Consider the following 72,089-nt stretch of genomic DNA (forward strand, 5'->3'; position numbering starts at 1 on the left):
TTTGTGACCCCATGGACTGTAGCCCACTAGGCTTCTCTGTCCCTGGGATACTCCAGGCAAGAATACTGGAGTGGGTTTCTATTTGCATATGCTAATCTCAAACTCCCAATTCATCCCTCCCTCACCCACCCACCCTCCCTCCCCAGTGGCAACCACAAGTCTGTATTCTATGTCTCTGAGTCTGTTTCTGTTTCACAAATAAGTTCACTTGTGTCATATTTTTATTCCACATATAAGTAATATCATATGCTATTTGTCTTTCTTTCACTTCACTTAGTATGATGATCTCTATGTATGTGTATACATATATATACACATTATGTATGTGTGTGTGTGTGTATATATATATATACACACATCTTCTGCATTCATTCATTTGTCAGTGGAATTTAAGTTGTTTCCATCTCTTGCCTATTGTGAGTAGTGCAGTTATGAACACAGGGGTGCATGTGGATGTATCTGCCAAGGAGTGGGATTCCTGGATCATAAGATTAGCCATATATCCTTTAACCACATTTACTTATTTACTATTTTTTTTATTTGCTTTAGTCATATATACTTTCCCTTTTTTCTCCTCTATCACCTTTTAGAGTAAGTTGCAGATAAGATATGTTATACCCATTATTCCTAAATACTTCAGGATGCATTTCCTAAGAGTAAAAATATCCTTTTGTTAAAATCACATTTATAACTATAGGTAGATGTAATACTCATATTGTATTTTATCTAATCTAACATTCATATAAAATTTTGTCAGTTCAATTCAGTTCAGTCGCTCAGTTATGTCCGACTCTTTGTGACCCCATGAATCACAGCACGCCAGGACTCCTTGTCCATCACCAACTCCCGGAGGTCACTCAGACTCACTTACATCTAGTCGGTGATGCCATCCAGCCATCTCATCCTCGGTCGTCCCCTTCTCCTCCTGCCCCCAATCCCTCCCAGCATCAGGGTCTTTTCCAATGAGTCAACTCTTCGCATGAGGTGGCCAAAGTACTGGAGCTTCAGCTTTAGCATCATTCCTTCCAAAGAAATCCCAGGGCTGATCTCCTTCAGAATGGACTGGTTGGATCTCCTTGCAGTCCATGGGACACTCAAGAGGCTTCTCCAACATCACAGTTCAAAAGCATCAATTCTTCCATGCTCAGCCTTCTTCACAGGCCAACTCTCACATCCATACATGATCACAGGAAAAACCATAGCCTTGACTAGACGGAACTTTGTTGGCAAAGTAATGTCTCTGCTTTTGAATATGCTATCTAGGTTGGTCATAACTTTCCTTCCAAGGAGTAAGTGTCTTTAATTTCATGACTGCAATCACCATCTGCAGTGATTTTGAAGCCCCCGAAAATAAAGTCTGACACTGTGTCAACTGTTTCCCCATCTATTTGCCATAAAGTGATGGGACCAGATGCTATGATCTTAGTTTTCTAAAGGTTGAGCTTCAGGCCGACTTTTTCACTCTCCTCTTTCACTTTCACCAAGAGGGTCTTTGTTTCCCTTCACTTTCTGCTATAAGGGTGGTGTCATCTGCATATCTGACGTTTTTGATATTTCTCCTAGCAATCTTGATTCCAGCTTGTGCTTCTTCCAGCCCAGCGTTTCTCATGATGAACTCTGCATATAAGTTAACAGAAGCAGAAGATATTAAGAAAAGATGGCAAGAATACACAGAAGAACTGTACAAAAAAGATCTTCACGACCGAGATAATCACTGGTGTGATCACTTACCTAGAGCCAGACATCCTGGAATGTGAAGTCAAGTGGGCCTTAGGAAGCACCACTACAAACAAAGCTAGTGGAGGTGATGGAATTCCAGTCGAGCTGTTTCAAATCCTGAAAGATGATGCTGTGAAAGTGCTGCAATCAATATGGCAGCCAATTAGGAAAACTCAGCAGTGGCCACAGGACTGGAAAAGGTCAGTTTGCATTCCAATCCCAAAGAAAGGCAATGCCAAAGAATGCTCAAACTACCTCACAATTGCACTCATCTCACACGTTAGTAAAGTAATGCTCAAAATTCTCCTAGCCAGGCTTCAGCAGTACATGAACTGTGAACTTCCAGATGTTCAAGCTGGTTTTAGAAAAGGCAGAGGAACCAGAGATCAAATTGCCAACATGCATTGGATCATGGAAAAAGCAAGAGAGTTCCAGAAAAACATCTATTTCTACTTTATTGACAATGCCAAAGCCTTTGACTGTGTGGATCACAATAAACTGTGGAAAATTCTTTAAGAAATGGGAATACCAGACCACCTGACCTGCCTCTTGAGAAACCTATACGCAGGTCAGGAAGCAACAGTTAGAACCAGACATGGAACAACAGACTGGTTTCGAATAGCAAAATGAGTACATCAAGGCTGCATATTGTCACCCTGCTTATTTACATTATATGCAGAGTACATCATGAGAAACACTGGGCTGGAAGAAGCACAAGCTGGAATCAAGACTTTTTCCTTACATGACACTTATTCAAAATTCTCTTTCCCTCTAGAACATGACTTGCGCAAAGATAAAAAATGTAAAAAAATAATAAATGTATTAAATACTATACTAATTATCAACAGTGTTTTTGTATTTGCTCACTATCCTTAACCATAACTGTACTCCAGGGAAATGCAACCATATAACAAAATATGAAAGTGAATTTCGCCCACAAAAGTCAGCTGCAAACTTTCTTTATGCATTTATTCACTCAGCATGTGTTTACTTAGCATCTCTGCTTTGTGATGAAGGCTCTTCGAGATGACAGAGACTCAGTGTTGGGAGTGTGTATAATGTTCTTTCCCTCATGAAACTTCCACTCAGGAAGAGGGACTCAACATGAGGAAAGGAAACTAATAAATAAAAAATAATCCCAGAGTCATATCATATGATATGCTACATATGATAAAATAAAGTGATAGGTCTTGGGAACAAGTGATAAGAAAAAGCTACTTAAGAGGGGCTTATGGTGACTGCCCTGAGGAGGTAGCATTTGAGCTGAGATTGGGACAACAAGGAACTATCCATTCCAAAAACAGCAAGCTCTTTCTATGGGAGTTGGATAAGATATAGTCTAAAGAATCTGTTTTGGGATTGACTATTTACAAGAACAATCAGGAAGATGGTGGAGGAATAGGATGGGGAGACCACTTTCTCCCCCACAAATTCATCAAAAGAACATTTCAATGCTGAGTAAATTCTACTAAACAACTTCTGAATGCTGGCAGAGGACAGCAGGCACCCAGAAAACCAGATCATTGTCTTCAAAAACAGGTAGGAAAAATATAAAAGATGAAAGAAGAAACAAAGGAGGTAAGGAGGGAGCTCCATCCCAGGAAGGGAGTCTTAAAAAGAGAGAAGTTTCCAAACACCAGGAGACAATCTTGTTGCCGAGTCTGTGGAGAGCCTTGGAAGCACAGAGGGCAACATAACAGGGAAGAAAAATAAATAAATAATTAAAACCAACAGATTACAAGCCCAACGTTAACTCCCCCAGTGGAGGAGCAGCACAGATGCCTCCATCTGTCACTAGCAAGTAGGGGCTGGGCAGGGAGGCGCGGGCTGCAGTGCTTTTTAAGAATCGGGCCGGAATGCAGCAAGTGTAACCAAAGTGAACTAACTTGGGCTAGCATACCAGACTGTGGGATAGCTACCACGTGAAAAGCTCTAACATAAGACACCACCAGGACCGCGCACAGAACAAAGGACAGAACAGAAATAGCCGGCTGCAGACCATCCCCCACTGGTGACAGGCAGCCCGAGCTGTAAGGGCTGGAAGGGGGCAAATGCAGCCTGGGAGAGACTTTACCTACCAAATTGCAAGCAGGCTTCTTTGCTAACTAAGGCTTCTGGGGGTTCTGGACAGTCACCATCTGCCTGACAAGGAGCACCAGCGGTACACCCAGAAAACTGAGCAGCAGAGACAGGAAAGGCGATAAGTCACAGCGACCGCACTCGCCAAACACCTGAGCTACTTGTTCCTGGGAAGGGCACAAAACACAGGCCCAACCGAATCTGCACCTCTGAGGGCTACCTGAGAGCCAAGCCTGAGCGGCTTAGACCGGGGAGGTGCATGCAGCCTACGGCCGGCCTCAGACAGTTCCTGGTGGAGAAACGTAGAGCCTGAGCAGTGTGCTCCATGTGCAGGGGCAGGCCCAGCGTGGCTGAGACACTGCAAGCACACGCCAGTGTTATTTGTTTGCAGCATCCCTCCCTCCCCACACTGCAAATGAACAAGTGAGCCTAAAAAAACAAGTGTCCACCACCACTCCCCTTGTGCCAGGGCGGAAATCAGACACTGAAGAGACCAGCAAACAGAAGAAGCTAAACAGAGGGAACCACCTTGGAAGTGACCCCACACTGCCCACAACACCAGAGAAAGTCCCCAAAATATCTGTAGTATTTTTACCATTCTTTTTTTTTTTTTGGTTGATGTTGTTGTTTGATTGTATTTTCTTCTTTCTTTTTCTTCTCCTTTTTTTAAAAAACTATTTTAAAATTTTAAGTCCTCTATTTCTCCTTTAATTTTAACAACCTACTATCACTTTTCAGAAAAAAAAGACCCTATTTTTGAAGCAAACGCCATATATATATATATATATATATATATATATATATATATATATAGTGGTTGTTGTTGTTTTTAATAATTCTCATGACTTTGTTTTTTTTTTCTTCTTGTTCTTCTTCTCTTTAATATTGTATTTTTGAAAATCCAACCTCTACTCTAGATTTTTAATCTTTGTTTTTTTGGTATTTGTTGTCTATTTTGTACATTTAAAAACCCAATCTTCAGTACCTAGTTTTACCTGATAGCGAGATTACTGGCTTGACCACTCTCTCCTCCTTTGGACTCTCCTTTTCTCCACCAGGTTGTCTCTGTCTCCTCCCTCCCCCTTCTCTTCTCTACCCAACTCTGTGAATCTCTGTGTGTTCCAGACGATGGAGAACACTTAGGGAACTGGTTACTGGCTGGATCTGTCTCTCTCCTTTTCATTTCCCTCTTTTATCCTCCTGGCCACCTCTGTCTACTTCCTCCCTCTCCTCTTCCCTGTATAACACCATGAATATCTTTGAGCAGTCCAGACTGAGGAGTGCACATAAGGAAGTGATTACTGGCTAGCTTGCTCTCTCTTCTTTTGATCCCACCTCATCTCATTCCAGTCACCTCTAACTACCCCCTCCCTCTTCTCTTCTCCATGTAACTCAGTGAACCTCTCTGGGTGTCCCTTAATGTGGAGAAACCTTTCATTGTTAACCTAGATGCTTTATCATCAGTGCTGTATAGATGGAGAAGTCCTGAGGCTAGGGTAAAAATAAAACTGAAAACCAGAAATAGGAGGCTTAAGTCCAAATCCTAAGAACATCAGAGAACTCCTGAATCCAGGGAACATTAATCGATAGGAGCTCATCAAATGCCTCCATACCTACACTGAAACCAAACACCATTCAAGGTCCAACAAGTTCCAGAGCAAGACATACCATGCAAATTTTCCAGCAACACAGGAACACACCCCTGAGCTTCAATATACAGGCAGTTCAAGTTACTCCAAAACCATAGACATCTCATAACTCATTACTGGACACTTTATTGCACCCCAGAGAGGAGAAATCCAGCTCTACCCACCAGAACTCCGACACAAGCTTCCCTAACCAATAAACCTTCACAAGCCACTGATACAACCCCACCCACAGTGAGGAAACTCCATAATAAAGAGAACTCCACAAATTCCCAGAATACAGAAAGGCCACACCAAACGCAGCAATATAACCAAGATGAAGAGACAGAGGAATACCCAGCAGGTAAAGGAACAGGAGAAATGCCCACCAAACCAAACAAAAGAGGAAGAGATAGGGAATCTACCTGAGAAAGAATTCTGAATAATAATAGTGAAAATGATCCAAAATCTTGAAATCAAAATGGAATCACAGATAAATAGCCTGGAGACAAGGATTGAGAAGATGCAAGAAAGGTTTAACAAGGACCTAGAAGAAATAAAAAAGAGTCAATATATAATGAATAATGCAATAAATGAGATCAGAAACACTCTGGAGGCAACAAATAGTAGAATAATGGAGGCAGAAGATAGGATTAGTGAAATAGAAGACAGAATGGTAGAAATAAATGAATCAGAGAGGAAAAAAGAAAAACGAATTAAAAGAAATGAGGACAATCTCAGAGACCTCCAGGACGATATGAAGCACTCCAGCATTGGAATTACAGGAGTCCCAGAAGAAGAAGACAAAAAGAAAGACCATGAGAAAATACTTGAGGAGATAATAGTTGAAAACTTCCCTAAAATGGGGAAGGAAATAATCACCCAAGTCCAAGAAACACAGAGAGTTCCAAACAGGATAAACCCAAGGTGAAACACCCCAAGACACATATTAATCAAATTAACAAAGATCAAACACAAAGGACAAATATTAAAAGCAGCAAGGGAAAAACAACAATTAACACATAGGGGTATTCCCATAAGGATAACTTCAGATCTTTCAATAGAAACTCTTCAGGCCAGGAGGGAATGGCAAGACGTACTTAAAGTGATGAAAGAAAATAACCTACAGCCCAGATTACTGTACCCAGCAAGGATCTCATTCAAATATGAAGGAGAAATCAAAAGCTTTCCAGACAAGCAAAAGCTGAGAGAATTCAGCACCACCAAACCAGCTCTCCAACAAATGCTAAAGGATATTCTCTAGACAGGAAACACAAAAGGGCATATAAACCCGAACCCAAAACAATAAAGTAAATGGCAACGGGATCATACTTATCAATAATTACCTTAAATGTAAATGGGTTGAACGCCCCAACCAAAAGGCAAAGACTGGCTGAATGGATACAAAAACAAGACCCCTCTATATGCTGCCTACAAGAGCTCCACCTCAAAACAAGGGACACATACGACTGAAAGTGAAGGGCTGGAAAAGATATTCCACACAAATAGAGACCAAAAGAAAGCAGGAGTGGCAATACTCATATCTGATAAATTAGACTTTAAAACAAAGGCTGTGAAAAGAGACAAAGAAGGCCACTACATAATGATTAAAGGATCAATCCAAGAAGAAGTATAACAATTATACATATATATGCACCCAACATAGGAGCACTGCAATATGTAAGACAAATGCTAACAAGTATGAAAGGGAAAATCAACAATAACACAATAATAGTGGGAGACTTTAATACCCCACTCACACCTATGGACAGATCAACTAAACAGAAAATTAACAAAGAAACGCAAACTTTAAATGATACAATAGATCAGTTAAACCTAATTGATATTTATAAGCCATTTCACCCCAAAACAATGAATTTCACCTTTTCTCAAGTGCTCACGGAACCTTCTCCAGGATAGATCACATTCTGGGCCATACATCTAACCCTGATAAATTAAAAAAAATTGAAATCATTCCAAGCATCTTTTCTGACCATAATGCATTAAGATTAGATCTCAATTACAGGAGAAAAACTATTAAAAATTCCAACATATGGAGGTTGAACAACACACTTCTGAATAACCAACAAATCACAGAAGAAATCAAAAAAGAAATAAAAATATGCATAGAAATGAATGAAAATGAAAACACAACAACCCAAAACCTGTGGGACAGTGTAAAAGCAGTGCTACAGGGAAAGTTCATAGCATTACAGGCATACCTCAAGAAACAAGAAAAAAGTCAAATAAATAAGCTAATTCTACACCTAAAGCAACTAGAAAAGGAAGAAATGGAGAACCGCAGAGTTAGTAGAAGGAAAGAAATCTTAAAAATTAGGGCAGAAATAAATGCAAAAGAAACAAAAGAGACCATAGCAAAAATCAACAAAGCCAAAAGCTGGTTCTTTGAAAGGATAAATAAAATTGACAAACCATTAGCCAGACTCATCAAGAAACAAAGGGAGAAAAATAAAATCAATAAAATTAGAAATGAAAATGGAGAGATCACAATAGACAACACAGAGATACAAGGGATCATAAGAGACTATTATCAGCAATTATATGCCAATAAAATGGACAATGTGGAAGAAATGGACAATTTCTTAGAAAAGTACAACTTTCCAAAACTGAACCAGGAAGAAATAGAAAATCTTAACAGACCCATCACAAGCACAGAAATTGAAACTGTAATCAGAAATCTTCCAGCAAACAAAAGCCCAGGTCCAGATGGCTTCACAGCTGAATTCTACCAAAAATTTAGAGAATAGCTAACACCTATCCTACTCAAACTCTTCCAGAAAATTGCAGAGGAAGGTAAACTTCCGAACTCATTCTATGAGGCTACCATCACCCTAATACCACAACCTGACAAAGATGCCCCCCAAAAAGAAAATTACAGGCCAATATCACTGATGAACATAGATGCAAAAATCCTTAACAAAATTCTAGCAATCAGAATCCAACAACACATTAAAAAGATCATACACCATGACCAAGTGGGCTTTATCCCAGGGATACAAGGATTCTTCAAATTCCACAAATCAATCAATGTAATTGACCACATTAACAAAGTGAAAAATAAAAGCCATATGATTATCTCAATAGATGCAGAGAAGGCCTTTGACAAAATTCAACATCCATTTATGATCAAAACTCTCCAGAAAGCAGGAATAGGGGGAACACACCTCAACATAATAAAAGCTATATATGACAAACCGACAACAAACATTATCCTCAATGGTGAAAAATTGAAAGCATTTCCTCTAAAGTCAGGAACAAGACAAGGGTGCCCACTTTCACCGCTACTATTCCACATAGTTCTGGAAGTTTTGGCCACAGCAATCAGAGCAGAAAAAGAAATAAAAGGAATCTAAATTGGAAAAGAAGAAGTAAAACTCTCACTGTTTGCAGATGACATGATCCTCTACATAGAAAACCCTAAAGACTCCACCAGAAAATTACTAGAGCTAATCAATGAATATAGTAAAGTTGCAGGATATAAAATCAACACACAGAAATCCCTTGCATTCCTATACACTAATAATAAGAAAGTAGAAAAAGAAATTAAGGAAACGATTCCATTCACCATTGGAATGAAAAGAATAAAATTCTTAGGAATATTCCTACCTAAAGAAACTAAAGACCTATATATAGAAAATTATAAAACACTGATGAAAGAAATCAAAGAGGATGCTAATAGATGGAGAAATATACCATGTTCATGGATCTGAAGAATCAATATAGTGAAAACGAGTATACTATCCAAAGCAATCTACGGATTCAATGCAATCCCTATCAAGCTACCAGCGGTATTTTTCACAGAGCTAGAACAAATAATTTCACAATTTGTATGGAAATACAAAAAACTTTGAATAGCCAAAGCAATCTTGAGAAAGAAGAATGGAACAGGAGGAGTCAATCTGCCTGACTTCAGGCTCTACTACAAAGCCACAGTCATCAAGACAGTACGGTACTGGCGCAAAGACAGAAATATAGATCAATGGAACAAAATAGAAAGCCCAGAGATAAATCCACACACATATGGACACCTTATCTTCGACAAAGGAGGCAAGAATATACAATGGAGTAAAGACAATCTCTTTAACAAGTGGTGCGGGGAAAACTGGTCAACTACTTGTAAAAGAATGAAACTAAATCACTTTCTAACACTACACACAAAAATAAACTCAAAATGGATTAAAGATCTAAACGTAAGACCAGAAACTATAAAACTCCTAGAGGAGAACGTAGGCAAAACACTCTCAGACATAAATCACAGCAGGATCCTCTATGATCCACCTCTCAGAATACTGGAAACAAAAGCAAAAATAAACAAATGGGATCTAATTAAAATTAAAAGCTTCTGTACAACAAGGGAAACTATAAGCAAGGTGAAAAGACAGCCTTCTGAATGGGAGAAAATAATAGAAAATGAAGCAACTGACAAACAACTAATCTCAAAAATATACAAGCAACTTATGCAGCTCAACTCCAGAAAAATAAACGGCCCAATCAAAAAATCGGCCAAAGAACTAAATAGACATTTCTCCAAAGAAGACATACGGATGGCTAACAAACACATGAAAAGATGCTCAACATCGCTCATTATCAGAGAAATGCAAATCAAGACCACATTGAGGTATCATTTCACACCAGTCAGAATGGCAGTGATCCAAAAGTCTACAAGCAATAAATGCTGGAGAGGGTGTGGAGAAAAGGAACCCTCTTACACTGTTGGTGGGAATGCAAACTAGTACAGCCACTATGGAGAACAGTGTGGAGATTCCTTAAAAAATTGCAAATAGAACTGCCTTATTACCCAGCAATCCCACTGCTGGGTATACACCCTGAGGAAACCAGAACTGAAAGAGACACGTGTACCCCAATGTTCATCAAAGCACTGTTTATAATAGCCAGGACATGGAAGCAACCTAGAAGTCCATCAGCAGATGAATGGATAAAAAAGCAGTGGTACATATACACAATGGAGTATTACTCAGCCATTAAAAAGAATACATTTGAATCAGTTCTAATGAGGTGGATGAAACTGGAGCCTGTTATACAGAGTGAAGTAAGCCAGAAAGAAAAACACCAATACAATATACTAACACATATATATGGAATTTAGAAAGATGGTAATGATAACCTTCTATGCGAGACAGCAAAAGAGACACAGATGTATAGAACGGACTTTTAGACTCTGTTCGAGAGGGAGAGGGTAGGATGATTTGGGAGAATGGCATTGAAACAGGTATACTATCATATAAGAAATGAATCGCCAGTCTATGTTCGATACAGGATACAGGATGCTTGGGGCTGGTGCACGGGAATGATCCAGAGAGATTATATGGGGTGGGAGGTGGGAGGGGGTTCAGGATTGGGAACTCATGTACTCCCATGGCTGAGTCATGTCAACGTATGGCAAAACCAATACAGTATTGTAAAGCAAAATAAAGTTTAAAAAAAAGTAATAAAAAAAAAAAAGAAAGAAAGAAAAAAAGAACCATCAGATATTAAGAAATAGACCTACAGATATAAAAAACAAGCTTATGGTTACCACAGGGGAAGTGGGAAAGAATACATTTGGTTTTGGGATTAACATATATACATTACTATATATAAAATAGACAGACAACAAGGACCTACTGCATAGCACAGGGAAATATACTCAATATTTTGTAATCACCTATAGGGGGATGAATCTGAAAATATTTAGATATATAGGGCTTCCATGTTTCCCTGGTGGCTTAACAGTAAAGAAATTGCCTGCCATGCAGGAGATGTGGGTTTGATCCATGGGTCAGGAAGATCTCCTGGAGTAAGAGATGGCAACCAATTCCATTATTCTTGACTGGGAAATCCCATGAACAGAGGAGCCTGATGGGCTGCAGTCCATGGTGTCACAAAGAGTAATCAGACATGATTTAGCGACTAAACAGTAACAAAACCAATATTTTTTACATATAAATAATACATATCTGAATCACTTGCTATGCACCTGAAACTAACACGACCTTATAAATCAGTTCAATTTAGTCGCTCAGTCGTGTCTGACTCTTTGTGACCCCATGGACTGCAGCACATCAGGCTTCCCTGTCCTTTACCAACTCCCAGAACTTGTGGCACCCCACTCCAGTACTCTTGCCTGGAAAATCCCATGGATGGAGGAGCCTGGTAGCCTGCAGTCCATGGGGTCGCTATGAGTCAGACACGACTGGGCAACTTCACTTTCACTTTTCACTTTCACGCATTGGAGAAGGAAATGACAACCCACTCCAGTGTTCTTGCCTGGAGAATCCCAGGGACGGTGGAGCCTGGTGGGCTGCCATCTATAGGATCATACAGAGTCGGACACAACTGAAGTGACTTAGCAGCAGCAGCAGAGCTTGCTCAAACTCATGTCCATCAAGCCAGTGATGCCATCCAATCATCTCATCCTCTGTTGTCTGCTTCTCCTCCCACCTTCAATCTTTTCCAGCATCAAGGTCTTTTCCAGTGAGTCAGTTCTTCACATCAGGTGGCCAAAGCATTGGAGTTTCAGCTTCAACATCAGTCTTTTCAATGAACACCAAGGACTGATCTCCTTTAGAATGGACTTGTTGGATCTCCTTGCAGTCCAAGGGACTCTCAAGAGTCTTCTCCAACACCACAGTTCTAAACCATCAATTCTTTAGCACCCAGCTTTCTTTATAGTCCAACTCTCAACCATAGCTTTGACTAGAAGGACCTTTGTTGGCAAAGTAATGTCTCTGCTTTTTAATATGCTGTCTAGGTTGGTCATAGCTTTTCTTCCAAGAAGCAAGAGTCTTTTAATTTCATGATTGCAGTCACCATCTGCAGTGATTTTGGAGACCCCTTCAAATAAAGTCTCTTACTGTTTCCATTGTTTCCCCATTTATTTGCCATGAAGAGATGGGACCAAATGTAAATGAAGTATACTTCAATTAAAAAAAGAATCTATTATATAATTACCTGTATACAAGAACTAGATATAAAGTCATAGTCCATGATGAGAAATTTTCTCAAAATGCATTTAATTTCCTTAAGTGGAAAAAATATTTGTCTAGGTTATTACTGTTATTGTTACTATGACAATATTACTCCCTGCCTTTTTATAGTTGCTATTGTGAATACAAATACAATTAAATGATTTACTCACTATGCACTTTATAAATTTAAGCCATCTGTGAGTGCTTAATAATTTGTTAATACATGCATTTGATTTTGTCACAGCTCATAATAAGTATGAATCATCACATTCCTGGGTCTGAGGGATTGTGGAAATCCCATCCTTTTCCTTGATGTCCTTCTCATGGATTCAAGCTACTCAAGCAAATAAGATTCTGATCCAAAAATCCAGCCTTAACTCATTCAAATCAGGTCATGCCCCTATGCTGATGCTTTTGATATACATGTTTCTTAGCAGTGGTGGGCACCTTTACTTTATAAACCAACTCTGACACATATTTTCATTCAGAATAAGCAAAAACTAGAATTTCAGATTGCTGACTACGTAATTGGGTTTATAAATCTTGCTTGTGATAATATATCTTCCCTTATTCTGCACTGTGCATCATTAAAAGAAATGATCTGGTTGCATTGGGTTGTGCATATGATTGTATTATTCCAAATTATTTGCTCTTTAATCCTGTCTAAATATTACATTTATTCAAGTACACATGACTTATGGCATTTCTTGCAGTGCATAAACTCCTGAGAAATTTTGCGCAAATTCAACTACTGTAAATGAAATTGTTTCTAGAAGCATTAGAAGACCTAGATTTTAAAAGAATCCCACAGAATCATTTTCCTAATAGTCTTTTTATAAAATGAGCATCAATTCTCATTAAACCTATAAAAAGGTCAGATTTTCATGGATCATATTTTCTTAAGAGTACATCAGTATACATCACATTCCTTATTCACAGATACTGCTATACTTTTAAAAGCACTTTAATACTTGCATGCAACCTGTAAGCCTGCAGTCTATTTTAGAAATGATCAAAGATGATGACAAACAGACCCTGTATCTATGGTATTCATGAAATAATGTCCACAATATTTCCCTTTGATCTCTGGCCTTTTCTAATTGATTTTGCATCTGGATGGCCTCAGTACTCCTTGACAAGAAAGTCTGTATGGTATATGGATTCTTTCCCAGCATGTTATAACTATATGGTTCTTGCAGTTGAACTTTAGAGTGTCCTAAGAGTATCATTTTCTTCATATTGAGGTGTTTTTTTTTTTTTTTTTTGGTCAGAGTACTTTCATTTGACAGAAACAGGTAGTTCTTAATAGCACATAATAGTACAAAGAACATTGATTTCAGATTTTAAAAAGTTTGAATAATAATAAACATAGTTTAAAAATCTATGTTTCAGTAATCGCTCTTTTTCTTTTAAATTGTGTGATCTTCAGTAGTGTGTTTACATTCTCTGGATGCTGATCCCTCACCTGAAAGTCAGGTAGAAAGAGTGCATAGAGATTTTGTGTTGATTCAAGTAACTAAGTGGTAACAATAACTGATATAAACAAGAGGTAGTATTACTTGAGATACTTGAGATTTTTGAAAAAAAAATTCTCCCTTCATATATATGTATATGTGTGAATGTACATATGTGTAGACATTTTTCCCAAAGCAGGTTACTCAGGGAGAAACTATCAGACAGGGTCACAGCAGAATTTCAACTTCCAATTGCCTTAAAAATTTTGTTTCTTGATATTAAAAAAAAAACTGATGCATTAAAATAAATGTAATTTTAAAATGAAATAATCTTAGAAAGGGTGCACGCAGTACATCCCAAATGGTTTAACAATCTCTCATTGGATACCAGGAACACTGAGAAACTCCATCATTCTTGGACACCAGTTTATTTCATTAGGAGGAAACAAGGCATTTCTAGCCATCTTGCCTCAACGTAACTTACTATAACATCCTCTACTGTAAGTTTATAAATGTCAAGATACTGCCGATAATTCCCCACACAACATTTCACCACAAATATTTGTCTTAGCTTGTTGAGAGGCTAGTTAATATTTCTTGTTGAGATGGGTCCTATAACCATTTTAAAGATCTAAATTCTCCACACAAGTTAAAAATGGTGCTTCAGGCAACTTTTCCTATTCTCTCTCTTTTCACTAGAGATCAAAAAAGGGTATTTCATAGTGATGAAAGGGTCAGTTCTAAATGGACATAATAACTTTGCAAATAACTATTAATACAGTCTCAAAAATAAAAAGCAAGAAGTAACTAAGAAGAAAAATGGACAAAATCACAATTATAAGGAAGGTTTTAGTGTCAATTTCTCAGTAACTGAAAAATTTAGTAAGGGATATGGACAAGTTTTAACCACAAAATTAATGTTTACCTAACTGACCTAAATATCAATAGAAGAGTGCTAACAACAATCTCAGAATACACATCCTTTTCAACTTATTAAAATTGGTACACACTCCTTAAGTCTCAATAAATTGCAAAAGACTATAATATAATAACTTAGAAACCAATAACAATTAACTAGAAAATCCCAATATGAATTTTTATTATGTAATTATGGAAAATTACAACTAAAATCCAAAATAATATTGGGTGAAAGAAGACATTAAAATGATAATCAGAAATAGTTTTGCACTGAGTGAAAATAAATTTGAAGCAACCAACAAAAAAGGCAAGAATAAATAGGAACTCTCACTAATCTTAAAACTATGAAAGAAGAATATTTCAATAAAGGCTTCTGCAAAGAGAATTCTAGGTGAATACTGTCTTTCATTTTGAAATATATACTATTAAAAGTATAACTTCATATATGCAGATGACACCACCCTTATAGCAGAAAGTGAAGAGGAACTAAAAAGCCTCTTGATGAAAGTGAAAGTGGAGAGTGAAAAAGTTGGCTTAAAGCTCAACATTCTGAAAACAAAGATCATGGCATCTGGTCCCATCACTTCATGGGAAATAGATGGGGAAACAGTGTCAGACTTTATTTTGGGGGGCTTCAAAATCACTACAGATGGTGACTGCAGCCATGAAATTAAAAGACGCTTACTCCTTGGAAGGAGAGTTATGACCATCCTAGACAACATATTGAAAAGCAGAGACATTACTTTGCCAACAAAGGTCCGTCTAGTCAAGGCTATCATTTTTCCAGTGGTCATGTATGGATGTGAGAGTTAGACTATGAAGAAGGCTGAGCGCCAAAGAATTGATGCTTTTGAACTGTGGTGTTGGAGAAGACTCTTGAGAGTCCCTTGGACTACAAAGAGATCCAACCAGTCCATTCTGAAGGAGATCAGCCCTGGGATTTCTTTGGAAAGAATGATGCTGAGGCTGAACCTCCGATACTTTGGCCACCTCATGAGAAGAGTTGACTCATTGGAAAAGACCCTGATGCTGGAAGTGATTGGGGGCAGGAGGAAAAGGGGTGAACAGAGGATGAGATGGCTGGATGGCATCACTGACTCGACAGACGTGAGTTTGAGTGAACTCCGGGAGTTGGCAATGGACAGGGAGGCCTGGCACGCTGCGATTCGTGGGGTCGCAAAGAGTTGGACATGACTGAGCGACTGAATTGAACTGAAAAGTATTATTTAGTTTAAAACACAACAGTTTAAAATTTAATCCTTTAATTACAATCTAATATAATGATATACAATGTAAATAATTTTCTAGTAGTAATTGTCCAGTAATTTTTTTTTAAAAAAATGCCCATAACAGTCATAGTTACAGTTACTATTAAATCATGTTACTGTTATATTCTTGATTTGCTCAGTTTTGTGAAAATTCACTTAGTCACTAGTTATTTACATAAAATATTATACATCAGTGTGAGGCAAACCAAAGTTCAAACAGATAGGTATGTATAAATACAGCTGAAAAAACAGTTTTGGTTTTTGTTCTGAATTATTTGCATTTTTTTAAGAAATCAGTAATTTTGTGGAGAAATCTGTAAAGAAATTATGTAAAGAATTTCAAGTGATGTACTCATTATCATCAAAAAATAATATTGAGAGACTTCCCTGGTGGTCCAGTGGATAAGACTCCTCACTTCCACTTCACGGGGAACAGGTTTGATCCCTGGTGGGGTACTAAGATCTCATGTGACTTGTAGCCACAAATAATAATCATAAAATAAAATATTAATTAAAAAAACACAAAGTAAAATTGTACTCAGCATTAAAAAATAATATTGAGTCAGTACAATAATAACAACAAAAAATATCTCAAACATAAAGTAGTATGATTACATATATTTATATATTAACTCTTTTATTTTTGAGTGGCAATATTTCTTACTCTTCTTTACTTTTGTCCAGCCTTTTATTTTCAAATGTTTTTCCCCATTCTCTCTTCCTATTTTTGTACTGAAGTATAGTAGATTGACAATGTTATGTTAGTTTCTGGTATACAACATCGTGATTTGATAGATTATATTCCATTTAAAGTTATTATAAAATATTGGTTATATTCCCTGTGCTTTACATTGTATCTTTGTATCTTACTCATTTTATACATAGTTTTTTGTACTTCTTAATCTCACCCCCCTCTGCCCCATCTTGCCCCCTTCTCTGACCCCTCTCTCCACTGGTAATCATTTCTCTCTGTATTTGTGGTCTGTATCTGTTTTGTTATATTCATTGATTTTCTTTATTTTATTTTTTAAAATTTATTTATTTATTTAAATTTTAAAATCTTTAATTCTTACATGCGTTCCCAAACATGAACCCCCCTCCCTCCTCCCTCCCCATAACATCTCTCTGGGTCATCCCCGTGCACCAGCCCCAAGCATGCTGTATCCTGCGTCAGACATAGACTGGCGATTCGATTCTTACATGATAGTATACATGTTAGAATGCCATTCTCCCAAATCATCCCACCCTCTCCCTCTCCCTCTGAGTCCAAAAGTCCGTTATACACATCTGTGTCTCTTTTGCTGTCTCGCATAGAAGGTTATCATTGCCATCTTTCTAAATTCCATATATATGTGTTAGTATACTGTATTGGTGTTTTTCTTTCTGGCTTACTTCACTCTGTATAATCGGCTCCAATTTCATCCATCTCATCAGAACTGATTCAAATGAATTCTTTTTAACGGCTGAGTAATACTCCATTGTGTATATGTACCACAGCTTTCTTATCCATTCATCTGCTGATGGACATAATACCCTCCAGGTCCATCTGTGTTGCTGCAAATGTCAAAACTTTTCTCTTTTTTACCACTGAGTAGTATTCCATTGTGGAGAAGGAAATGGCAACCCACTCCAGTGTTCTTGCCTGGAGAATCCCGGGGACGGGGTAGCCTGGTGGGCTGCTGTCTATGGGGTCACACAGAGTCGGACACGACTGAAGTGACTTAGCAGCAGCAGCAGCAGTATTCCATTGTGTGTATATATATATATATATCACATCTTCTCTATCCATTTATCTGTTGATGGAGACAAGTTGCTTCCATATCTTCACTATTGTAAACAGTGTTTCTATGGACATGGGGGTGCATATATCTGTTCTAATTAGTATTTTTTCTTCAGATATATTCCCAGGAGTGGAACTGCTGGATCATATTGTAGTTCTGTTTTCAGTTTTTTGAGGAACCTCCCCATTGAGCCAGCAGCAGCTGCCATGGTGGGAGGTAGAGCCATAGCTGGAGGGGTGAGAGCCAGAGCCAGGTGTAAGCAGGGCCTTCTCCTCCGCTCAGTGGCCATCACCACCCTATTAGGGGCGGGAGTGGGGTGAGGTGGGGCCAAGGGGCTGGAGCAGGAGTCTGGAGGAGGGAACTCAGTATCTCTCCAGTGTAATGGAAGTCTCTGCCTTGGCTGGGGCAGGCCAAGGCTTGAGCGCTTGGGGGTTGTACATCTGCACTGATTTTCACTTTTTCCACAAGTATGCGCATCTTGAATAGAGGCTGGATCAGGGCCGGTGGGGTTGATGACACACCACTGAGCTGGCCTTATGGGCACTTTGGCAGTGGTAGTCTCCGCCCTGAAGCCAACCTCCCTTAAGGGAGTGTGCATCAAAGAGCATGTTGGCAATGACTGCCTTGGCTTGGATCAGGACAGGGCTGGGTTAGAGTCTGGTCAGTTTCCCCCAGTGTGTGTACACTCTCCTTGGCAACAGCAGCCTCCACCTTAACGAGGATCAGCACTGGAACAAAAGTGACCTGAGCAGAGCTCCGTGTGGCCTGGGGGTACCCTGGGATGACTGGGGCATGCCAGCCAGAGCCCAGGCAGTTTTCAACCTGCTGTTTCCATGCTGTATGTACTTTCCAAGAACAGTTTTGTTTTCTGAAAGCCTTTGGGTAAGTTCCACTGGTTTTCAAACCAGCTGAGGAGTCAGGAAATGGCAACCCACTCCAGTGTTCTTGCCTGGAGAGTCCCAGAGACAGGGGAGGCTTGTGGGCTGCCGTCCATGGGGTCGCACAGAGTCGGACATGACTGAAGTGACTTGGCAGCAGCGGCAGCAAGGAGTCATCTTCCTGGTGTTGGAGCCAAGGGCTGGGGTACCTAAGATGTGGCTCAAATCACTTGTTCCCCAGGGAGGAATTCTGATCCTGTGATATCCCCCTCTTCTTCCCTATCCCCCATTAAGTGTGTGTCCCTGCCCACTGTTGGCCAGACTCCATGAAGATCTTCCTTTACAGCCTTAGTTGTAGAATTGTCCTGCTAGTCCCCAGTTCGGTTTCAGTGACAGTCGCTCTATAAGTAGTTTATGTAAGGGTAGGGTTGGGGAGGTGAACCCAGCATCCTCCTACTCTACCATCTTGATCTCTCCTCATATTTTACTTTAATTTCTTAACTATCACAGTTATTTATCAAAGTTCAATAAAGGATTGTTTTCATTATCTCATTATGTAACTTCTTTGAATTACTGATTTTTACTGAAAATAATTTATAGAGGTGCCTAGTCACTTCAGTTGTGTCCAACTCTTTGTGACCCCATGGACTGCAGCCTGCCAGTCTCCTCTGTTCATGGGATTTTCTCAGAAGGAATATTGGGGTGGGTTCCCATTTCCTGAGAATCTTTCCCACCCAGGGATTGAACTGGTGTCTCCTGCACTGTAGGTGGATTCTTTACCTGCTGAGCCATTGCGGAAGCCCCTTATAGAAGAAAGGAGGTATGTTGCTGATCCTGTTTGTGATGACAGTTGTCTTGTGGTTCACTCTGTCCTGTCTGCACTATTCGCTGAACCTAGGGTAGGCAAGGCTCAAGCTAAGAGTCTGGGAGGAGACTCGAGGAGCCTTAGGTACTGCAGACACATTTATTCTGCATGGCAGCCATAACGCAGCCTCTCTTCTGGCTGACACAGCGTCCATAGCAGCAGCCACAACATAACCATAACGTAGTTATAATGGAGCCATAACATAACCTTATAAAACATAACCACGATGTCGCTCCAGTGTAGCCCCCAAACAGCAGCAGCCAGGGCTTTCACGATGAAGCTTATACAAGCATACCACACAAAGTAGCCCGTGACCAAGCAAGTAACCCGTGATGTGCATGCACAGTGCTATATCAGTGATCTTGGTTGCTACATAAACCTCGCGATGTGCCTGCTCAGTGCTAGAAGTGGTCTCAGCTGTTACACAATTTACAAAACATGGGGCGAGAGCAAAAGGCCATGGGCCAGGGAGCCTGGCCACGCCATCTTGGCTAATTTGCCCTTTCCCTGCAGGAGGGGTGTTAAATGCACCAAGTAAAAGACTGATCATTTTGAGTAATTATTAAGGACTGCATTTCCCAAACAAAAACATGAAGACAGTGTAAGGTTAAGCTGTAGGCTGGGAAAAGTTATTTACAACAGGTATAACTTATAGGGGGTTTACATTCAGAGTAATAGGGAACTCCTAAAATTCAACAAGAAAAGAATAACTCAGAGGAAACTGGCAAAAGACTTAAACTGCCACCTAAAATGGGTACCAGAATGGTCAAATGCTATGGAAAATTAATGCAAATTCCATTTATAGTGAGAATCCCACGACTATCACTAAATTCAAAGAACTGATGATTCCAAGAGTTGATGAGGATATGGAGCCAAAAGGAATGTTGATACATTTCTATTGGCAGAGTAAATTGGCAGAACCACTAAGGAAAAGTTTTAAAGTGGGAGACATGCATTCTCTATGACCCAGAAATTCCACTCCTAGTTGTACTAATACACATGTGTACCAGATGCTCATAAGAATATCAAAGCATAGTCACAGCAGTATCACTCACATCAACCAAAAGCTGGAATCAGAACCTAAGTGTTCATCAACAGTGGATTTAATAAATTTGGGTACAATAGAACACTAAATATAGGTTTAAAAAATGAATAAACTGTGGCCACAAAGAGCAGGGAGGCATCTTGTAATCACAATGATTGACAAAATAAAAGAAACTGAACAAAGCAAGATATGTGACTCTTCTCATAGAAGCAGATGGAATTAAGCTATGTCTTTAATGATTCCTATTTAGGTAGCAAGTTGAATGAAGAAAAGCAAGAGTAGCTTTACTACTAAAGTCAGGGTAGTTTATCCATGAGGAATAAGGAAGGCTTTAGATGGAGAAGGCGCACATGGCAGGAACGGTGGTCTGTTGGCCTCGATGTTTACTTTGCAATAATTCAGTGAGCTGTACATTTTTAATTTGTGTACTTTATGTGTGTTTTAGTTCATAGTAAAATGTGGGTTTCTTTTTTCTTTTAAAGGAAAGAAAGAACTGTTGCTCACAATTTTTTGGTTTCTATTTCTTATTTTGTTTCTGTTTTTATTTGTAACACTGTCTGAAAGGTAGAATGATTCTAGTAGCCATGGAAGTAGAGAGATTTTATGAAAACAATAATTAACTCATCAGTCAACAAAACACCAAACCACAACATCTGGAAGACAGAAACAGACAAATCAGCTCTACAGCTCTTTCTTGAAGAATTCATGAGACCTAGAAAAGATGTAGGGGGCTTTCCAGGTGTCACAGTGGTAAAGAATCTTCCTGCCAATGCAGGAGAACAAGAGGTCCAGGTTCAATCCCTGAGTTGGGAAGATCTCCTGGAGAAGGAAATGGCAACCCACTCCAATATTCTTGCCTAGAAAATCCCAAGGACAGAGGAGCCTGGTGGGCTACAGTCCAAGGGGTTGTAAAGAGTTGGACACGACTGAGCACACACACACATATAGAACAGACTTAAATATTTTAGGCATTTACTACCTACTGCATAAGGTCGGGGTGGGGGGGCATTTGAGGAAAAGATTATATAAGGTTTCACCTCAAAGCATCCTCGCAACCTAGCTGCTTGCTTTGGTCTAAAGTCATGTGAGTTTCTTAGCTGGTCTGAAGTTCTGTACAAATGGTTATGCATAACTACAATCCCAAACAGTAGAATATGATGCTCTTTTAAGTGTTAAAACACTGCCTTGGTGGAATAGAGTTTCTTTATAGGGTGTTTCAGTAAACCAGGAAAAAGTTGGTTCCATTCCAATTTAATTTTGTAAAGGCACTGGTATCACTGCTGCAAGACAACATTGTTTTAGAAAAATAGACTCTAGATTTTCCTATGTCCTTTCTTATCTACAGTAACTTTCTTCTTTGTTAATAAATAGAATCATTCTCTAGGTTTAGAAACAGCAGACCTGGCATCCCTAAACATATGTTGCTTACCATAATGAAAAAGTGACAACAATATAAACAATTTTAAATTTTAACAAATTATGGATATTCATGTGAAAAACTTAACCTAGAGAGCTTGGGAAATGACTGCACTTTAAATAACATTTAATTTTTTAACAATAAAAAGTGAAGTACAAAGATAATCAGGGCTATAAAATAAAAAGCTAAACATTCTATAAATATCAAGCTCAGGACAAAGATATTTTTTACAGATTAATGAAAAATACCATAATTCAAAGTTTTCTGTAAGCTAATAGTCCACTTCAATATTTTTGGATAAAGCCTTTGTTTTATAACCAAGAATGGGACAAAATTTTCAAAAAGAGAAAATGATAGTTATAATAAGAAAGAAATCATTTGTTAATAGACAAGTTAAAAAATAAAGGTCCTTCAAAAATATTGATATAAGCTGAACTGCTGGGAGCCAGCACGAGGAGTCCTGCCCGTGGCGAAGGTCATGAGGTTAAGGGGCCTGACAGGCAAAGGCGAGTCAGGCCTTAAGGGAGCCTCGCTAGAGTTTCTCGAACATCTACCCCCAAAACCAGAGTCTGCCTGCCGTATTGCATTATGCTTTTAAGGAATTAACTTAGAGCTCCAGTTAATAAGTCTCCTGGGCATAAAAAGAATGTCTCGGCTTAAACCCCTCTGATAGCTTTCTAACTTACCTGACCAGTCTGTCCGGATTTTTACAACTGCGCATGTTAATTGTTTACAGCCTCCCAGCTGCGAGGCACTGAAAGCTTAAGAAATTCTAGGAAAAAATCATTAGAATAAAACTGATTAAGGGTTTCATTATTGAGCCAATACTTGCTGCCAAGTTTTCATATCTTTTAATGTAACTTTATTTAGTACTTTGAAGGTGATGCAGATTAAGGTAAAACTACAGGGAAAATAAGATTAACATTCATTAAGGAAGAGAGCCATAAAATGTTAACAGGCCTTTTGGCCAGAAGATAATATAAATCACCTGAGATCCTTTGCATACAGAAAGATTTGCAGAAAGAAAGGCTGGTCTTGATAAGGGTCAGGGCTGCTGACCCTGCATAGCTTTGTATTATCCATTGATCTCTATGTACAACCAAAAGTATAAAAAGCTTTCCTGGAAAATAAAGGATGGACCAGTTTCTCGAATTAGTTTCTTGGAAATCTGGCTCCCCCCATATCAACTCTCTCTCTCTTTCTCCCTCTTCCTCCCTCTCCTTTTCAAGCTGATCCCTTGGAACATAAAGGCTCTCCATGTCTACTTATTTGCCCAGGCTTCTAAGACCCACATGACAGGGAGCCCAAGGCGGGGCACCCTCCACTATTCAAGTGGGTGCCTGTGGCCTAACATAGACGGTGCAAGTTTCTTGTCTTGAAACTTTATTAGCTTTCCTTGTAAACCAAGGAATATCAGTCTCTTTTCTCCACTAATTTTCCTACTACACTATTCTTTCCTAATCTCTCTTTATATCTCTAATTAAATAAGTCTCTCCTCGCCGACTCTGTCCCTGCTTCGAATTCCCTGGATCCACTGGGGCTGGACTCTGGCACTGAACTTTGTTTCAATATTTAAAGACACAAAGAGTCAGTCCTTGGGACTTCTCTGGCAGTCCAGTGGTTAAGACTTCACTTTCCAATGCAGGGAGTAGGGGTTCGATCCTTGGTTAGGGAGCTAAAATCTCATATGCCTCCTGGCCAAGAAATCAAAATGTAACATAGAAGCAACAAAGACTTTTAAAATGACCCACATCAAAAAAATCTTTTAAAAGAGTTAGTCTTAATATGAAAAATATATGTGTGTGTGTGTGAGTTGCTCAGTGGTGTCTGACTCTTTGCTACTATAGCCCAAATGGACTATAGCCCACCAGTCTCCTCTGCCCATGGAATTTTCCAGGCAAGGATACTGGAATGAGTTGCCATTTCCTTCTCCAGGGAATCTTTCTGACCCAGGGATGGGACCCAGGTCTCCTGTATTACAGGCAGATGCTTTACCTACTGAGCTACTAGGAAAGCCACCCCCCCACCCCCACCAAATATATACTATGTTACTATTGTGGGCAAAGTAACAGATTCAACAGCAGAGATAGTCAATAAGATTTAAAGTACTGTTTGAATTTCTACTTGATAAAAATAGTTTAATTTGCCCACAATCTGCTGGAATCTCCCTCATCCCAGGGGCTGAACTCTTGCCCTCCCTCTTCTATATGCTCCCGTAAGCACTGCTTACCCTCCTCTTTCATAGCATTTCTATGATATCCAAATAATATATTTTTCATGAAATGGAAAGATCCCATTTATTTTCTTTTACCTTTGTTCAATATAAAAGGCACATTAAATCTATACATTCCTTTATTAGAAATGGTCTTGATCATAAAAATCAACATGGTTATATTATTTTTCTGCCTGTTAGGCCTCCACTGGTATTTCTAGCCTGATATTTGCTCTATTTTCTGCTTTGGAAATCTATTATCACTCAACCTAAGTGGGTTACTAACCCAGTCATCTTCTAGACTTGCATTTAAGTGACCATTAGGACGTACTTTATGAAGTTTGAAGTGACCCTCTATTCCTTCTCATATAAAATATCTATAAGATAGCAGTGACAGTCAGATACCATTTCTAAGAAAAAGCTACTATATTTTCTGCAAGGTCATAATTGTACTATAGAATCCAAGGGCAATGTTTTCAGACTGAGTTCTATTTTTTCCCTGAGACATATAAAAGAGGATTGATAAGCCTATAATTCAGAACCCACTTACAGGCTTACAGGAAAATTATATATTTATAATGTTCCTGATGAAAGAACATAGGTCAAAGGCAAAAAGGAAACAAGGGTAAGAAAAGCACAAAGTTTAAAAAAATCTCTGAGTCTTTCAAGACTTGGAATGCATTTCTTGGAACACTAAAGTGCTCTTTTAAAAAATATGGAAGGCTTGTTCCATAGGTGAGTGTATGCTGTAACTGAGCATCATGATAAGCGATAAGTACTCCATGGGTGCTGAAAGGATTGGATTCAAGAACTAAATAAATTGATGAGATATACAAGCTAGATTTAAAAATGGTGTCACCACAATGTCCATCTTACTGGTCTTAATATGAGTGTCTAGCATTGAAGTTTTCCTGTAAAACTGTTGCTTTGGACACAGAGTTCTTTCTCTATGAATATCATTTCATCTTGCATACCAAACTCTAATCATTGGAAGTACAGCGACCTGAGTTCATTTCAGCTCTTTGGAAAACAAGAGTTCCCTCAAAGACTTTTATCATCTTTCTTCATTTCACCCATAACAACTTTAATATGAGAAAAAATAAACCATTAAGTGTAAACACAATTTACTATTGTCCATCCCCCTCACCTCAGTCCCCACCAACCCCATACATTTCCTCTTCTTCCTGTTTTACCTACCTCCAAACTGAAGGTGGTTAACCTTTCTCCTTGTCCAAACTAGTCCCTCGATCTTTACCCTCTGCTATATCCATTCCCAACCCTTTAGGGATCTTAGTCCATCAAGTGTCCTCTCTTGCTCCTGGATTTATCCTGTTCTAAGTGAACAGGAACTAAAAAGCCTCTTGATGCAAGTGAAAGAGGAGAGTGAAAAAGTTGGCTTAAAGCTCAACATTCAGAAAATGAAGATCATGGCATCCAGTCCCATCACTTCATGGGAAATAGATGGGAAACAGTGGAAACAGTGTCAGACTTTAATTTTGGGGGCTCCTAAATCACTGCAGATGGTGACTGCAGCCATGAATTTAAAAGACACTTACTCCTTGGAAGGAAAGTTATGACCAACCTAGATAGCTTATTCAAAAGCAGAGACATTACTTTGCCAACAAAGGTCTGTCTAGTCAAGGCTATGGTTTTTCCAGTAGTCATGTATGGATGTGAGAGTTGGACTGTGAAGAAAGCTGAGCACTGAAGAGTTGATGCTTTTGAACTATGGTGTTGGAGAAGACTCTTGAGAGTCCCTTGGACTGCAAGGAGATCCAACCAGTCCATTCTAAAGGAGATCAGTCCTGGGTGTTCTTTGGAAGGAATGATGCTAAAGCTGAAACTCTAGTACTTTGGCCACCTCATGTGAAGAGCTGACTCATTGAAAAAGACTCTAATGCTGGGAGGGATTGGGGGCAGGAGTAGAAGGGGATGACAGAGGATGAGATGGCTGGATGGCATCATCAACTGGATGGACATGAGTTTGAGTGAACTCCGGGAGTTGGTGATGGACAGGGAGGCCTGGCGTGCTGCGATTCATGAGGTCGCAAAGAGTTGGACACGACTGAGTGACTGAACTGAACTGAACTGAACTGAACTTTGCTTGAACTTTTCTTTGTGCTTTCAAAGGGCTCAAGTTTCTCTCATTCTAAAAAGAATTCTCTAACTGCAGTTATAGTCTTCATCAATACACTGAACTGTCTTCCTCATCTCCTTCTCATTGAAATTCTCAACAAAATGGTGTTTATCCATTGTCCCCACTTTACTTTTTATTTTCATATTATGTTGTCCAGTGTCCATCTCTTAAAAAATTAATCAATTGCTTCCTAATTACCCAACCTGTTGGCCACTTTTTACTCCTTTAAAAAACAATTAACAGTAAAGTCTTTGATTACCTTCTTAAAACATTCTACTCTTTTTTTTTGTTTGTTTTAACCTTGTATTTTTTGGTCATATTTAACTGGCAGTTTCTTTTTAGGCACTGCAAACTTTTGCTTTAGGAAGACAGAATTAGGTAAGCACTCTTCCAATCGCATTTGAAAACTACAATTTTGCATGAATGAATGACTGACATTTTTGAAGATGTGGAAATGAGATCCTTTGGGAAGAAGCAATTATTAGGCAGAATGAGATGTTCCGATAAAATAATTATATTTATTTCCCTGTGGGATGTCACCTGATGGATGCCAATTTCAACAAGTAGTTGAGCAATTGTCACCTGGATGTGAACTTTGACGGTTTGAACTATAGGAATTATCGTATCTACCGTCATTTAGTTATAGCTCCTGTTTTCCCACTAGAATTTGAAATGAGTTCTCTTTCCTAGGATAGAACCTGAAAAAGCATTTTAAGGGCTTTTTTTTGAGGTCTGATGGGACCAGAAAGCAATATTTCTTTGCTCACAACCCAAAAGCTCCATATTCCTCAGCTGAGATCATTCCATTAGATGCAGTTGCTTTCCTGAGCTCTTGCCTTCTGCAGGGAAAAACCAACTATAGTTTCTCTACTAGATTCATTCCTAATGCAAGGCTAAAAATAGCACTTTATTGCACACCACAAAGTTACTATTTTGACCTGCTCTGGAAATTAGGGATATATGCTTCCCTCATGACTCAGATGGAAAAGAATCTGCCTGCAATGCAGGAGAGCTTGGTTCGATCCCAGAGTCGGGAAGATTACCTAGAGAAGGGAATGACTACCCACTCCAGTATTCTCACCTGGACAGAGGAGCCTGGTGGGCTACAGTCCATGGGGTCTCAGAGAGTTGGACATGACTGAGCGACTAACATATTTATGCAAAAAAATGAGCTAGTCAGAAAGCCACAAAAGATGAAGGTCTACACCCTTGGTAGTTCTACAGCATAGCTGGTTTCAGGGTATAATGCTGTGATGTTTCCAGCTGGTGTGATTGCAAGCCAAAATCTCACTCATTTCTGTGGATCTTTACTGCCATCCATGCGTTACAAATGGGACACCCTGTACTGAAAATCACTAACATCAGGGAAAGTGCTAGCTGAAAATTTCTAGTAGTTTCATGCTTTGCAAACATCGGTATTTTTTGGTTGATCTCGTATTTGCACAAAAAGAGTTCATATTAATCTTAGTAGTCATATCCAGATTTCCCTGGTGGCTCAGATGGTAAAGCGTCTGCTTACAATGAGGGAGACCCGAGTTTGATCCCTGAGTCAGGAACATCCTCTGGAGAAGGCAATGGCAACCCACTCCAGTACTCTTGCCTGGAAAATACCATGGATAGAGGAGCATGGTAGGCTACAGCCCATGGGGGCACAAAGAGTCGGACACAACTGAGCAATTTCACTTCACAGTCACATCTAACCCATAAGACTGAGCTAATATCAGATGTCCCTTCACATGATGGTGTGCCGAGATAAATCCTTTCACTTATAAGGAAGTAAATAAGTGATAACATGTAAATAAAATGTTACATTTAATATATAAAGTGAAATATATTACAACATATGAAAATATACACTGAAATAAATGCTATATATGTATTTAATGTATATAATACACTTTCAATAATATACTTTCAAAAATTGAAACTATTGTTTTAAAAGGAAAACCAAATATCTGCCACATTTTTTCCCAAAGAAAGTACTGGGTTTCCAAGAAATTTATGCTCCAGCAGCCTTGTAATAATAAATTAAAATTTGAGAGTTAGAATGTGATTCAGAGATATCCAGAGCCTATAATTTATTCCCAAACAGAAGGAGTCAATATAAATCCTGTGAATTTCATTGTCTGCTGCCAGAAAACCTATTTAATTATGAGAAAGAAATGCTTAGAAACGTTGCCTCTTTAGGAATCACAGTCCTTATTTGGAACATGAAACCTTGTAAGCCTTTTTAAAATTACCCATCATAAGTATAACAGTGTTACATTAGTTCTGTATTAGGGGACTCTGCACTGGAGCAACCCCAGGGCTGCTTAGTCTGTTGGAAAGATGATTATGAAAACAGGTAAAGAAGGAATATTTGAAACAAACATTTCAAAAAAATTTAATGGCATGGTTGTACATATAAAGTTTTAACAAAATTGTATAATTTATATGAATAAATTTATGGGAGTAAAAATTATATATTAGAAGAATTAAGTAATATGCTCAGTTTCACATTGTCAGTAACAACCAAGGCCAGGGCTGGACACAGAACTTTCTGACTCCAAAGCCTTTAGAGGTAAAGATTATGTGGCAGTGGCTTGGGGAAAGTTTTGTCCTCTATAGGTTATCACATTATAAAGGTATTTGTTAACCAAGATGTATTAATAATTTTATTCACATCTTATTAACATTTGCTTTCTTGATTTATCATAAACTGTATGTTTTAAAGTATTGCTTGAGATTTTTTGGCCATTTTCTCCATTGCAATAACTTTTGCTTTATTATATAAAATATTTCATTTAGGTAAATATTTTATAAAAATTAATGCATTTCTTTGTCATATTTATAATGGCATAAGCCTGAAATTACTTTATTTAATAGCAATATGACAATTGATTTAAAATTTTTTATTTGGCATATATTATTAAAACTTTCATTTAAATAATTTAAAAAAAAAGATGATTATGAGAGTACATTGAGGTTTCCTAACATTCTAAGAGATTTTGGTTACTGGACCTGTTTTCAGTTTAGTTTTTTTTTTTTTTTTTTCACTTGAGTTGACTTGGTGTGACAATCATATTATGAATTGCATCCAGCTGTTCAAATATTAATAGACAATGGATTAAAGGTTTTTTTTTTCTGTTTTTTTTTCTTTTTTGCATTTTTACAGCAAAGATATGACTTCTAAATATTAGCCTACCATAATATGCCAATGCCATTCAATTAAAATGATGGTATGAGTACAAAGTTAACTTATGTTTTTCTGACACAACTCTCCCAGGTATATTCCAGAAGACCAAGAAGTTTCCAAACTCCACCCAATTTTAGGAAATCACAGGAAAGCACAAGTGTGAGCCTACTTTTATCTGACATTATCTGATGTGTTTGTTTGCTGACTTCCATAACAAAAAATATTTTCTGTAGGTTTAAATCTGTACTTATTGAAAGTGAAAGTTGCTCAGTTGTGTCCAGCTCTTTGCAGCCTCATTGACTACACAGTCCTTGGAATTCTCCAGGCCAGAATACTGGAGTGGGTAGCTGTTCCCTTCTTCAGGGAATCTTCCCAACCCAGGGATCAAACCCAGGTCACCCATGTTGCAGGTGGATTTCTTTACCAGCTGAGCCACCAGGGAAGCCCAAGAATACTGGAGTGGGTAGCCTATCCCTGCTCCAGTGGATCTTCCTGACCTAGGAATCAAACCATGGTCTCCTGCATTGTATAGGGATTCTTTATCAACTGAGCTATCAGGGAAGCCCCTGTACTTAGTATGTATCATAATTAGGATGTATTCAGTCCTAAGTCACACAACATGTCTTAAACCAGAACTTCTCAACCATCATGCAACAGTGTGTTATGAGTGGTTGGCAGGTGGCTGAGATGTAATCTTTCGCCCTGCTTCAGGATGGGCAGCCTGAAGCAAATGAAATTCCTGAACAACTTGTCTTTTGTGAGGATTACCTGTTTACAGATATGTTCAGTTCAGTTCAGTTGCTCAGTCATATCCAACTCTTTGTACCCCATGGACTGCAGCACGTCAGGCTTCCCTGTCCATCACCAACTCCCAGAGCTTGCTCAAACTCATGTCCATCGAGTTGGTAACATCATCCAACCATCCCATCCCCTGTCATCCCCTTCTCCTCCTGCCATCAATCTTTCCAAACATCAGAGTCTTTTCAAATGAGTCAGTTCTTCGCATCAGGTGGCCAAAGTATTGGAGCTTCAGCTTCAGCATCAGTCCTTCCAATGAATATTCAGGACTGATTTCCTCAGGACTGGTTGGATCTCCTTGCAGTTTAAGTGACTCTCAGGAGTCTTCTCCAACACCACAGTTCAAAAACATCAATTTTTCGGAGCTCAGCTTTCTTTATAGTCCAACTCTCACATCCATACATGACTGCTGGAAAAACCATAGCTTTGACTAGACAGACCTTTGTTGGCAAAGTAATGTCTCTGCTTTTTAATATGCTGTCTAGGTTGATCATAAATATGTAAACAAATACAAATATGATTTCATATGTTGCCATGATGTGTAAAGATTGAAAAGCACTGGCTCAAAAACAGATCTTTTAATTTTCACTAAAGTAAGACATTTGAAGGTAGGCATTCCAAGGTTGGTTCCAAAATTACTTCTATGGTTCAATAGTGTCATCAAACACTCAATCTCATTTCTTTCTTTCACCTCACCTTCTCACTCAGCATGTTAACACTTATCTTCTGGCTTATCACTCCACATGGTTGCAAGAGCTGACAAAGCTCGGGAATTCGCATTCTTAAATAAAAATATCCAAAGCAAGAAAGAGAAAGGGGATCAAAAGCAATCTTTTTTGTCATGCGGGAAAGAAATTCACCTTTCCCTAAAGGGTTCTACTACAGTTTCCTTTACATCTTTAATTTGTATTGACCAGAGGTTACTTTTGTATGGATATTGACAAAGCCATTACCATGAATGGCTCGGACAATTATGATTCATTCATGGAGTAGGCATAGAATAAACCAGGTGTGCAGTTAGTAAGAAATGCAGAATGACTGTTATGTATGCAACGATATCTCAGTGGGAGATTAATCAGAAGAAAGGAAACAATGTGGCTTATAATTTTGAGTCATAACCCCTTTCAAGCTAAAGGGAATATGCAATTTCTTAGGTCTAATTGGCCTTTTCTCTAACCTTTAAACTACCTGTTTCAATTATTTTACAGCAAATTTAGGATTTTAATTAATTATAAATAAAGTCCTAATAGTGTGAGGATACAATGCAACCTCAGATATGCAGATGACACCACCCTTATGGCAGAAAGTGTAGAGGAACTAAGGAGCTTCTTTATGAAAGTTAAAGAGAGGAGTGAAAAAGTTGGCTTAAAACTCAACAGTCAAAAAACTAAGATTATGGCATCCAGTCCCATCACTTCATGGCAAACAGATAGGGAAACAATGGAAACCATGGTAGACTTTACTTTTTTGGGTGCCAAAATCGCTGCAGATGGTGACTGCAGCCATGAAATTAAAAGACGCTTGCTCCTTGGAAGAAAAGCTATTACAAACCTAGACAGCATATTAAAAAGAAGAGACACTACCTTGCCAACAACGGTCTGTCTAGTCAAAGCTATGGTTTTTCCAGTAGTGATGTGTGGATGTGAGAGTTGGATTATAAAGAAAGCTGAGCACTGAAGAACAGATGCTTTTGAACTGTGGTGTTGAAGAAAACTCTTGAGAGTCCCTTGGACTCTCAACCAGTCCATCCTAAAGGAAATCAGTCCTGAATATTCATTGGAAGGACTGACGTTGAAGCTGAAGTTCCAATAATTTGGCCACCTGATGTGAAGAACTGACTCATTGGAAAAGACGCTGATGCTGGGAAAGATTGAAGGCAAGAGCAGAAGGGGACGACAGAGGATGAGATGGTTGAATGGTACCACTGACTTGATGGACATGAGTTTGAGCAAGCTACGAAAATTGGTGATGGACAGGGCAGCCTGGCGTGCTGCAGTCCACAGGGTCTCAAAGAGTCGGACATGACTGAGTGACTGAATTGAACTGATCTGAACTTAATGTTCTATAATTGTAATTGCAGCAATATTTACAAAAATATTGGCAAAACAGATATCTGATAAAGCATTTGTGTCTGAAATATACAAGTTTACTTAAAGGTCAACAATAAGGTAAACAACTCAATTTTTTTAATGGGCAAAGGTTCTGGAAACCCATTTAACCAAAAAAATTATATGAATGACAAATGAACACATGAAAAGATGCTCATATTATTTTTCATCAGGGACTCTAAAACAATGAAATAATGCTATTCAACCATTAAACTAGCAAAATTTCTAACAATTGAAAATGGAAGCAGCCAGTGATGGTATGGAAAGCAGAAACTCTTATTCTGCTATTGGGATTGAAAAATGGTTAAAAAAAAAACAAACTATGGAAAACAGTTTGGAAATGTCTTAAAAATCTAAATATAGTCCAAAACCCAACAACCATGATTCTGGGTACTTAACCAACCAATTTGAAAACTTATATCCACGCAAAAATCTGTATGCAAACTTATGTAGCACTTTCACTTTTAATCACCAAATATTGGAAGCAATCAAGATGTCTTTTAGTAAGGTAATGGATCAACACACTGTGCTACATCCATATAATGAAATTCTTTTCAATAATACAAATGAATGAACCACCAAGCCACATAGAAAATATGAATTCATTTTAAATGCATATTGTGCTAAGTCACTTCAGTCATGTCCAACTCATTGCAGTCCCATGGACCATAGCCCGCCAGGCTCCTGGATTCTCCAGGTAAGAACACTGGAGTGAGTTGCCACTTCCTCCTCCAGGGAATCTTCCCCACCCAGGGACAGAACCCGCATCTCTTATGTCTCCTCCATTGCAGGCAAGTTCTTTACCACTGCTGCTGCTGCTGCTAAGTCACTTCAGTCGTGTCTGACTCTGTGCGACCCCACAGATGGCAGCCCACCAGGCTCCACCATCCCTGGGATTCTCCAGGCAAGAGCACTGGAGTGGGTTGCCATTTCCTTCTCCAATGCGTGAAAGTGAAATGTGAAAGTGAAGTCGCTCAGTCGTGTCCGATTCTTCCTACCAGGCTCCTCCATCCATGGGATTTTCTTTACTACTAGCAAAGTGAAATAATTCAGCCTGAAAGGTATAGAGATAATCAACCAATTAGTGGTTGCCAGGGAATACCAGACCATCTAACCTGCCTCTTGAGAAATCTGTATGCAGGTCAGGAAGCAACAGTTAGAACTGGACATGGAACAACAGACTGGTTCCAAATAGGAAAAGGAGTACATCAAGGCTGTATATTGTTACTCTGTTTATTCAACTTCTATGCGGAGTACATCATGAGAAACGCTGGACTGGAAGAAACACAAGCTGAAATCAAGATTGCCGGGAGAAATATCAATAACCTCAGATGTGCAGATGACACCACCCTTATGGCAGAAAGTGAAGAGGAGCTAAAAAACCTCTTAATGAAAGTGAAAGAGTAGAGTGAAAAAGTTGGCTTAAAGCTCAACATTCAGAAAATAAGATCATGGCATCTGGTCCCATCACTTCATGGGAAATAGATGGGGAACAGTGGAAACAGTGTCAGACTTTATTTTGGGGGACTCCAAAATCACTGCAGATGGCGACTGCAGCCATTAAATTAAAAGACGCTTACTCCTTGGAAGGAAAGTTATGACCACCCTAGATAGTATATTCAAAACTGGAGACATTACTTTGCTGACTAAGGTCAGTCTAGTCAAGGCTACGGTTTTTCCAGTGGTCATGTATGGATGTGAGAGTTGGACTGTGAAGAAGGCTGAGCACTGAAGAATTGATGCTTTTGAACTGTGGTGTTGGAGAAGACTTTTGAGTCCCTTGGACTGCAAGGAGATCCAACCAATCCATTCTGAAGGAGATCAACCCTGGGATTTCTTTGGAAGGAATGATGCTGAAGCTGAAACTCCAGTACTTTGGCCACCTCATGAGAAGCGTTGACTCATTGGAAAAGACTCTGATGCTGGGAGGGATTGGGGGCAGGAGGAGAAGGGGACGACAGAGGATGAGATGGCTGGATTGCATCACGGACTCGATGGACGTGAGTCTGTGTGAACTCCGGGAGATGGTGATGAACAGGGAGGCCTGGCATGCTGCGATTCATGGGGTCGCAAAGAGTTGGACATGACTGAGCGACTAAACTAAACTGAACTGAACTGAGTGGTTAGGAGAGATGATAGAGTTAAAGAGAAGCATATAGTATTTTTATTTTTTCTTGGTGAAACTATTCTGTATAGAAGACAGCTCAGTGGTAAAGAATCCACCTGCCAGTGCAGGGGATGCATGTTCAATCCCTGGGTCAAGAAGATCCCTTGAAGAAAGAAATGGCAACCCACTGCAGTATTCTTGCCTGGAAAATTCCATAGACAGAGAAGCCTGGTGGACTACTGTCCATAGGGTGGTGAAGAGTTGGACACCACTTGATGACTGAGAAAAGTGTAATGGTGGGAAATGACACTATGCCTTTTTCAAAACCTATATAACTTTACAACACCAAGTGTGACTAATGCTCCACAACACATGTAAAAAGGGAAATATGAATTAAAATAACAGTGAGACATCACCATGTAACTATTAGCATGGCCAAAATTGAGACACACAACACCAAATGCTGCTGAGGATATGGAGAAATAAGCACTCTCTTACGTTACTGATGGGGAAGGAAACTGGTAGTCACTTGAGAAGATAATTTGGCAGTTTCTTACAAAACTAAACTATTTCTAACCATATGCATTAGCAACCACACTCCCTTAATATCTATCCAAAGAATTTGAAAACTTGCACCCATGTGCTGCTGCTGCTGCTAAGGTGCTTCAGTTGTGTCCGACTCTGTGCGACCCCATAGACGGCAGCCCACCAGGCTCCACCGTCCCTGGGATTCTACAGGCAAGAACACTGGAGTGGGTTGCCATTTCCTTCTCCAATGCATGAAAGAGAAAAGTGAAAGTGAAGTCACTCAGTCATGTCTGACTCTTAGCGACCCCATGGACTGCAGCCTACCAGGCTCCTCCGTCCATGGAATTTTCCAGGCAAGAGTACTGGAGTGGTGTGCCATTGCCTTCTCCTTGCACCCATGTAAAATCCTGCAAATGGATGTTTTTACAGAAGCTTTATTCATAATTGCACAAACTTGGAAGATGCCAAAATGTTCCTTTCTTCAGGTGAATGGATAAATAAACTGTAGTATATCCAGGAAATGGAATACTATTCAGCACTAAAAGAAATGAGATATCAAGCTATGAAAAGACATGGAGGAAACTTAAATGCATATTACTAAGTGAAAGAAGCCAACCTGAAAGTACTATGTACTTTATGATTCTAAATCTATGACATTCTAAAAAAGGTAAGACTGTGGAGATGGTAAAAATAATCAGTCAATGGTTGCCAAGGGTTGAGAGGTGGGATGAATAGGTGGAGAAGAGATAAATTTAAGGCAATGAAGTTTCTCTGTATGGTACTAAATGATGTATTATATATTTGCTATGCCATTATATATTTAGTCTAATGTACAACACAAACAGTAAATTATAACCTACAAACCACAGGTGAGTATGATATGTCAATACAAATCCATTGATTCTAATAAACTTACCATTCTGATGTAGGATTTTGATACTAGTGAAGGCTGTGCATGTTCCAGGGGTAAGGGGTATACGGGCAATCTATGTAGCTTCTGCTCAGTCTTGCCATGAACCTAAAACTACTCTTAAAAATTTGTCTGATATGTTTTTGAAGAGTGAACTTCAGTATATGTAAATTTTAAAAAATCACTCAGGAGATCAGGAAGTCCCATGACATAATGAAGACTGTGACAAAAAGAATCTAACAAATGTATTAAATATAACAAACGTATGAAATAATCTCACTAAAGTTGGACAAAAAGGGACTGTCTTAGATAACCTTGGAAATGGGTGGAGATTGCAAGACTAAAGACAAAAGGCACTGTACATAAGAACTATATGCCAATTGATAAAGCTCTTTTTTTTTTAATAGCAGTACAACTTAACAATTCTGAAAGAATTATATACATACTAGAATTAAGCAATTAAGTATATGTGTGACAGAAAGTGGGTGCTGGGTTCTCACTATTGGACTGAGAGGTTACAGACAGGCAAGAGGAGAAGGCTAGAATGATCCCTGTGACACTATATTAGAATTTGAGGCATTAAAATGAACTCATATTTACCTTGATTGAAGATTCAGCTCAGTACATACAGAAATATTTAAAGGTGCACAATAGAATATTAGATGAAAAAAGAATGATATCATGCCATTTGCAGGAACATGGATGAACCTAGAGATTGTTATATTAAGTGAAGATTGAGAAAGACAAATATCCTGTGATATCACTTCCATGTGGAATCTAAAAAACTGATAAAAAACAGACTTATTTACAAAACAGAAATAGACCCACAAACATAGAAAACAAAATTGTGGTTACCAAAGGGGAAAAGGGAGAAGGGATAAATTAAGAGTTCAGGATTAAAATATATACAACTATAAATAAAATAGATAACCAAAAAGGACTTACTGTATAGCACAAGGAACTATATATCTTGTAAAAACCTATAATGGAAGAGAATTTGAAAGAAATATACTTATGTATATTATCCATACATGTGTAAAATTGAATCACTTTTATATATATCTGAAATTATCACGACATTGTAAATCAACTCTATTTCAATAATTATTTTAAAAATATTAAAAAACAATCAGCCACTTCACAAAGAAAAAAATTAAAAGTATGTGTATATACACAGTTTAGCACACACCCATATATGTTCTTTCTTTGCCAACTGAGAGGGTCCAGAAGCAATAACACCCCAGGAACAACAAACAAACCTGGTGCCCAGATCTGGGTTTCTAATACCATTATCCAGTAAATGAACTATGACTTCTTAGAGAAAGGGATGATTCTGTTGCTAAGACTGGGAGTATACTGGGTGAGTCTGGACCATTTGTAAGTGCCAAAAGTAAAGAAATGCCCAGACACAAATAACCACAATGTTAGGAGTTTGTCAAATGGATATAGGAATCAACTGAAAGTTGCCAATGGCCAAAACCACAACAATTTGAGCTACAGAGAAAATAGCATTGCATTATAACCCAAGTATAAAGTATTTGAATTCACAGTATATTAAATCAATTAATAGTGGTTAAACCAATAAATAGATGGCAAAAAGTCTTCTCCAGTGCAGAAGATTCTGCATAATTATGTAGGTGCCCCTACCCAAGGAGATGGAATGCAGCCCCCTAAAGTATGGGCTGCTCACAGGGACTTCCTTCCAAGGAAGACAGTATGGAAATGGGGAGAAAAGAGTGGAGAAGCCTGACAAACACCAGGTGACTATGAATAACATCCACATGATAAGTCACATTGATAACGTGTACCATTGATGTGACGTGATGAGAATGGTACTTTATCTCTGTGGACTTCATTTCCAGAACCAATGGCCTCAGTTTAATCATGAGGAAAGCATCAGTCAAATATCAACTGTGGGATGGTCTACAAAACACCTTGTACTCCTCAAAGCTGCCAAGGTCATCAAAGAAAATGAATGTCTGAGAGCTATGACAGTAGAGAGAGATATAAGGAGACATGATGACTAAATGTAATGTGACTCCTGGAGGAGACCCTAGAGGGGAAAAGAGAGGAGGTACAAATTGAGGAGATGGGAATAAACTATAGACTTTAATTAATAATAGCGTATCATTAACTGTGACAAAGTAAATGCAAGAGACACTGGTTTGATACCTGGGTCAAAAAGATCTCCTGGAGAAGGAAATGACAACCCACTCCAGTATTCTTGCCTGAAAAATTCCATGGACAGAGGAGCCTGGCAGGATAGTCCATCGGGTCACAAAAAGCTCAGACGTGACTTAGCAACTAAACCGCCACCACCATACTAATAGAAGATGTTGACAGGGGAGACTCCTTGTACTATTTTTACAATTTCTCTACAAACCAAAAACTACTCCAAAAATTTCAAAGTTTTTATATTAAAAAATGGGAGGAGCTGGTGTTGCTACTCTGAAACACTCCCCAATCAGATGAACAAATATAAGCAGATAGCCTAGTGTAGTGAATAACACCATTATTCCAGACCTGAGTTCATGTTTGCCCAAGCTTGCTATGGGCATGACACGAAAACAAATCCTCTAGTCCCCTAGGACCTTGATGTTTTCTCCTATAAATTATGGAAATTTGATAAATGAGATAACAGGGATCTTCCAAAATAATTCTATAGACAAGCAAAATATCTAATCAAAATTAGTAAGAATGTCAATGGATTGATTCTATCATATCACACATAATTTGGGAAGTACTTACTGGCTTCTTCCACTAATAAAATAAGAGTTTTACTTCTATTTGATAAAACCTGTTTTTGAGATTTGAATAGTAAGTTATACTGGAACATAAAGAAGAAACAACCCTATTCCATCTTAGTAGTAGCATCTTCTTGAAAACTGTACTTTTCTCTTGAAAGCATACAAGGGAGGGGTAAAAAGCATACTTTATACCTATTATATTGTTCACATATTCTCAAATAATATTGCATTTTGTACAATATCACTTTCAGCTCCATAAAATGTACTGCATTGAGACTGTAATTAAGACACGAGACCTGAGAGCTAACTGCATCATGAGTTTTCAGAACAAATAAAAGACTAGGTCTGGCTTTTTCTTTCAAAAAGGATCCTGATGGAATAGACTGAATGAAAATCATGACTTGCCTCTTCTTGGTGGCCTATTCTTCTCCCAGGATGACTGCAGGACCACATAAGAGGCAAAAAGTGGAGGGAAGTAGCACCAGCAGCCAAGAACTGGAGTCAAGACAGTTCAGTTCAGTTCAGTTCAGTCGCTCAGTCGTGTCTGACTCTTTACAAACCCATGAACTGCAGCACGCATGCCAGGCCTCCCTGTCCATCACCAACTCCCGGAGTTCACCCAAACTCATGTTCATTGAATTGGTGATGCCATTCAACCATCTCATCTTCTGTTGTCCCCTTCTCCTCCTGCCCTCAATCTTTCCCAGCATTAGGGTCTTTTCAAATGAGTTAGCTCTTTCATCAGGTGGCCAAAGTATTGGAATTTCAGCTTCAGCATGAGTACTTCCAATGAACAAACAGGACTGATCTCCTTTAGGATGGACTGGTTGGATCTCCTTGCAGTTCACGGGACTCTCAAGAGTCTTCTCCAACACCACAGTTCAAAAGCATCAATTCTTTGGGGTGAAGCTTTCTTTATAGACCAACTCTCAACACTCATGACTACTGGAAAACCATAGCCTTGACTATACGTACCTTTGCGGACAAAGTAATGTCTTTGCTTTTTAATATGCTGTCTAGGTCAGTCATAACTTTTCTTCCAAGGAGTAAGCATCTTTTAATTTCGTGGCTGCAATCAACATCTGCAGTGATTTTGGAGCCCCCCAAAATAAAGTCAGCCACTGTTTCTACTCTTTCCCCATCTATTTCCCATGAAGTGATGGGACCAGATGCCATGATCTCGGTTTTCTGACTGATGAGCTTTAAACCAACTTTTTCACTCTCCTCTTTCACTTTCATCAAGAGGTTTTTTAGTTCCTCTTCACTTTCTGCTATAAAGATGATGTCATCTGCATATCTGAGGTTATTGATATTTCTCCCAGCAATCTTGATTCCAGCTTGTGATTCTTCCAGCCCAGCATTTCTCATGATGTACTCTGCATAGAGGTTAAATAAGCAGGGTGACAATATACAGCCTTGACATACTCATTCTCCTATTTGGAAACATTTTGCTGTTCCATGTCCAGTTCTAACTGTTGCTTCCTGACCTGCATACAGGTTTCACAAGAGGCAAGTCAGGTGGTCTGGTATTCCCATCTCTTTCAGAATTTTCCACAGTTTGATTGTGATCCACACAGTCAAAGGCTTTGGCATAGTCAATAAAGCAGAAATAAATGTTTTTCTGGAACTCTTGCTTTTTCAATGATCCAGGAGATGTTGGTAATTTGATCTCTGGATCCTTTGCCTTTTCTAAATTCAGCTTGAACGTCTGGAAGTTCATGGTACATGTATTGCTGAAGCCTGGCTTGAAGAATGTGAGCATTACTTTACTAGTGTGTGAGATGAGTGTAATTGTGCAGTAGTTTGAGCATTATTTGGCATTGCCTTTCTTTGGGATTGGAATGAAAACTGCCCTTTTTCAGTCCTGTGGCCACTGCTGAGTGTTCCAAATTTGCTGGCATATTGAGTGCAGCATTTTCACAGCATCATCTTGTAGGATTTGAAATAGCTCAACTGGAATTCCATCACCTCCACTAGCTTTGTTCATAGTGATGGTTCCTAAGGCCCACTTGACTTTGTATGCCAAGATGTCTGGCTCTAGCTGAGTGATCTGGCCTGATTATCTGGGTTGTGAAGATCTTTTTTTGTACAGTTCTTCTGTGCATTCTTGCCACCTCTTCTTAATATCTTCTGCTTCTGTTAGGTCCATTCCATTTCTGTCCTTTATCGAGCCCATCTTTGCATGAAATGTTCCCTTGGTGTTTCTAATTTTCTTGAAGAGATCTGTAGTCTTTCCAATTCTGTTGTTTTCCTCTATTTCTTTGCATTGATCGCAATGCAGTAAATGGATGGAACTCAAAAATGTTTTGGATTTGCACCATTTTCTTGAATAGCAAGAGCTACAGATGGGATGCTGTCTGTTCAGGGCTGGCTGAGCTAAACCCTGACCCCTATACTGTGCAGCAAGGTTAATACAGCAGGCGTGGAGAGGCCACGGCCCACCTGAAGGGCAGAAGAAATAGTCCAGGAGCAATTGTTTCCATATGCATTGCCAGAACTGAGACAGGAGTGCTTTGGAGCCGGCAGGAAAGGGAAGCAATTTATCCCCTTTCACAACCTTCAGAAAGCTTCCTGGGGAGTTCATGACCTTGGTCTATCAAATACCTTTTTTGGCATTGCTTCTTGCAAGGGAGGCCAGAAGCAAACTTGAGTTAAAGAACTTTCATTTTGAATTTTACTATATAAACCTTGTTTAGAAGCACAGCTTATAAACCAGTTTCTTTGTCCACAGGTTTAACAACATCTGTGGTTAATTATTGCCTAATAATATTATTAGGCAATGCATATTAATGTCAAAGAGTGAAGTGTATATAGTTATTCCATTTGCTTAATCACAAGCGCCCACTGTATTATTTAATTCATGAATCAGCAGGTAAAAATGAGGCATTCCTTCATTTCTTCCATTAATTCCATGAGAATATCCCACCAATGTCATAACACACAGAGGAGCATTCATTTCCTGACTTTTCTTTATACTCTTTCCCTAGACACAGGTTCATATCATTCCACTCTCTACAAACATAGAGAAGGAAAATATATAATTCCAATTAATTATATATGTATATAAAGTTCTCACAATATAGTCATAAATGTACACTGAAAAATAATAAGGTAACTGTAGCCATGTATGTGCCATTGCCATCTGACACTCTTTCCCATCCTCAATTACATTGACTTTTGATGGTCATTTGGGAAATTTATTTTCAGTGGTGCCTGAAGCCAACAATTAGTTGTGTTAAATTGTGTGCTTTAAATACATAGCTCTTCTCCTCACCTCTCAGGCTGCAATCAAGGGTTCTGGCCATTCCCTGGTTTCATGGGCATAGCACAGGAGCAAAGGATAACATGACAATTTCCATTTCTGGAGGACATGGCAATATACCATCTTGCAAATATAACTAGAATGCACCTCTCAACAGCCCAGAGTACAAATAATTGACTACTACATAATAATAAATTATAGTGTTGAGGTGAAGAAAGATATTTGATTTGGTATAAATGCAATTAAAATTGTGACTTGGTTGTTTCTAAGACTAAATGCATATGTTGTAGGGAACGCAAACAAACCAGTGGCTTTGTTGCTTCTACTGCAGCTTGAGAGTAGACTAACCAATGTCACATTTAATACAAGAAAGGACATTTTCATAATTTTATATATATTAAGATGCATATGTATGTATGTGTATATACATACACACATAAACATCTTATATTGCTGCTGGTGTTCAGTCACTCAGTTGTGTCCAACTCTTTGCAACCCCATGGACAGCAGCACATCAGGCTTCCCTGTCCTTCATCATCTCCCAGAGTTTGCTCAAACTCATGTCCATTGAGTCAGTGATGCCATCCAACCATCTCAGCCTCTGTCAATCCCTTCTCCTCCTGCCTTCAATCTTTCCCAGCATCAGGGGCTTTTCCAATGAGTCAGCTCTTCGCATCAGGTGGCCAAAGTATTGCAGTTTGAGCTTCAGCATCAGTCCTTCCGATGAATATTCAGCACTGATTTCCTTTAGGATGGACTGGTTGGATCTCCTTGTAGTCCAAGGGACTCTCAAAAGTCTTCTCCAGCACCACAGTTTGAAAGCTTCAATTCTTTGGTGCTCAGTTTTCCTTATAGTCCAATTCTCACATCCATACATGAGTACTGGAAAAACCATAGTTTTGAGTAGATGAACCTTTGTCAGTAAAGTAATGTTTCTATTTTTGAAGATGCTGTCTAGGTTTGTCATAGCTTTTCTCCAAGGAACAAGTGACTTAATTTCATGGCTGCAGTCACCATCTGCAGTGATTTTGGAGCCCAAGAAAATAGTCTGTCACTATTTCCATTGTTTCCCCACCTATTTGCCATGAAGTGATGGGACTGAATGCCTTGATCTTAGTTTTTTGAATGTTGAGTTTTAAGCCAGCTTTTTCACTCTACTCTTTCATCTTCATCAAGAGGCGCCTTAGTTCCTCTTTGGTTACTGCCATAAGGGTGGTGTCATCTGCATAGCTGAGGTTATTGATATTTCTCCCAGCAGTCTTGATTCCAGCTTATATATATACACAAATATAAGCATTTTCGGGCTTCCCAGGTGGTGTTAGCGGTAAAGAACCCCCCTGCAAATGCAAGTAAATGTAAGAGACCCAGGTTCCATCCTTGGGTCAGGAAGAATCCCTGGAGGAGGGCATAGCAACCCACTCCAGCATTCTTGCCTGGAGAATCCCACAGACAGAGGAGCCTGACAGGCTGTAGTTGATAGGGCCACAAAGAGTTGGACACAACTGAATCAGCTTAGCACACACATATGCATTTTCACCATATATATGTTGGAGATTTAAAAGCTACCATCTTATTGTGGCACAAACATCTTTAAGTAGATGTTACTCAGTTTCCATTAAAATTATTCTTTAGATATTAACTGGAAAGAGCCATAAGCTTCAGCCATGCATTACACAAATACCTCAGAAGAAAAAGTTATCATGAGGGAGAGAATAATAATAAAATAAAAATTATAAAAAAGGTGAAACCGCCCCCCCTCGAAACTATAATATTCTAAAGAGCAGTACACAGTATTCCAGTGCATTGTATACAGTAAATGTCTTCCTTTGAACAGGTTACTGGAATGAATCCTAGAGGAGCAAGTCATCTCTAGGGAGAATAGGAACCTGAGATGTTTTCTGCCAATATCTGGGGAAGTATTCTTTCAGGAGGCTGCGGGTTTGCTACTGAGCTTCTCTTTATTCCTGGGGTTTAGACAGTAGATGTAACCAGGTGTAGTATTCCACAGTCTTCAATAAAGGAAAGCCTAAGTCTTTGAATATATTTTAAACAGGATGTTACTTTCCTAGATTGAGCATGTCATGTACAGTGAGAGGTACATTGTTCTTTCCTGTAAATAGACTTACACAACAGGGCTGCTGAGAAAAGAGGTAATAAGGCCTGACAACTGAAGAATTGCATTGCCTTTAGTTACAACATGTTTAGAGTTTTCAGTGTGTTGGTTCTATAGAAGGTCAAACTCATGTCTAAGAACTGGATTGTCATTATGATGATAGCAACAACCTGATTCTGCTGGAATGGTTCCCAAAGAAAATTGTTAGTTACCACCATTTGGGGAGCTTACTAAGTCCTAATAATGAAAGTACAAATTAAAAAGTAATGATACAAGATAATATTAAGAGGTGACTGTAGGTCAGATGTGTTGTTACTTGGTTGAGAGATGCCTTAACCACTTCATCGGCTCTCAGGAGAGCCAATCCAGGCGCTATGGTTTCATTAAGTATTTTAATATTCATCTCTCTCCCTAAATGTGTCATTATATGATGCTGAAACTAGGTAAAGGCACTTTCTACTACTAAACAAATCCAGAAATCTAGATTCCTATGAACTAAATAAGCTGAATGGTCATGCTGTGCCTTTAGAGATTTCCTAAATGACTATAAGCATTGAATTTATCATAAATATGTTATGATTCATTTCTTGAAAAAGAAAAAAAAATCCAGTTCATTTATTAATGTGCCAGCTAGCTAATACATAGATGCAACCATTATGCAAAATCACTTCAATGATTTGAAATATATATTTAGAAAAAAATAAACTTGTCTCTGGGTTCCATTTCAAATCAGTTGTCATGATTTAAATATAAATAACTAGGGGCAATGTTATTGATGAACAAACAGTATAATAAATTGTATAATGTATTTTTTAAAGTGAAAATTCACAGAAAACAATTTCAAAAGCTTCTTTTCTTCATACTTGGCATTTGAGTAAGGTTTCCTTTTGTCTGGATCATGTTAATAATTTCTTAGTCTTTATTCTAGTCATATTCATAACTATGTTGATCAGGGCATTTTCACTAGTCAATCTCATAAACAAAAAAATAGATGTAATTGTTCAAAAATACAGACAATGAGGCAGGACTGGGTACTCAAGTGTGCTGTCAGCAAGTCTTAGAACATAACTAACTCTCTCTCTCAGTCTTCATTTCTGTCACATACACACACACACACACACACACACACACACACACAGAGTTCTATTTATCTTTTACTGACATTAAATGACATTATCCTTAGGTAAAGTTTTCAGGTTGGCCAGGTTAGGCTAATAAATTGTGTTTCCTAGAACAAGTTCTAGATATTATTAACAAAGTGACTGTTGTTGTTTATTTGCTAAATCATGTCCAACTCTTTTGCAACCCCATGGACTGGAGCCCACCAGGCTCCTCTGTCCATGGGATTTCTCAGATAAGAATACTGGAATGGGTTACCATTTCCTTCTTGAGGGACCTTCCTGACCCTGGGATCAAACTTACGTCTCCTGCATTGCAGATAGATTCTTTATTGCTGAGTCACTGGGGAAGCCTGATGAGTGGTTACAGATAAACAAATTTAGGATATTTTGGTTTAATCAAAGTTAACTGTCTCCTTTACCACAGGCTTCTCCGAGCCTTTAATACAATGATGTGTTTATGACTCTCCAAGAAAGGTAGAAATCATACCTGTCAGCTATTGCCAAAATTAACTACCCCCAGAATCTGCTTTTCCCTCTTACTTAGTCTAATCTCCAAGCAGTAGGTGACAAGGAAATAAACCAGAAAGCACAGGATAAGCCATCTCCTTTTATATAAGCCCATTTTCCTGGTTGCTTGGCTTGATCTTTGAGGGCAGTCATTTGGTTTGAGGGGCTTCCCAGGTGTCTCAGTGGTAAAGAATCCTCTTGCCAATGCAGGAGATAGAAGAGACATGCAGGGACTGAACCCATGTCTCTTGCATTGGGAAGATACTCTGGAAGAGGAAATGACAATTCACTCCAGCATTCTCACATGGAAAATTCCATGGACAGAGGAGCTTGGTGGGCTACAGTCCAGAGGGGTCACAAAGAGTCAGACACGCCTGAGCGACTAAGCACGCACACACACATATGTTGAAACGGCTTAACCATCTGAGCCCTGATGGGGAGCTCTCACCTCCACCACTCCTTTCAGATACAGGCCTCCAGACCCTCCAGGCTTATTTCCTTTTAAGACCTGTTGGAAGAACATGGGGTAGGAGAAGGGAAGGTAGAGGTGAGGAAGGATGTCTGAAGATTAGCAGCTCACCTGCTTGACCTCACTAATGAAGAGCAACCATTTGATATGAACTAGTTCTCTGGCCATGTTCTGCTCACTATGCTAGATTTAGCTCTCAGTAAATTTAAAAATAGAAAATGTATTACCATACATATATTTAGTTCATTGTCTAGCATGTATAGTAAAGCTTGTGTCTGTCTCTAAAGGAAAATTTCCTAATAATATTTTGTAGGGAAAACCCCAGAATACAAAATGACATTTCAACTCTCCTCCTCACTCAAATTAGATAAATCACTAACAGAATATTAAGAAATTTCCTATATATGAAGATGGAAGAAGCTTACTCAAAATAAAATAGGAGTTGGGGAAAATTTACTTATTTTTCTTCTTCACAGCACCTTTCAATCACATCTATGACATTTTCCCAGTGAACTCATAGAAATTCTATATTACAGATTGTACCTGGTTCGCATAACTTGTTTTGTATCTCTTGGCAAGCTCCAAGCCATCTCAGTTTTGAATATTTTTATGTAACTCTGATCACAAGGAAGATGTCTTGAGACAGAAGGTATGGTTCAATAAATTGAGATGAGACAGTTAGGCACAGAATTTACCATGAGGGTGGCCATTGGTTCTAGAGTAATTTTCTATGCCTACTAAATTTCCTAAAATTTAGAGAACATGAGCCAATATGTATCGAATTGATTGAATATCATGTAAAAGCAACTGATTTTCAGGCTTATAAACTTTGGATTTTTTATTAAAAAAAGTTTTTCAGAGAAAAACAAGTATCATATATTAACACATATATATGGACTCTAGAAAAATGGTACTGATACCTATTTGCAGGGTAGGGATAGAAACACAGACGTAGAGAATGGATTTGTGGATCCAGTGGTGGAAGAAGAGGGTGGGACTAATTCAAAGAGTAGTATTGCAATATACACCTTACCACACATAATATAGATATCTAGTGGGAACCTGCTATATAACACAGGGAGTTTAGCCTGGTGCTCTGAGATGACCTATAGGGGTGAGGTGGAAGGGAGGCTTTGAGCCTCGCTCAAAAGGGAGGAGATATATGTACACTTATAGCTGATTCTCTTATCTTGAACATGGGGTATCTCTTCACAGCTGCTCCAGCAAAGTGCAGCAGCCACTGCTCCTTACCTGGGATGAGGGGTATTTCCTCACCGCTGCCCCTCCTGACCTTGAATGTGGAGTAGCTCCTCTTGGCGCTCCTGAGCCCATGCAGCCACCCCTCCTTGAAGAGCCGTGAAGAGATACCCCATGTTCAAGGTAAGAGAAACCCAAGTAAGATGGTAGGTGTGGCGAGAGGGCATCAGAGGGCAGACACCCTGAAACCATACTCACAGAAAACTAGTCAATCTAATTACATGGACCACAGGCTTGTCTAACTCAATGAAACTAAGCCATGTACTGTGGGGCCACCCAAGATGGACAGGTCATGGTGGAGAGGTCTAACAGAATGTGGTCCACTGGAGAAAGGAATGGCAAGCCACTTCAGTATTCTTGCCTTGAAAACCCCATGAACAGTATGAAAAGGCAAAATGATAGGACACTGAAAGAGGAACTCACCAGGTCAGTAGGTGCCCGATATGCTACTGGAGATCAGTGGGGAAATAACTCCAGAAAGAATGAAGAGATGGAGTCAAAGCAAAAACAATAACTAGTTGTGGATGTGACTGGTGATAGAAGCAAGGTCCAATGCTGTAAAGAGCAATATTGCATAGGAACCTAGAATGTTAAGTCCATGAATCAAGGCAAATTGCAAGTAGTCAAACAAGAGATGGCAAGAGTGAATGTCGACATTCTAGGAATCAGCAAACTAAAATGGACTGGAATGGGAGAATTTAACTCAGATGACCATTATATCTACTACTGCGGGCAGGAATCCCTTGGAAAAAATAGAGTAGCCATCATGGTCAACAAAAGAGTCCGAAATGCAGTACTTGGATGTAATCTCAAAAATGACAGAATGATCTCCGTTCATTTCCAAAGCAAACCATTCAATATCACAGTTATCCAAGTCTATGCCCCAACCAGTAACACTGAAGAAGCTGAAGTTGAATGGTTCTGTGAAGACCTACAAGACCTTTTAGAACTAGCACCAAAAAAAGATGTCCTTTTCATTATAGGGGACTGGAATGCAAAAGTAGGAAGTCAAGAAACACCTGGAGAAACAGGCAAATTTGGCCTTGGAATACGAAATGAAGCAGGGCAAAGGCTAATAGAGTTTTGCCAAGAAAACGCACTGATCATAGCAAACACCCTCTTCCAACAACACAAGAGAAGACATTACATGTGGACATCACCAGATTGTCAACACCAGAAACAGACTGATTATATTCTTTGCAGCCAAAGATAGAGAGCTCTATACAGTCAGCAAGAACAAGACCAGGAGCTGACTGTGGCTCAGATCATGAACTCCTTATTGCCAAATTCAGACTGCAATTGAAGAAAGTAGGGAAAACCACTGACCATTTAGGTATGACCTAAACCAAATCCCTTATGATTATACAGTGGAAGAGAGAAATAGATTTAAGGGACTAGATCTGTTAGAGTGCCTGATGAACTATGGGTGGAGGTTTGTGACATTGTACAGGAGACAGGGATCAAGACCATCCCCATGGAAAAGAAATGCAAAAAAGCAAAATAGCTTTCTGGGAAGGCCTTACAAATAGCTGCGAAAAGAAGAGAGGTGAAGAGCAAAGGAGGAAAGGAAAGATATAAGCATCTGAATGCAGAGTTTCAAAGAAGAGCAAGAAGAAATAAGAAAGCCTTCTTCAGCGATCAATGCAGAGAAATAGAGGAAAACAACAGAATGAGAAAGACTAGAGATCTCTTCAAGAAAATTAGAGATACCAAGGGAACATTTCATGCAAAGATGGGCTTGATAAAGGACAAAAATGGAATGAACCTAACAGAAGCAGAAGATATTAAGAAGAGGTGGCAAGAATACACAGAAGAACTGTACAAAAAAGATCTTCACGACCAAGATAATCATGATAATGTGATCATTATCTAGAGCCAGACATCTTGGAATGTGAAGTCAAGTGGGCCTTAGAAAGCATCATTATGAACAAAGCTAGTGGAGGTGATGGAATTCCAGTTGAGCTGTTTCAAATCCTGAAAGATGATGCTGTGCAAGTGCTGCACTCAATATGCCAGCAAATTTGGAAAACTCAGCAGTGGCCACAGGACAGGAAAAGGTCAGTTTTCATTCCAATTCCAAAGAAAGGCAATGCCAAAGAATGCTCAAACTACCGCACAATTGCACTCATCTCACATGCTAGTAAAGTAATGCTCAAAATTCTCCAAGCTAGGCTTCAGCAATACGTGAACTGCGAACTCCCTGATGTTCTAGCTGGTTTTAGAAAAGGCAGAGGAGCCAGAGATCAAACTGCCAACATCTCCTGGATCATGGAAAAAGCAAGAGAGTTCCAGAAAAACATCTATTTCTGCTTTCTTGACTATGCTGAAGCCTTTGACTGTGTGGATCCCAACAAACTGTGGAAAATTCTGAAAGAGATGGGAATACCAGACCACCTGACCTGCCTCTTGAGAAATTTGTATGCAGGTCAGGAAGCAACAGTTAGAACTGGACATGGAACAACAGACTGGTTCCAAATAGGAAAAGGAGTACATCAAGGCTGTATATGTCACCCTGATTATTTAACTTCTATGCAGAGTACATCATGAGAAACGCTGGATTGGAAGAAATACAAGCTGGAAGCAAGATTGCCAGGAGAAATATCAATAACCTCAGATATGCAGATGACACCACCCTTATGGCAGAAAGTGAAGAGGAACTAAAAAGCCTCTTGATGAAAGTGAAAGAGGAGAGTGAAAAAGTTGGCTTAAACCTCAACGTTCAGAAAATGAAGATCATGGTGTCTGGTCCCATCACTTCATGGGAAATACATGGGGAAACAGTAGAAACCGGGTCAGACTTTATTTTGGGGGGCTCCAAAATCACTGCAGATGTTGATTGCAGCCATGAAATTAAAAGATGCTTACTCCTTGGAAGAAAAGTTATGACCAACCTAGATAGTCTATCAAAAGTAGAGACATTACTTTGCCGACTAAGGTCCATCTAGTCAAGGCTATGGTTTTTCCTGTGGTCATGTATGGATGTGAGAGTTGGACTGTGAAGAAGGCTGAGCTCCGAAGAATTGATGGGTATGAACTGTAGTGTTGGAGAAGATTCTTGAGAGTCCCTTGGACTACAAGGAGATCCAACCAGTCCATTCTGAAGGAGGTCTACCCTGGGATTTCTTTGGAAGGAATGATGCTAAAGCTGAAGCTCCAGTATTTTGGCCACCTCATGCGAAGCATTGACTCATTGGAAAAGACTCTGATGCTGGGAGGGATTGGGGGCAGGAGGAGAAGGGGACGACCGAGGATGAGATGGCTGGATGGCATCACGGACTCGATGGACATGAGTCTGAGTGACCTCCTGGAGTTGGTGATGGACAGGGAGGCCTGGTGTGCTCTGATTCATAGGGTCACAAAGAGTTGGGCACGACTGAGTGACTGAACTGAACTGAACTGGACTGAAGGCTGTATATTGTCACCCTGCTTATTTAACTTATATGCAGAGTACATCATGAAATTCTGGGCTGGAAGGAGCACAGGCTAGAATCAAGATTGCTAGCAGAAATATCAATAACCTTAGATATACAGATGACACCACCCTTATGGCAGAAACTGAAGAGGAACTAAAGAGCCTCTTGATGAAAGTGAAAGAGGAGAGTGAAAAAGTTGGCTTAAAGCTCAGCATTCAGAAAATGAAGATCTTGGCTTCTGGTCCCATCACTTCATGGGAAATAGATGGGAAACAGTGGAAACAGTGTCAGACTTTATGTTTTGGGGCTCCAAAATCACTGTAGATGGTGATTGCAGTCACGAAATTAAAAGACGCTTACTCCTTGGAAGGAAAGTTATGACCAACCTAGATACCATATTCAAAATCAGAGACATTACTTTGCCAACGAATATCCATCTAGTCAAGGCTATGGTTTTTCCAGCGGTCATGTATGGATGTGAGAGTTGGACTATAAAGAAAGCTGAGCATCAAATAATTGATGTGTTTGAACTGTGGTTCTGGAGAAGACTTTTTAGAGTCCCTTGAACTGCAAGGAGATCCAACCAGTCCATTCTGAAGGAGATCAGCCCTGGGATTTCATTGGAAGGAATGATGCTAAAGCTGAAGCTCCAGTACTTTGGCCACCTCATGAGAAGAGTTGACTCTTTGGAAAAGACTCTGATGCTGGGAAGGATTGGGGGCAGGAGGAGAAGGCGACAACAGAGGATGAGATGCTGGATGGCATCACCAACTCAATGGACGTGAGTCTGAGTGAACTCAGGGTGTTGGTGATGGACAGGGAGGCCTGGTGTGCTGCAATTCATGGGATCACAAAGAGTCAGACACGACTGAGTGACTGAACTGAACTGAACTATAGCTGATTCTCATAACTGTACAGCAGAAATCAACACAGCATTATAAAATAATTATCCTCCAATCCAAAATAAAACAGGAAGAAACTTCAAAAACAAACATAATTCTTTCAGTTTGACTTAATTGGGCTCAGATTCTAATATGTCATGTGAATCTTTTATGGGTATTCACTTTTTTGGATTTTGTACCTTAACTTGTAAGTTAACACAAAATCCTAGGTCTCTAGTAAGCTAATGACAGGTTCACAGACCTGAAAATGAAGGTCTCCACATACCTGATAGGCTATGTAATGATGGTAGTTATGTTTTACTTTACAACTAATAAGTGACACATTAAACATATGCACGCCAATTTACATTTCATCATATGCTTACTGGAGAGAAATGGTTTAATAAACATTTTATCTATGTACCCACTCTCTTAATCACTGTTCGGAAAAGGCAATTTTATTTGTAGCCTAAAATCACATTCCAAGCCTACCAATCCTTGCAATATTACTTTGGTAACATATTTCCCTGATACTTATTTTCTGTAATACATTTATTTAAAATTACATTTAATTTTTTTTTAATTCCAGGAATTTCTCTTTCTATCTTAAACTTTATTTTTATGTCCATTGATTTTAATGCCCCTAAAATATTTCTAAAATTTCATTATTGACCTCTGTGCATTTGTGCTGTGTACTTAGTCATGTTCGACTCTCTGTGACGCCATGGACTGTAGCCTGCCAGGCTCCTCTGTCCCTGGGGATTCAGAGTAACATAGAAATTTATAATGCCATATGTAAAACAGATAGCCAATGGGAATTTGCTGTATGACTCAGGGAACTCAAACAGGGGCTCGGTGACAGGCTGATGGGTGGGATGGGAAGGGAAATGGAAGGGAGGTCCAGAAGGGAGGGGACATGGGTGTACCTATGGCTGATTCTTGTTGATGTATGCAAGAAAACCACAACATTCTATAAAGCAACTACCCTTCAATTTTAAAAATTTAAAAAAAAATTAAAAAAAGAATATTGGAGTGGGTTGTCATGCCCTCCTGCAGGGGATCTTCCCAACCCAGGGATCAAACCCAGGTCTCCCACATTGCAAGGGGATTTGCAGGGGAATTCTGAACCCGCAGGGAAGCCCATGAGTACTAGAGTAGGTAGCCTATCCCTTCTCCAGGGGAACTTCCCAACTGAGGAATAGAACCAGGATCTCCTGCACTGCAGGTAGATTCTTTACCAGCTGTGCTACCTGGGAAGCCCCACTGACTTCTAGTCCTAGGTAATTATTTAGCTTTGCAATGTCACTAGGAAAAGCACTAGCAGAGGGTTCCTTTACAATCTGGCCAAGCCCATGGGAAGTGCTACCATGTGAACTTCAAGTCTCTTAAATTCTTATTATCCAAAGTGTAGTCCTTGGAGGAGCAGCATAGATGTCAACTGAGAGTTTGGTAGAAATATAAATAGTCAGGCCCTGCCCAAAGAGGTATAGAACCTGAATCAGCATTTTAATGATATCACCAAATAACTTATATGTTTAGTAAAGTTCAAGGGTTCAAATGTTCAAATGTTCTTAAAACATTTTTAAAGGGTCATTAACAAACTGAGGACTGCCCAGGTGGCTCAAAGGTAAGGACTCCAAATTGCAGGAGATGCAGTTTTGATCCCCAAGTCAGGAAGATCCCCTGGAGAAGGAAATGACAATCCTCTCCAATATTCTTGCCTGGGAAATTCCACAGACAGAGGAGCCTGATGGACTACAGTCCATGGGGTTGCAAAGATTCAGACATGACTAAGCGACTAACCAACTGACCAACAACAAAAATAACTGACTACATGGTTCTCACAAACACTTTCCAGTCCATATTTTAATGTCTCTGCTATTCTGCTCTCTGAGCTCTTAGAGGGGAAGGGGCTGATTAGGCCAGACCAGTAAATTTATTCCCTGTCTCTATTTCCCTAAAGCCATATCAAGTTGAATGATACTCAGTTGAAACTCTGTCTTTTGAGGCTTCTTCAAATGGCCAGTTATAATTCATTCAGGAAATAATCTCCAGCCTGTCGTTTTGTTTCCTTTTTGATTGAGTGTTACTCTGCTTTTTATGTTTAGCCTGTATTCACTCCAGCAGCATATTATTTATAGTTGAACTCAATTCCCATTCTTAGAACAATTGCTTCCCCACTTTGCGAAGTCTGCCACTATGCAATATTCAAATGTAAATATTCAAAACAGTAAGGTGAGGAATATGCATCACATATTTTATGCACAACTGGGGTTGGTGCATTGCTTTTGAACACATAGCCTTGTCTACTTTTTAACTATTAAGTAAACAGTACTACATATCACTATTTATTATTTATAGGAACATCGCTTTGCCAGCAAAGGTCTGCATAGTCAAAGCTATGGTTTTTCCAGTAGTCGTGTACAGATGTGAAAGCTGGACCATAAAGAAGGCTGAGTGCAGAAGAACTGGTGCTTTCAAGTCATGGTGCTGGAGAAGACTCTTGAAAGTTCCTTGGACTCCAAGAAGATCAAACCAGTCAATCCTAAAGGAAATCAACACTGAATATTCATTGGAAAGACTGATGCTGAAGCCCCAATACTTTGGCCCCCTGATGAGAAGTGCCAGCTCATTGCAAAAGACCCTGATGTGGGGGAAGATTGAAGCCAAAACGGAGAAGGGGGCAGCAGAGGATGAAATGGTTGGATAGCTTCACGACTCAATGAAAATGAATTTGAGCAAACTCCAGGAGATAGTGGAGGACAGAGGATCCTGGTGTGCTGCACCCATGGGGTCACAAAGAGACAGACATGACTTAGCAACTGAACAACAACTATAACATCTACGAAAACCAAAGAATCTCATCTGTCAATCATTCCAGTGACTAGCACAGTGCTTTGTGCAGAGTATACAGTCAAAAAGGATCATGATATTATTTTCTTTTCCTTCTAAAATGCAAAGGATTAAAATATACCAAGATAAAGTAGAGGTAATAAGTATTTTGCTGTTTATAATACTAGTGACCAACAAACTCAGAGATCTTTGGATAGTGTCATCATTTTATACTGAAAAAATCTTCTGTGGCAGAAAAACAAACCTGGAATAAGGGCTGGAGAAAGTTTTGCTGATTGCTTCTCCTTGACATTTAAACACTGGCTAACCATACAGCCAGGTAGTGAGGTACCTTAAACTCACAGAAATATCAAGTTTTAGCTTTAAAAATAGAATTTCCTCATCCTGAAAGACCACACTGGAGAACTGACAGAATGCACTTCAAAACACAAGTGAGTCAGCAGACCTCAAATAAAAACACCCACTAACCAACACTGAGGCAGATCTCAAAACCCCCAGCTAATAAACAAGGTTTGAAGGAGTAGCAGCCTCCAGCAGCTGGGAGAACATCAGGGGGTGGAAGAAAAAATGCCTCCCCTTTCCTGTCACCCTGTTCAGCAATACCTCCCCAGGCTGCCCACCCACTCGGTTAATGTACTAAAAGCTCACATCGGTAGAGGACAGAACTAAGAACTCCTCAGCACAATAAAACTCAGACAGTGATGAGATTAGAGGAATAAGCAGACTTTCCACAAGAGGAATGTGACATTTCACAACTCTGAAAGTCTTCAGCCAGGTAAACGCACCATATTGCCTCTTATATTAGCCTTGGAAGCGCCCAGCTGGTGCTTAGCAAAATTCACACATCTCCCAGTGACAGCACTGGCTTTGGGCTACCTAGGCTGAGACTTTCACAGCTGGAAAAAAGTGTAAACCAAGTATAGCATGTAGGTAGGATTCCTATGAAATCCTTTGCTTTCATTCATTTTATCTTCCAAATATGCCCCGTCCCCATAACAGATTATCCTAGCAGCCTGCCTCATCACCTCCAAGCGTCCACACAAATCCCCAAGATGTCAGCATGTGTTTTATTGCCAGTATTTCTAACTGAAAATCCTGCCTCCATAGCAGTACCTAAAAATACTCCAAAACATTGATGCTTTTTCTGAAGAGTGCTTCTGTGCAGTGGAATTCCAGAAGGATTGTTTTGTCTGCTCTGTTCATTAAGGTCAATTAACTTTATGCTCAGCAGCATTTATGACGCATATGTGCATAAGTATGTCGGCAATTCACCCTGGAAAAGGTAGGACAGGAAAGTAATAACTTGTATTCACATGGCATTCATTTTCCTATATTCATAGCAGAGGGATTAAACAAAATGACCTAATTCTATATTCTAATGTTCCTGTGAAATTCAAGGGAAAGTAACATTTTCTTTCTTTCTTTTATTTTTCAAAATACAGGTAGGTTCTGAATCTGCTCAAATTTCCGATTGTATCCATAATCAGGTTTCCCTGCATGTTGACTTCCCTCATCTGAGCTCACTTATTCCTTTTCTAAGCCAATTCAAGGGACTGGATCTTGTTTAAGAGAATTTTAAAATCTTTTTTCCTGACTCTTTGCAATTTCTTAAAGGTTTACCTTTTTCCCCCCTTTCTTTGCAGATTGTCTCCTGCCATCCCTCACCCCCATTTCTGACTCTGCGTCTCTATTTACTATGCGCTTCTGAGCATTTCCAGGCTTCTGCACCTTTGCCCTCTGGCTAAATGCTGCTCACTATTCCACTGCGAATCAGACCTTGACATTCAACACATGGAGCTAATGAGGAAAACCTGTTGTGTAGAAAGGATGACATGCTTAAGGAAAGTTTTAAAAGGAGTCAAGTAGACAGAGTGTTGTTACTGCTGAGTAAACCACATTGCTTTAGCATCATCTTGAAGAATTAGGGCTTTTGGAGGTTTCAGGAGGGAACTATTGCTGCAGCTAAAAAAAGAAAAGAAAAGGCATAGTCGTGCTTAAGATCAAAGCTTTTCATTTTAACGAGAGATAAGCTAACCTAAACTTTGATTCAGTTAGTGCTCCTTTATTTAGTTTTCGAAAGTACTATCTGCAGTGCAAACCATAACCTATCTCTTGTATTCTCAGTTCTCTAAGTATGGGACCTATTAATTATGCAGGAGTGCCTCATGGAATAATTATATTAATTTTCATTTCAATTCAATTAAGAGCACTGAATATCTACAAATGCAAAGCCCACACAACAGAGTATCACATTATCCTAGTCTTCAGAAAGTTTTTAGTTCAACAGGAGAAGCAGAGAAACTCACCTTAGAGGGTGGGGAAGGCAGGCAGGAGTTTCTATCAGGAGTTTGGTTATGCATTAATAGACCTGTGATTATTTTTAAATTAATACTAAGTAAACAATATTTATTGGCAACTATGTGTATTAAGGGCTTTCCCAGTGGCTCAGTGGTAAAAAAATCTGCCCACAATGCAAAATGCAGGAGACTTGGGTTCAATCCCTGGGTAGGAAGATCCCCGGGAGGAGGGCGTGGTAATCCACTCCAGTATTTTTGCTTGGAAAGTCCTATGGACAGAGGAGGGGTACAGTCCGTAGGGTTGCAAAGAGTCAGACACTACTGAAGCAATTGAGCACACACACACACATGCATGTATATTTAGAGGATATGAAGGTCAACAAAAGAAAACCCATATTGATGTGAAGATGACAGTGATGATAGTAGTGGAGGTGGTGATGATTTGGAACTTTGGTGGTCATTATTCTGCCTGTCACAAGTGGTACAGGTGTAGGGGAGCTGTGGAAGCTTTTTAGGTCGTGCATTAGAAAGGTCATCGGTATTTATGTTGGATTGAAAGAAGGAAAAGTCAGAGGCCACTGGGGACCTAATTTGATAGTCCTACTGAAAGGTAAAGAGAATCAGAGAAAGAGTGAAATAAACTGCATTCTCTTTAGGAATTAGAATATGTCCTACAGTGTTTGAGAATATGATATATAGCCACACACCTAAGTTGATGGAAAAATAGATAATGAGTTTGCATTGGATACATTTGGGCTTGACTTCTGGTTCTGTCATATAACTATGTAATATTAAGCAAGGTGTTAATAGCTTACCTCTTTAAGCCTCAATTCCCTCCTCTATAAATATAATTAGTTATATCCATGTCATGAGATCATTTTCAAGACTAATATTTATGTAATAATTATATAGCACAGTGACAGACATTTACCAAGTTCTCGGAAATAGTAGCTATTATCAATCTCTTGCTGAAGCTTTTATTCTCATCTGTTAGCTTTGTAATATCAGGCATTAAGATGGAACATTTAGATCAGTATAAACCTGTCTTTATGGCTGGGTCTCACAAACCTATTCAGGTTATTAGCCAGAGGATTTGTCATAGAGTTATGTTAAAATCAATTATTGAGACAATTGAAATGAATAGAAGAGAAATTCAGGATCTAGGTTGCCAGAATTCAATTGCTCCCAGGGACCAAGAAGCAGAAGATATTAAGAGGTGGCAAGAATACACAGAAGAACTGTACAAAAAAGATCTTCATGACCCAGATAATCACAATGGTGTGATCACTCACCTAGAGCCAGACATCCTGGAATGTGAAGTCAAGTGGGCCTTACTTAGGAATCATCACTATGAACAAAGCCAGTGGAGGTGATGGAATTCCAGTTGAGGTATTTCAAATCCTAAAAGATGATGCTGTAAAAGTGCTGCACTCAATATGCCAGCAAATTTGGAACACTCAGCAGTGGCTAGAGGACTGGAAAAGGTCAGTTTCATTCCAATCCCAAAGAAAGGCAATGCCAAAATACTCAAACGCCTGCACAATTGCATTCATCTCACATGCTAGTAAAGTAATACTCAAAATTCTCCAAGCAGGTTTCAGCAATATGTGAACCATGAACTTTGAGATGTTCAATCTGGTTTTAGAAAAGGCAGGGGAGCCAGAGATCAAATTGCCAACATCTCCTGGAACATCAAAAAAGCAAGAGAGTTTCAGAAAAACATCTATTTCTGCTTTCTTGACTATGCCAAAGCCTTTGACTGTGTGGATCACAATAAACTGTGGAAAATTCTGAAAGAAATGGGAATACCAGACCACCTGACCTGCCTCTTGAGAAACCTGTATCCAGGTCAGGAACCAAAAGTTAGAACTGGACATGGAACTGAAAACTGGTTCTAAATAGGAAAAGGAGTACATCAAGGCTGTGTATTGTCACCCTGCTTATTTAACTTATATGCAGAGTACATCACTAGAAACGCTGGGCTGGAAGAAACACAAGCTGGAATCAAGATTGCTGGGATAAATATCAATAACCTCAGATATGCAGATGACACCACCTTTATGGCAGAAAGTGAAGATAAACTAAAGAGCCTCATGATGGAAGTGAAAGAGGAGAGTGAAAAAGTTGGTTTAAAGCTCAACATTCAGAAAACGAAGATCATGGCATCCGGTCCCATCACTTCATGGCAAATAGATGGTGAAACAGTGGAAATAGTGGCTGACTTTATTTTTGGGGGTTCCAAAATCACTGCAGATGGTGACTGCAGCCAGGAAATTAAAAGACACTTACTCCTTGAAAGGAAAGTTTTGATCAACCTAGACAGCATATTGAAAAGCAGAGACATTAATTTGTCAACAAAGGTCCGTCTAGTCAAGGCTATAGTTTTTCCAGAGGTTGTGTATGGATGTTAGAGTGGTGGTTAGGGTGGTGTCATCTGCATATCTGAGGTTATTGATATTTATCCCAGCAATCTTGATTCCAGCTTGTGTTTCTTCCAGCCCAGCGTTTCTCATGATGTACTCTGCATAGAAGTTAAACAAGCAGGGTGACAATATACAACCTTGATGTACTCCTTTTCCTATTTGGAAAACTGAGTGCTGAAGAACTGATGCTTTTGAACTGTGGTATTGGAAAAGACTCTTGAGAGTCCCTTAGACTGCAAGGAGATCCAACCAATCCCTCCTAAAAGAGATCAGTCCTGGGTGTTCATTGGTAGGACTGATGTTGAAGCTGAAACTCCAATACTTTGGCCACCTGATGCAAAGAGCTGACTCATTTGAAAAGACCTTGATGCTGGGAAACATTGAGAGCAGGAGGAGAAGGGGACAACAGAGCATGAGACGGTTGGATGGCATCACTGACTAGATGGACATGGGTTTGGGTGGACTCCAGGAGTTGGTGATGGACAGGGAGGCCTGGCGTGCTGTGGTTCATGGGGTCACAAAGAGTCAGACATGACTGAGTGACTGAACTGAACTGAATTGAACCAGATGAGAGTAAAGTTGGATGGGACTTAAAAATGTGTGCCAAAACTGATGGATTTCAACTTTAAATTGTTTTGTTGGCCAAATAAACTGTCTGTAAGATCTGTACTTGAAGTTCTTCATAGAGTGTAGTTATTTAGAACAACAACAACAAAAAAAATTATTGTTTGGGAAGATCCCCTTGGAGGAGGAAATGGCAGCTCACTCCAGTATTCTTTCCTGGAAAATCCCATGGAGAGAGGAGCCTGGAAGGCTATAGTCCATGGGGTAGTAAAGAGTCCTACATGGCTGAGTAACTGAGAACACACACACACACACACATTTTATTGTTATTCACAGTAAGAAATAGATTTTAATATATCACAACAGCACATATGTAGATATGCCTAAACAAAATTTCTGAAAACACTTAAAACATGTGAATCTTACTAATATTCTCTATTCTCTTCTGATCCATTTATCCTACTTCATTTCTTTACATTCCTTTCTATATTACCTTATCCTATCCTATCTCATTCAAATAAGATCCTGGGCCAGATTTTTTAAATTTATTTTTTTAACTAATAATGGGTCATAACCCACAGTTTATAAAATGTTAGTTCATAGCAGTAGATAAGTATTTTCTGTTTTACCTCCAGTAAATTTATTTTTGAAATAAAATATTTATAGATAGAATGATATACACATCTACTATTAATATGTTTATTAAATGTTAAGAAAACACTTTATTTCTTGGTAAAACTATAAGTAGAAGTTATAGTACTTTTCCTCAGCATCACTCAATGAAGTCTAAGTCAGCCATTGCACCTGACCTCCTGTATGATTTTGAGCCAGTGACTTAATCGCTAAGCTTAGAATTTCTTACCTGTGAACTAGGACTGATAGTAGCTATTTCATAGATTTGTCGGGATACTGTAGTTGAATTTTGTGTCTGAAGTAAAGAAAATAATGTTATTTTAAGATACAATTATTTGAGCAAATTTTACTCACTACTTATTATGTTCCAGGCATTAAAAGGATTCAAGGTTCAATAAAAGATATGATAAAAAGCAGGAGGAAGATAAGGGTGATGACAATAAAGTAAAAGAAGGTAGATTATGAAGAAGAGAACAAAGAGAAAAGAGCTGTTATAACCTAATACAATAGCCATCCTGCATACACTCTAAGTTGTTTCAGTCGTGTCAGACTCTTTGCCACACGATGGGCCAAAACCCATCAGACTTCTCTGTCCATGGGATTCTACAAGCAAGAATACCTGAGTGGGTTGCCATGCTCTCCTCCAAGGGATCTTCCCGACCCAGGGATCAAACCTGCATCTCTTACGTCTACAGCTTTGGCAGGTGAGTTCTTTACCACTAGCGCCACCTGGGAAGCCTTGGCCATCCTATGTAAATATTATAAAATGAGACAAAATATTGATGTCTTAGTAAGTCTTATTAAAATATTTAGCACTGTTCTTAGCATTCAGTACGAAATAAGTACTTTTGAGTATATGCCTGTTCATGAATGAATGAATGAGTTCCAGTTTGGGCCAGTGTCCTGCATCTAAAGTAATGATATATTGCAGACCCTTCACTAACATCATTTGGCCACCTAGATTAAAAAATATGATTATTGAATTTTTCATAGTAACTTCTGAAATTAAAAATGCCACATCAAATGTGTACATTTCTAAAATAAAAATTAAAAGAGAATCACAACACTCTTTGTTTTGAACAAATTATTTTATTTGTATCAAAATGTTATAGAGAGGAAATAACTGCTATTAAACTTCTTCTGACTCAGTAATTAAAGCAGCAGAGGCATCTAACTACCTAGCAGTTAAGAAAACTCATGGTCATATATTAATAACCCAACAGTTTTGTTCAACTAAACTGGAAACTAATTTAATTATTTTATAGATAACACACTTTATAAATCATCAGACAAGGTGATTATTACTATATTACTAGTCCTTTTCACATAAATATTGAAGGCCCATCCTCAAATATATGCTCATATGGAAATTTTTTCTTCCTCACCATTTCTTTCCTTTCTCAAAGTCAAGACAAAATCTTAAACAAGTCTCATGTTATGGAGAATGTAGAAATGGGTTTCAGATTTACTTTCTTTTGTAGTAAATTATATTTTATCATTCAGAGGATGCAACTATAAGGTGACACATTTTAGCCAGATAGAGAAGTGACATTTTTCAGTTGCTATTGGCTCTAGTTCTGTTTTTATTAACCCTCTTGCTGGTAAATCTAAATGCAAGCTCTATGAAATCAGATGTGAAATAATAACTTTCTTTAGTGCTATTCAGGCAATGGAGAATGAGTTTCCATTTGTGGAAATATCCTCTAGGAAATAACCTGCAATGGGTATTCGTCAAGAAAAGAAAATCCATCACCAAACTTGATAACACTAGTAGGGAGTGAGGCATGAACGTAGTTTCACAGTTACCATTTGACCCAAGGTGTCCCCAGGATTATAAATCTCCCTGTGTTTCTCCCACTCTTCTGTCATTCTTTCAGCTTCCACTCACCCTTCAGCAAGAGGCTAGCAGCTAGGTTTCTCTATTCAGTAGTTGGAATGCATGAAATAGCTTTCAAAACACCGTCGCAAATATTTTCTCATTCAATACAATAATCCTATGAAGCTGACAAGATAGGATCATTATCTCTGTTCTATAAAAGAAGAAACTGAAGCCATGATTAACTGAATTGTCTAAGGTCATGCATCGAGAAAGAAGCAAGTGTGTGAATGACGCCCTTTCAGGATCATTGCTTGTTGGCACCCTGATGCTCAGTGAGGCATTAGGGAGAAAAATGAACACTCATAAAAACCAAGACACCTTAAGCCCACAAATACTGTGTTTTATCTCCTTTCTTATTACTTGTCATTGATTATTTTATTTTTAAGCAATTAATCAATTTGTTTTAGAAAGTATTTCAATCATCTATTGCCATAATAATGCTGTGTGCAAAAGTCCCTCAAACTCAGTGGTTTAAAACAATAAGCATGTTTTTTCGTTCATGTGTTTCTGGATCAGCTGAGTGGTTCCATTGGTCTCAGCTGAGCCTACTTGTGAATCTATAGAAAGTTTTGTACTGGGCTAATGGTTCTGCTGATTGTACCTGGATTCCTTTCTGTGTTTGAAAGTTGGCTCGACATACATTGATTTTGAATGGTGTCAGCTGGGACAACGGGATTATCCTCTGTGTGGCCTCTTAATGTCCAACAGATTAGCCAGTCTAGTTAATAGAGGGTCCTAAAGTTGTGAACAGAGGAGCAGAAGACCTCCTTAGGCCTCAGAACTAGAATGTGGTCACTTTCACCACATTCTAAGGGCAAAGCAAATGACAAAGGCAGCCCAGGTTCAAAAGGTGGGGTAAAAACTGTACATCCTAATGGGAAGAGTTATAAAGTCACATAGCAAGGACTGTGGCTACAGGGTGAGGCATCACTGCAGCCATTTTGCAATCAATCTGATAGAGTAACAATCCCTCATCATCTCCAATGCAGCAACAATTTGGGAATATAATAATGACTAAAACCATTCTCTTTAACCCATATGCATTTATAGTCTGGCCAGGTGGCTTAATGGTAAAGCATCTGCTTGCCAGTGCAGGAGATGTGGGTTTAGTCTCTGGTTTGGGAAGATCCCCTGGAGAAGGAACTGGCCAACCACTCCAGTATTCTTGTCTGGAAAATTCCATGGACACAGGATCCTGCCATGAATCCATTGGGTCCCAAAGAGTCAGATATGACTGAGTAACTAAACAACAACAGTGAGAGACAAACATGTGAGAAGGTTATTACAATACAACAAATAAATAAAAGTATAGTAGGCTTGCAAACAAACTCTACGATCTACAAAGCTCAAGAGTATGACATTTAACAATTTTTCTGTAGCCAATTTCATTTGCACCTTGAGTACTATTTTAATTTATAGCCAATCAATTCTAGGTAACAAATCAATTCTGATTTTCCTAAATTAATTGTCTTCTCAGTGAGGTCAGTTTCCCACAACCCCCCTTGTCATGGCATCAGAGGCCCAGACCCTGTCCTTCATTGTGTTTCACTGATATCCATGGAGATTTAGTATCCCACCTGTCCTCATTTTAAGTACACAGATCCTTCCTCATCCCCTAATGAGTTTAGTGCCTAAACGCAGCCAAATATGTGTGACTATGTAACAAATGTTAGAAGACACAATTTCATGACCTAGAGAGGAAACAGATAATAAAAAGAATAAATTTTATTTTGCACTAATATTTAAAAAGTAATATTCATGGATATGATCATTTTGATATAAGAACTGTTTCAGAGTGAAAAGGGTTTTATTTTTCAGAAACTTAAGTAAAATTAAATATGGAAAGAACACTAACTGGGAGTTGAGAACATGAATTCCAGCCCGTATTTCATCACTAATTAGCCATGTGTTTCCAGCAAAGTCTTTTCGCTTCTCTGGTCTCAATTTCCTCATTTCTTTATTAAGGGAGTTGGGCTAGAAAAATATCACAGTCCCTGTGGGAATTCAAATCTCATAGTTCTTACAAAATTGAATAGAGTCATTTGTGGTATTAGGGAGAGAAAGAGAAAGAGAGGAACTCAAAAGAAAAATCTAATAAGATCACAGATTATAGGACATCTGAGAATGATGTATTAAGCTGCTGCTGCTGCTGCTGCTGCTGCTGCTGCTGCTGCTGCTGCTGCTGCTAAGTCACTTCAGTCATGTCCGACTCTGTGCGACCCCATAGATGGCAACCTATCAGGCTCCCCCATCCCTGGGATTCTCCAGGAAAAAACACTGAAGTGGGTTGCCATTTTCTTCTCCAACGCGTGAAAGTGAAAAGTCAAAGTGAAGTCGCTTAGTCGTGTCCGACTCTTAGCAACCCCATGGACTGAAGCCTACCAGGCTCCTACGTCCATGGGATTTTCCAGGCAAGAGTACTGGAGTGAGGTGCGATTGCCTTCTCCAGATGTATTAAGCTAGCTGAGCTAATAGTCATGATTGAATAATATATATTTCAATATTATATAGGGATATTTTTGTTATTATGGGACAGTTTTAATAGTAAAAATATCGTATGCTCCCTTCTGGTATGAATATTCAATTGCAAAGAAACATCAGTTCAGTTCAGTTCAGTCGCTCAGTCGTGTCTGACTCTTTGCGACCCCATGAATCGCAGCATGCCAGGCCTACCTGTCCATCACCAACTCCTGGAGTTCACTCAGACTCACGTCCATCGAGTCAGTGATGCCATCCAGCCATCTCATCCTCTGTCGTCCCCTTCTCCTCCTGCCCCTAATCCCTCCCAGCATCAGAGTCTTTTCCAATGAGTTAACTCTTCGCACGAGGTGGCCAAAGTACTGGAGTTTCAGCTTTAACATCATTCTTTCTAAAGAAATCCCAGGGCTGATCTCCTTCAGGATGGACTGGTTGGATCTCCTTGCAGTCCAAGGGACTCTCAAGAGTCTTCTCCAATACCATAGTTCAAAAGCATCAATTCTTTGGTGCTCAGCTTTCTTCACAGTCCAACTCTCACATCCATATATGACTACTGGAAAAACCATAGCCTAGACGGACATTTGTTGGCAAAGTAATGTCTCTGCTTTTCAATATGCTATCTGCTGCTGCTGCTGCTAAGTCGCTTCAGTCGTATCCAACTCTGTGTGACCCCATAGACGGCAGCCCACTAGGCTCCCCCGTCCCTGGGATTCTCCAGGCAAGAATACTGGAGTGGGTTGCCATTCCCTTCTCTAATACATGAAAGTGAAAAGTGAAAGTGAAGTTGCTCAGTAGTGCCAAACTCTTAGCGACGGCACAGACTGCAGCCTACCAGGCTCCTCCGTCCATGGGATTTTCCAGGCAAGAGTACTGGAGTGGGTTGCCATTGCCTTCTCCGCAATATGCTATCTAGGTTGGTCATAACTTTTCTTCCAAGGACTAAGTGTCTTTTAATTTCATGGCTGCAGTCACCATCTGCAGTGATTTTGGAGCCCCCAAAAACAAAGTCTGACAAAGTAACATAGTTTATTGTGATTGTCTGAATGAATGATATCCATTTCTGCTTTGATCCTCAATGTTAACATAATTGTCAATGACTAAAATATGCAAGGAATGGAAGCCACTTTTAAATTCCCTATTAATAAGCATAAATGCCAACACATTCCAATTCAAAATAGCATTACCATTATTTTATAATATAGTCAAAAAGCATTCCTAACAGATTTACAGTCATTGAAGTGACCCATTTAATAATTAAGGAAGTAAATGTTAATCAGTCGTGTCCAGTTCTTTGTGACATGGACTGCAGCCCACAAGGCTCCTCCGTCTATGGAATTCTCCAGGCAAGAATACTTGAGTGGATCGCCATTTCCTTCTCCAGGGGATCTTCCCAACCCAAGGATTGAACCTGGGTCACCTAACATGGCAGGCAGACTCTTCACCATCTAACCCACCAGGGAAGCCTTCACTAATTAAGGAAGCATTTCAATACTGATGAATGCTACTTACTGATAATATGATTGGTTTCTGAATTTTAATATTATACTAATATTTCAAGAATATTTTGTAGCCCTAATTAACAGTAATCTAAATGAATTATAATATGGTGAGTACTGATTTAATGTGATAATAAGTAAATAAAATTTCTATGCAAACTTGGTAGAAAAAATTTTGGACAGAGGACAACTAATATTATTGAAACTGACATGAGATCTCTGTTTAACTCAAGCTACACAATTTATAATCTCATGTTGAAAGATTAACTCTGGGTGTTTTGGTTACATGAATCTTGAAACCTTACTGTTCTTTATGCTCTAGTCTTCAACTGGTAAATCATAACATCCCACGCCTTTGAGACTGATCAATTTCAAACATCTATGGTGCATTTTATTTAGTAAACTGCCAGTGCTGACATAGTTCTAACTTTTGAAAAGATATTTGTTCCATTGTTAAGGATAAGGAAAGCCAAGTGCCTTTTATGATTTCTCCCTTGAAGAAAAGCTAACAATCTAGCAAACTGATGTTGTAGATGGAAGAAACCATTTAACTGACATACAGTGTTGATTCTTCAAATATAAAAGTTGTAGACATAAACTTCCTGTTTTATCCCCCCAACCACCACCCAACAGCAACAATGAGGGGAGGGACTAGGTATCGCCATGCAGGTGGCAGACATTCAGTTAAGTTAGAAAATGACAAATTAAATATTAACAATTGGCATTGTAAAAGTTACCCCCCCTCTCAATATGACAATACAAAAAGCATGTCAACCCTGATAAAAGTCATTTAGTTCTGATTTCATGAACTTATTTAGATAACTCTGCCATTTTTTTTCTTGTTTATTTTTTTTTCTCTCTCCTTATTTCTCTCTGTTCTTTAGGCTGCTCCTCAATGGTCTTAGGTGTTTGAGTCTATGGGGACTCAGCCACCCCAAGGCCACAGTAGAGTACATCAAATAGGAGTTTCAGTGTCAAGGGGACATGCTTCTTTTAGGAAAACAGTACAGCATCCTGTGACGTTTTAGCTCTGCTGGGCTCCACTGCTAGGAAGGAGAGATTACCCAACAGAGTTGAACCTTCTCCCTAAAATGGGTACAGTCACACAAATTTCCTGAAAAACAAAATGGGTGGAAGCGGACTGACGGCTCATCCTTCTCCATAGGTCTGTTAGTATGGAAACTGCCCATCACAAATGCCATCTTTCAAAGGTAATGTCCTCTGAGGGGCCTGTTCAGACTCCCTGGGCTTCAGAGGCAAGCAGATTGTCTCTGCGTCTTGCATCTCTCTAAAGACCTACAGCCATATGGTCTGATAAAATTCACAATGCTCTTAAGCAGAGATAGGTTAAATAAACCATAATAAATCCATATAATGGATTACAAGGCAACTATAAAAATTCATGAGGTAGAAGACTATTTATTGGCATGGGACAGTTACTGAACAATTGTTAACACTACAAAAACTTTATTCAATAATGCAGCACTTTTGTAAAAACTCAAACTCATAGTCATTCATATTTCTTCTTATCTAGGGTACATCATCAATTTTTTCTAAATATTTTTTATAGTGATTCTTTTTTCTTAATGTTAAATTTTTTGAGTTAGTCATTTTTAATTAAAGGATAATTATTCGACAGTATTTCATTGGTTTCCACAAAATATCAACATGCAATTTTTTCTAAATATTTTTATTTTTATAAAAATATTTTTCTAAATATTAATGAGTTATTCTAACTGAAAGAACAATTAAACTCAGGTCAAATACATATCTTGATTTTAAGGTTATAATATCTGATGCATATTACATGTCAATGTTTTTATGTTGAATACTACACATTACACTGAAGTATTATGCATTATGTGGCAAATTGTGTTTGTTATATGTTAAGTAATATGTAATATAATTATATTATGTGTTTTGTTGCATGCATGCTAAGTCAATTCCATCGTGTCCAACTCTTTGTGACCCTACGGACTGTAGCCCGCCAGGCTCCTCTGTCTATGGGATTCTCTACTAGAATGGGTTGCCATTTCCTACTCCAGGGGATCTTCCCAACACAGGAACTGAACCTGCATCTATTATGTCTCCTTCATTGGCAGGTGGGTTCTTTATCACTAGTGCCACCTGGGAAGCCCAATGTATTCTATTACATATTTGTTATATGTTAAATAAATATATCCTACATTTTATGTAATGACTGGTATGAGGGTTTCTGTTTTGCTTCTTTTAGTGTTTTGAATTATTTTTCTGCTTTCCACAAGGTATTACAATTACAATTATGAAAAAAATGTTTAAACTTAAAAAATGAAAATTTACACAGCTAAATAAATCAGGCAGCCAACAGGCTTGCATTTTTGTTTTCTCTCCTGATTTTCTCTTTCTCTGATGATAAAAAGTAGACAGAAGGACAGTGGGAGTGCAGCAGAGACCTCTATCTTGGAAAACGTACCCTCTGGGGATTTGCGGAGTCTGGCGTGCTGTCTGCATGGAGTGTTTGCAGGGAATGGGGAACAGGGATGCCAATTCAGGAGGCAAATGTGAAACAGAGACAGTGGCCAAAAATAGGCTGTTTCCGAATGAACAGAGCTTGGAAACCTGCCATGGTTGGGTTCAAGTCCATGCCAGCCGCTATCTCCGTGGGCATCATCAGCTCCTCAGGGAATGAGCTATTCTCACAGACTGGCTGTCCTTTTGTCAGTGGCCTTAATGGAAACAGCTGCTCCCTGGCCCCGGCAGCTGGCCCCAAACTGCTGACTGAGGCACAGTTTGTCACAACTCCACCTCTTCTCAGAAACACAACCGCAAGGTCCAAACAGGAGAAGCCATCAGGAAGCCTGACCATTACCTCTATCTTTTTAGAACGTGGGCAGCTGGTGCACTCCTCTTGAGACAGATTGCGGGAGACCAGCTGGCCCTCCCTTATCATCTCCTTCCTTCTTCACTTTAACTTTCGTCCACCAGTATACCCTCATCTTTTTCCAAACTGTACCTTCCTTAATTGACTTTGGGATTTTTCATACCACTTATAATGGATCAGGGTAAGTTCTACAGAAGGGAAAAGACTCAATGTAGATACTGAAGAAAAGGAAGGGGTTTAGATATAGTATTGAGCACATATGTAATTTCAGAATTGGGATTGTTGGGTGGAAAAGTTGGTTTGGCTTCCACTGCATTTTGCTTATTGGGGAAATTGTCTCAAATCATCTAGGACAGCGTTACTTCACAGGAGTAAGAAGAGAATTATGCATGTGATTTTCAGTATTGCATGACTGAGATAGAGCTGCCCAAGCAAGGCCAGGCAAGATGCCTAACAGGAAGAATTTCAAGAAGGCAAGTGTTCAAGACCAGCAGAAGATAGCCATTGGCAGCTCTCTGAAAGTTTGACACCTATGCAGAGCTTCTGCCTTCATTCAGTCAAGGACAGTGATAGGAGCAAGAAGGAGGAGTCCATGTACACAGGATGGGTTGTTGGGAGAGAAGAGTGGGAACAGCTGCTCTAGGACTGAGCAGAAGGAGAAGACCCAAGTGACTGGCACAGGCTCCAGCCATCAAATGAGAGTCAAAGATAGAGAAGGTGGCCAAAAAGATCATATGGTGATTGTGCTAAGTCATTTTAGTCATGTCTAACTCTTTGCAATCCTATGGACTGTAGCCCTCCTCTGCCCACGGGATTCTCCAGCAAGAATACTGGAGTGCATTGTTATGCCCTCCTCTAGGGGATCTTCCTGACCCAGGGATTGAACCCACATCTCTTACATCTCCTGCATTGGCAGGCGGATTCTTTACCACTAGCACTACCTGGGAAGCCCATGGTAGACTGGAAAGAGAAATAAGCCTTATATTTCAGACCCCTATTAATAGAGAAGAGACAAAAACCAGACAGTTTCCTTGCTGCCTTTGATGTTAATTTCACTCTTCTGCCCTAATAGCCACATTAAGGGCTTCCCTGGTAGCTCAGCTGGTAAAGAATTCACCTGGAATGTGGGAAACCTGGGTTCGATCCCGGGTTGGAAAAATCCCCTGGAGAAGGGAAAGGCTACCCACTCCAGTATTCTTGCCTAGAGAATTCCATGGACTGTATAGTCCATGGGGTTGCAAAGAGCTGGACACGACTGAGTGATTTTCACTTTCACTTACAAAAATGAACCAGGGAGCAAGTAAAAATGTGTCACAGATACGAGAACGTCTCCATTTTCAATTTGAAAAGGTCGGAAGAAAGGCCCACAGCTTGAGCTCTGGGAAAGATGATTCAACTCTCTTCACCTGCTCATCCCTTACCAACATGAGTAGAGTGAAGAATTCCTGTAGACTGAAACTTGATGGGCACAGAAAATGTTGATTCCACATGAAACTGCTGATGATTCTTGGTATGTTTTCTTTCGAATCTTACATTTCTGTTTAGAAAATTATGTTAAAATCATGTTGTATATTTCCGCTATTCCAGTAATACTGAAAAGGGGAGGAAGGAGATCTGTAAGACAACAATTTATTTAATTTATGTAATTTCTTTTCTGCTGGGAGCACTTAAACTGATGACTCATGGACAAAGGTATTATAAAAGGATTTCTTCACAGGAATAAAATGAAAGGAGTGAGCTGCCTTTAATTGTGGGCAAGAAGTGTCAAAGGGCATTTAAGAATCTTCACATAGTCACAGCAGTTGGAAGAAAGAATAAGAATTAAATATTCAAGTTAAATCAGCTCCACATAGCTATTTATCTAGTCAATGTCATTCATTCACTCAGTCATCGCCGACTCTTTGTGACCGCATGGACTGTAAGTAGGCCACCAGGCTCTTCTGTCCATGGAATTCTCCAGGCAAGAATACTGGAGTGCGTTGTCATTCCCTTCTCCAGGGGGTCTTCCCAACTCAGTGATCAAACCTGAGTCTTCTCTATTGCAGGTGGATTCTTTACTGTCTGAGCCACTAAACTCCTGATATATGCTGGAACTATACTGGGTACTAGTTGTATAAATTGCATACAGTGTGTCCCTATGGGGACATCCCTGATAGTCCAGTGGCTAAGACTCCATGCTGCCAATGCAGGGGTCCTGTTTCCACTCCTGGTTGGGGAACTGTATCTCACATGCCCCACAACTAAAGATATTGCATGCTGCAACTAAGACCTGTTGCAACCAAATATCTTTAAAAAAAAAAATGTCTTTACCCTTTTGGCTTTCAGAGTCAGTAAAAAAGACAAGTTTGTAAAAGTTAAAAAAAAAAAAAAGACACACATTGTGACAGATTCTCATTAAAGTCTGGAGCATAAGGTATCATAAGGAAGGGATTCTCAACTGTACTGTTTACTGTATCACTTAAAAATTTTTTTGAGTAGAATTTCAGGAAAGAAAATAAATTGAATAGCATTCATCGTGCTAACACTGAGATGGCCTTTGACTTTTTCCATAATTCTAATGAATAAATTCTTCTGGGCAGAACCTATTCAACCTATTTATGGTTCCTGTGATAGGAAATAAACATATATTTTTTCTTTGTAGCCATTTAAATATTTGTTGAATAAATTTGTAAGTGACATAACAGTTTTCTACAACTTACAAGATGTCTCAGAATTTATCTGCAAGCTATCATTTTCCTACATGTATCCTTACCTCCAGGGACCTGAAACAGATATTCCTTAAATGTTTTATTTTATATCCATTTAAAAACTATCATTGCTTAT

The sequence above is a fragment of the Ovis aries genome, chromosome 10, assembly GCF_016772045.2.
Source record: "Ovis aries strain OAR_USU_Benz2616 breed Rambouillet chromosome 10, ARS-UI_Ramb_v3.0, whole genome shotgun sequence".
Taxonomy (NCBI): Eukaryota; Metazoa; Chordata; class Mammalia; order Artiodactyla; family Bovidae; genus Ovis; species Ovis aries.